Genomic DNA, 71,837 nt, shown 5'->3' with positions numbered 1-71,837 from the left:
AGACCAGTTGGTGCAAAAGATATTGTTTCTCGTAAGAGGAAATCACAAAGAAAAGTTGGCACTCCTAAAGAGGCCACAAAAAGAGCAACAGATATTATTGATCAATCTGAGATAATAGCCTTTGATAAGGCAGATGCTCTTGATGAGTCTCAGGTACCTAAAAATGATGAAATAATAAATATTGATGAGGCAAAAGCAACAGATGATGAAGTGGCCCTTGATGAGGCACATGCTCTTGATGAGGCAAAGGTACCTGAAAATGATGAGATCTCATTAAATTATGAAACGAGATAGAATAGAAATGAAATTGTTGTCGACAACATATTCTCATATCTTGTTGCTCTTGATATTGAAAATGAGGATCCAGAACCTCAAAACGTCAAAGAATGTCGACGAAGAAATGATTGGCCAAAATGGAAAGAAGCGATATAAGCAGAGCTAAATTCATTAGCTAAACGTGAAGTATTTGGACCAGTAGTCCAGACACCTGAGGGTTTAATCCTGTTGGGTACAAATGGGTGTTTGTACGAACGCTTTGGACTAGTAGTCCAGACACCTAAGGGTTTAATCCTGTTGGGTACAAATGGGTGTTTGTATGAACGCGTAATGAGAAAAATAAAATCGTGAGATATAAAGCCCGACTTGTAGCTCAAGGTTTCTCACAAAGACTTGGTATTGATTATGAGGAAACATATTCCCCTGTGATTGATGCAACTACTTTTAGATTCATAATACATTTAGCAGTCACAGAAAGATTGCATATGCATTTAATGGACGTGGTTACAGCATATTTATATGGATCACTATATAGTGATATTTATATGAAAATCCCAGAGGGATTTACAATGCCTGAAACAAAACCACGTAATATGCACTCAATAAAATTACAACGATCCTTATATGGATTGAAGCAATCTGGACGAATGTGGTATAATCGCCTTAGCGATTACTTACTCAAAGAAGGGTATGTGAACAGTCATATTTGTCCATGCATATTTATTAACAAATCAGAATCTGGTTTTGTTATTGTTGCAGTATATGTTGATGATCTGAACCTTGTGGGAACATTGGACGAGATCGAAAAGACAGCCACATATTTAAAGAAAGAATTTGAAATGAAAGATCTCAGAAAGACAAAATTCTGCCTTGGGCTGCAGGTTGAACATCTTTCGAACGGTATTCTCATCCATCAATCAACATATACAAAAAAGATTCTGAAACGTTTTCATATGGATAAAGCATATCCATTGAGCTCCCCAATGGTTGTCCGATCACTGGACATCAAAAAAGATCATTTTCGTCCTCATGAAGATGATGAAGAACTCCTTGGCCCTGAAGTGCCCTATCTCAGTGCGATTGGTGCTCTTTTGTATCTTGCAAATTGCACAAGACCTGATATAATTTTTCCAGTCAATTTATTAGCACGGTACAGTTCTGCACCAACTCGCAGACACTGGAATGGAATCAAACACATATTGCGATATCTTCGTGGCACAACTGATATGGGCTTGTTTTATTCGAAGGCACCAAAGTCTCCATTAGTTGGATATGCAGATGCCGGCTATCTTTCTGACCCACATAAAGCTTATTCATAAACAGGGTATGTGTTTACCTGTGGCGGCATAGCTATATCATGGCGATCAATGAAACAGACAATGATTGCCACTTCTTCAAATCATTCTGAGATACTCGCAATTCATGAGGCAAGTAGGGAATGCATTTAGTTGAGATCAATGATCCAGCATATTCAAACGACATGTGGTCTCTCATCAATAAAAGAAAGTCCAACAATATTATATGAAGATAATGCGGCATGCATTGCACAGATGAAAGAAGGGTATATTAAAAGTGACAGGACCAAGCACATCTCACCAAAATTCTTTTATGCACATGAACTGCAGAAAAAGGGTGATATTGATATTCAGAAGATACGTTCATGTGAAAATCTAGCAGATTTATTCACTAAAACGCTTCCAACTACAACATTCAAGAAGCTGGTGCATAACATTGGAATGCGTCAACTAAAGGATCTTTAAGGTTGATCTAATGAGGGGGAGCAATTCATCAAAGAGGTATTGGCATGCTGTACTCTTTTTCCTTCGTCCAGGTTTTGTCCCATTGGGTTTTCCTGGCAAGGTTTTAATGAGGCAGTTTTAAATCTATGCAATACCATGTTCAAATACATAAGAATACTGTACTCTTTTCTTTCGCTAGGGTTTTGTCCCACTGGGTTTTCCTTAGCAAGGTTTTAACGAGGCATATTCTTAGTGTAATATTATGGACCCAAAGGGGGAGTGTTATATATATCAATATGTGGGGTCCACAAGAAAGTAAGTCAATGATGACATAATGTTTGGCGTGAAAAGGAAGCTCAAATTCTATGGCTTATTATGTAAGTTTTCATCTTTGTGGCTTATCATGGAAGCCTCACTTTTTTCCTATAAAAGCCATGCATCTACTACTTCGCTAGATGTAACTTGAACAAGTATAATAAAGTTATTTTACTTTCTCTCTCTTATACTTTCTCTTTCTAAAGCTCTCACTCAATATTACTCTCTCTATATATATATTTATCATAACAATCATATGAGAATTCATTTATACGTCATTTTTTGCCAGTGTGTTGTAAAAGCGGTTGCATCAATGTATGTGCAGTTGAGAATCACTTACCTTGTATCTGCAGTGTATCAAGCCCAACATTTCGACCCAAAACAGTTTTACATTTGCAGCCCAGAAGAGATGCCCAAGGCTTCAACGGAAAGGAAGCAACAAAATGAAGAATTTGAAATTAACCTTTCAAAAAAAAAAGGAATATATATATATATATATATATAAGCATGACCCTCTAAGTATAGAACTCTAATCTGCAGTGCACATAATTATCAACTTATATAGAGAGAGAGAGGCTATTTAAATCCACATATAAAGGGGGACAAAATCCACATATGAAAGGTGACAAATATATTTGATGACATGAATATCTTAGTTTTATTCTCAATCTCTAATTATTAAATCAGTTTTATTTTTAATCTCAAATAATTAAATTAGCGATATATAGGTGTTAATATCATGTTTTTTTTTTTTTTTTTCCAAGTATCGAGCGATTTATCTTCAGTTTTGTTCACTTACTATTATTATTATTTTTACAAAGCAAAACGCTAAACAACAAAGTAAGAGTAGGCAAGAAGAGCATCTCACACGAGGAGGTACCAATTTTGATATATATTAATAATGGTTGTCAAAATTCTGATTTTGGGTTATAGAATCGCACGATTCTACAATTCAAAATTCAAAATCAATTCAAATCTTAGCAAAATCGTTTATTTGGTAGAATTGAGAGTAGAATCGTACGATTCTACAAAATTGGTTGTTTGGGCCTTTATTTTTGGGTTGGTTCCTTCTGGGCTACAAAATAAAAGAGGTCAGACCCAAGTATAGTATACAAAGTTAAATATTTATTCTATAAAATATAAATTATTTTTCATTAGTGGCAGAAAAAGAAATATATATATATATATATATATATATATATATATATATATGTATATATATCAATTATTTTTACCATGCAGGTCAATGTTCCATAATATATTTTTGTGTTTAATTATAAAAAATTAAAATGATCAATTGTCTTTCAAGGATGCATACTCATGGCTAATAGGTTTAGGCAAATTTTGGTTTCATGATCAATATTTTCATTTGACTAATTTTTTATTTTTTATTTTAAATGAAGGCTTATCATATATATTAAAAATTAAAAATAATTTAAAAGCTTAGAAAACTTGCCGGATATGCTAGCCACGGTATAATCTTGTAGTCTAAACTGATAATATAATAAGATCGAGTTAATATGTGGTTTATTAATTTTGTTATGCTAACTCTTGATTAATTTCATACTTGTGACTAATAAGGTCACATACGCCGTAACACTTGGATTGGTAGACAAAAAGTTTTATTTCTTCACTTTTCCAAAAAAAAAAAAAGGGAAATTGTATAGAGTTTAAAAATAAAATAAAAACATATTTCTTTTGATATGTAATTTTAGTTTCTAACTTTAGAGATAGATGAGTTAAGATTTGAAATTTGTGAACTCATGTTATTTTGAGCTATATTCTCTTTTATTTATATTCGGACTTTGGAATATTGTTAGGATTTGAGATTTGTGAACTCATAGATATGTAATATTGTGTGTTTTGACCTTATTTTTGTTATATTTTACCCATTTTATTGTTTTAAGAGTTAGTTTCAATTTTTTTTTTTTACAATTTGGTAGAATCTTACAATCTAGGATCCGATTCTACCATTCCAATTCTACAAAACCTAAAACAATTATGCATAGAATCCCGATTTCAACAACCTTGATATTAAGGGATGGATTGATATTTATAGTTGAGTCGGTTCCGTGTCACTAGAAACACCATTTTCATTCCATCGTTTTACAAATATCTCTGCCGAGCTTTCAAACACTTTTAAGTCTACAATCTTCTCCCTTTACCATACCCATACCCTTACCCTTTAGAGATAGATGAGTTAAGATTAGAGATTTGTGAACTCATATTATTTTGGGTTACATTCTCTCTTATTTATATTCGGACTTTGGAATATTGTTAGGATTTGAAATTTGTGAACTCATAGATATGTAATATTGTGCGTTTTGATCTTATTTTTGTTATATTTTACCCATCTTTTTGTTTTAAAAGTTAGTTTCAATTATTTTTTTACAATTTGATAGAATCTTACAATCCAAGATCCGATTTTACCATTCCAATTCTACGAAACCTAAAACAATTCTGCATAGAATTTCGATTTCAACAACCTTGATATTAATTAATATTAAGGGATGGATTGATATTTATAGTTGTCGGTTCCGTGTCACTATAAACACCCTTTTCATTCCATCGTTTTACAAATATCTCTGCCGAGCTTTCAAACACTTTTAAGTCTGCAATCTTCTCTCTTTACCGTACCCATACCCTTACCCTGTCGATCAGTTCTCTCAGTCTCAGCCTGCTTATCCCTTACCTCATCTCTTACCTCTCTCAGTTCTTAGCTTTCAAACGCTTATCTCTTACACCCATGGAGAATCTTCCCAACATCAAAGTCACTAAGATGACTCTGGAGCTAACGAGTGTTAACTCAGCGGCAGACATAAGTAAGAAGAAGGGGAACGCAGCCATAAAGCGCAAGGGGAGGAACATAACGGCAGGTCACAAGAGAAATTTGATAAGCAGCCTGCTGTTAGAACTTCAAAGACTTGTTCCCGTCCTGGCGGATTTATCCCAATGGATGAAACCGCCATCGTAGAACAAGCAAGTTAAGCAACTCACTATATGGGCTTTTTGAATGCTCAATTAATTCAGTACGTGAAGTTTGTCAATCCTTCGTTTAGTGGAACGGCCCAAGACATTGTTGACGGTGTCACGAGGAGAAGGAAAATGATGAGGAAATGATTAGATGATTGAAAGATAATTAGATTTAGTTAAGTCCTCCTTTGCAGTGTGCGATTTCTCTTCCTTATAATCTCTTTTATCTAATAAATTTTATTTATCTTACAAAAAAAAAAAAAAAAAAAAAAAAATTGCTATTGACTCCTTTCGGCTTGTTATCTATGTTGCAGTCTTAAAAGAATTAGTATATATATATATACATATATATGTGCGCATGTGTGTACACGAACCCTTCCATTAACAGATTGGCTTGCACTTTCTCGTCTTTAATCATCTATGTAACATCAAAAGATAATTAGGTTAGTGGGTTCATAAACTAATTATGAACCATATTAAGATAAAATAGCTACAACCATTTAACAAAAAATGTCTAATGGCAAGTAGGGTCGAACTACGCATTCAAGACGAGTTTCTATTTTCAAACAAGAGATTTAAAAACATTACGAGTTTCTATTTTCAAACAAGAGATTTAAAAACATTGATTTTGAGCTTTGTCACGAACTATGAAAATTAAATTATAACTCCAAAACATTAAACACTTAAATGAGAATAAAATTTATGAAAATAACTTGCATTAAATTAGAGAAAGCTTTAAGAAAAATTACATAAGTAAATAAACTCTTAATGAAAAATACAACTATTTCTAACTATCTATTCTCTATTTCCAACCTACACCTCCACCCTTTTGAATGATCCAGAGTCGGCTATTTATAGCCAAAATTGTGTGTGCACAATTGTTGCCTTCTTATCAGTATTAACTTCTCTGACTTCTTTCTTCCTTCACGCGACATCGTTACACCTTACTATGTCCACTGCCCACTTCTATATCAACCACTTCTATCTCTACTTCACATTTTCTTCCTTTCTTTGTTGACTTTTCTTTCCTTTATTTTCTTTTCTTTTCTTCTTTCTCTCTCCTCATTTCTCTTTCATCATCATTCACTTTTTCTTTGCTTTTCTTCTTTCTCTCTCCTCCTTTTTCAGCTTCTTCACGTGGCTTCCTTCTTTCTTCTTTCAAAATATAATATATATATATATATATATATTGTAGATGATGATGTGGCATGCTGACTAGGTGGAGGACCAAAAAGATAATGTTTCTTGTCTTTGGAAGGATTCGAACTTGGGAACTCATGAAAGACATTTGAACACAATTCCATCTCAGCTACAATGCTCCTTGTGTTTTCTTTTGCTTAGTAAAACATCTAACCTTCCGTGCTGAAACAACAGATTGTCATTTCTTCTCCATTTTTGCTTGCATTCTTCCCATTCATGTATCAACACCTACAAAACACAAAACAAGCATATAAGAATATTTAAATAATATAAAAGTCTAATTAAAAGCTTATTTTGGTGCATGAAATAATAGGTTTTATGTACTTATCAAACTACCCCCAAACAAGCTTTTGCTAGTCCTCTAGTAAAGAAAGGCAAAAATAGATAAATTCACAAAAAATATTACTTTTATTAACAAAAAGATGTGCCACTTTTGCAGGCTACTTTCGATTGGATTTACCATATGCAATAAGGCCTTAAACCACTAGGTTACCCCTAGTGGATGAGTTATAGCCTCGTAAGGGTTTCTAGTGAAGATACCCACAAACTTCCAAAGAATTTTCCTGCATATCTACAAAATGAAAAGTTTCAAAGATGAAAATATCAAGTTCTTTATATACAACAAGCTACTAAGGTGTTATAAAAACAAATATTTCAAGAAAGTTCACCCATAAACAACCTAGAAGTAGAGAGTGTGTGTGTGCGAAGTCGACAAAAAATCCATTTTCAAATTCAAGTGATGAAATTCCCAAGTCTTTAAAAAAACTATGTTTTGACTTCAAATCTCACGGTAAATATCTCTTTAAAAGAACATCTCTCGAAGATTTGGCTAATTGTATCTCTCAAATGTATGTGAGTAGGAACTCTGTTTCCAAAGTAAAATTAAGCTCACATACTAATTATTTGAAGGATTGATACATATTATAGAAGAGTTTCATGACAGGAATGTTGATCACTTTTGAGAGAATGTCGAGTTACCCACTATAACGTCTTCTTATTTACTATGCACTATCATACCTTTTCTAAAAACATTATTGAGCTCAATTTGTACATAAATGTTTCTGAGAATGAGGGGTCTTCTAAATACTTGAAAGGGATACTTTACTCTTCTTCTTTTACTTTTTCATATTTTTTTTTTTAAAGAGGATATGAATGACTTCTTGATCCCTTTTTCTTTCACATACAGTCATCTCTAACATTTCTCAGAAAAATAACAAGATTACAAAAGGTAATGAAGGTATGATAGTACATAGTAAACTAGAAGACTTATGTTTCTCTTAACTCGATGTGATTTCATTCTCGATGATCTACCAAGATAAAGGATTATAAGACTAACAACAAAATTTTATCGTGTTATCCAAGAAATTTGAGCCATCTTGTGACTCGGAGTTAGCGTAAAGCTCTCTAAAAAAAAATGAAAGGCACGAAAGCTCACATGGTTTTAAGTCTCCAGTAATAGATTTCTAGATTTTTGGGAAATTATTCACTTCTTTCTTTCAAGCTGCGACTTTGTGCAAAAATATTTCTACTTCTAAATTCTCATAGTGCAATGTCTATCGTTATATCACCTTAGTAACACGCTTAATCTCAATCTAGAATAATGACATCTCTTAACTTTCACAAAGTAGAAAAGCAGTATTTTTATTTACTTATTTTTTAGAATGAGATTTTCAAAAGAGGTGCATGTTTTAATAAATCTGTCCTACCCCAAACAAAATAAAACACTGTCCCTAGTGTTTGAAAAATAGAGCACTGAAAAGTGGTGAATGAAATAGACAATGCACCGCTGGAGATAAAAAGAAAAATTGGAACGAATTACCTCAATTGATTTGGTGCTTCTGAAGTACAATCCCTGCAGATAGTCATTACAAAAGGGAGACCAAGTGTTCTGAAATTATGACAAATTGTACCCCCAAACAAAATAAAAGCATAGCTAAAGAAATAGAAACAAAGAATTGGGTTGCCTCCCAAGAGCGCTAAGTTTAACGTCTTCAGCCAGACGCAAGGGGGGTAGTACCCCCGGAGAGATCAATCCGAATAGACAGGATTGATGAGGAGAATTTCCTCAATTTCATAAGACTCGAGCTCAAAGAAAGGCTTTAAGCGATGAGCATTAACTTTAAACAATTCCCCAGTCGTGGGATCTTGTACCTTAATTGCACCATGACTTGCAACATGTTTGACAAAGTATGGGCCAGACTAACGTGACCGTAACTTCCTGGGAAACAATTGAAGACGGGAGTTATACAAAAGAACCTTTTGTCTGGGGGAGAAATTCTTTCGAAGAATGTGCTTGTCATGTTCCAACTTTGTTTTGGCTTTATACATTTTGGAACTCTCATAGGCATCATTTCGAATTTCTTCCAACTCATCAAGCTGAAGTTTCCTATGTTCACTGGCTTTATCAGAGTCGAAATTCATGGCCTTAATGGCCCAATAAGCATGGTATTCTAGCTCTACAGGCAAATGACAGGCTTTGCCATAAACCAAATGGTATGGGGACATTCCTATATGGGTCTTGTAAGCAGTCCGGTATGCCCACAAAGCATCCTAAAGCCGGAGGGTCCAGTCTTTCCATGTAGGATTAACTGTTTTTTCCAGTATTTGCTTGATTTCCCTATTGGATACCTTAGCTTGACCATTAGTTTGTAGGTGATATGACAGGGCCACTTTGTGAGTGATACCATATTTGGACAATAAACTTCCAAAAACTTTATTGCAAAAATGTGAACCATTATCACTTATAATGGCTCAAGGTGTACCAAACCTAGGTAAAATTAAGTCTTTGAAGAAACGCACCACAACTATGGTCGGCTGTCTTGGTGGCTAAAGCTTCTACCCATTTGGACACATAATCAACAGCCAAAAGGATGTAAAGACATCCATATGAGGAAGGAAAAGGTCCCATAAAATCAATACCCCAAACAACAAAAATTTCAACAACTAGAACGGGTTATTGGGGCCATTCATTACGCTTGGTAATCTTACCTAACAATTGGCATCTATGACAAGCCAGACAGTAGGTGTGGGTATCCTTGAAAATGGTGGGCTAATAAAATCCCGACTGCAAGATTTTTGCAACGGTTCTTTTAGAGCTAAAGTGGCCACCACAGGCCTAATCATGACAAAAGGAAATGACAGACTCCTTATCTATCTCAGGGACACAGCTACGAATGATTTGATCAGGATAATATTGAACAAGTAAGGGTCGTCCTACAAATATTCCTTAACCTTAGCTAGGAATTTATCTCTCTCCTGTTTGGACCAAGTGGAAGGAATTTGACCTGTCATAATATAATTGACAATGTCAGCATACCATGGGGCATGAGTTATTGCAAATAATTGTTCATTCAGAAAAGCATCCAAGATTAGAATGTATTCAGTAATGGACTCAACAACAAGATGGGACAAATGATCGGCCACCACATTATCGGAGCCTTTCTTATCACGAATCTCAAGGTCAAACTCTTGAAGAAGTAGGATCCAACGGATCAACCAAGGTTTGGCATCTGCTTTGGACAAAAGATGTCTTAATGCAGCATGATCGGTATTATAAGTGCAAGAAAATATCACTCCTCATTTCTCTAATATCTTTTTCTACAATTCTTTTCTCCCCCTCCCCCCCCCCCCCCCCTTTTCTATATCTTCTATGCCTCTTTATAGGCAATTACAAGTGTTATAACTAACTTCTTGTGTTGGACTCTTAGTCTTCTGGCCTTCTTCCTTTTGGGCTTGACTCAATCCGGTGGATCTCCGGTGTTGGGCCTGTGGCATTAGTCTTCGAGCTTGGGCTTGAACTTGCTGCCCAACCCGATGCTCTTGTCTTGGGTCAAATCCGGCCCACTCTACCTTCGGTATCCTCAACTGCCCTCATAATTACTCCCTAATAAATTAGGGGGTAATTATTAATGGCTGCAAATCATGACTTTGATGGCTCAAGAAGATCTCTTGGGAAAAAGGCGATTGGACCTAGAAACGATGCCTTGAGATTCAAAAAACCCATCGCTTTCCTGACGCTTCGGCCTTCGGGCCCACTTTATCTTTATAAGCCTCAAGGATGCCCCCACATTCCTCTTTACCGTCTCCATCTTGCCTTGCTGTTAGACGAATCCTTGTTTGTCCCTTTCGAATCAAATCAAATCTTTTCCGGCGAACTCTTGTGAAAGCTCCTTTTCCAGTGATCTCACAGTGTTCTTTGAAGTTTCCAGTCTTCAAGGTTAGTTTCCCTTCTATTTCTTCTTTCTGGGGATTCGCTTTACTTTCCCAGAGTTCTTGTTTGCTTTCATCATGACAATCGACTTAGACATCCTTCGCATGAAACTTAATCTCCCTAGTGATGTTCAAATTAGAGTATGCCCCAAGGATGTAGACGTTAGAACTGGTACGGGTCTCCTTCCCGGTGAAGTTCTATTTTCCCATCTTCATCTTAACGCCATTAGGTTCCCTCTGCACCCCTTCTTCAACTTTGTTTTTAATATATTAGGGATTTCCCCTCTGCAGGTAAATCCAAATTTCCTTAGAATCATATCCGTTATGTTGCTTTTGACCCATGACAGAGGTCTGGATCTTGATCTCATAGATCTTCTCCTTTGTTACAAGGTTAGCAAAATCCGAACTGAGGAACCATTCTACCACTTTTACCCGTTTGACAAGAAGTCCATATGTAAGGACACAATCAAGTCTGTGAAGGGTTGGAAAAAGAACATAATAGGGGTTAGAGGGGCCTGGTCTTCCACGGCTGCAAAGGATTATCCAATCCCGAGCGCCTTTGGCGTGTGCTCTGTTTCTTCGTATAAGAAATACAAAACTCATAAGAATGATTGTCCCTGTGAAACTTGTATTCCTCGCTTTTGTACTTTCTTATGCCATTCCCTGGGCATTCCTTGTAATGACTTGAGTTATGGTGTTTGCAGGGATAGGGTTAATTACCTAAAGAAGTACGTTCTGAACAACATCCTTTCCTGCTCAGACCTCCTTACTTCAGATAACCTTTCTGCCCTTTCAGTCCTCGGCAACGCAATGAGTCAGCTCAGGATCCCATCCTTTGGTAGGAAGAAGGACCCCCCAAAGACCACTGATGCTTCTGTTGCTACCTCTTCTCCTGCCTCGGCATCTTCTTCTACCACTATCTTTGGTACTTCCCCTCCTATCAATCCGACCGTGGTAACTGCAAACCCGGTCATCAACGTTCTGCCTACCAATTCGAGCACAACTTCCTTAGTCAGCAACCCTCCGATCGCTGCCACTGTTGCTGCTGGTGAAAAGGAGAGAGGGAAGAGGCCTCTGCCTGAGGGTACATCTGATCCAGATGGTGTCCCTCTAAGTAGAAGGGTTTGCACCTTTGGGCTGAATGCGCTCTTGTCTCCACCAATCAGGCTCCCTCCTCCCTTTGGGTCTGTTACAGCCAATGCTTCTGCCTCTGTAATGGCGCCATGGAGTCCTCGGTTCGTCCGAGCGGATGGGACGAGCGTGAAACCGAGCGAAACAATGTTCAGGGATGGTCCTACTGCCATGGCATACTATAGGAATATGTGGACTCCCAAGGACATTGAAGTGGCCAGAGGCTTGTCTCAAAAGGAAGTGTTCAACCGCTTCCCCTTATCTACCATAGAGGTATCTGTTTTCCCCTTTAATCACCAAATATTTTCATAGTCTCTTCCCTTGATCCCTTCTGACCATGCACTTGATTTAACTAGTATTCATGCATATTTCTGCAGACCTTATTCGGTATGATAGCCATGCAAAAGCAAGTGGAGTTGGGGAATGCCAAGGCTCGTAAGTTTTCTGACGGCTTTAATGCGGCCAAGAAGGAGAATGAAATCATCAGAGCCAAAAATACCGAGCAGGTGGTTCAGCTTGACAAGGTTGAGAAAGAGAGAGATGCTCTGAAAAAGGAGGCAGACACTCTTCAGGATGAAAAGGACGCTCTGCAAATTGAGAAGAGTGTCTGGTACACTGAGCGTGACTTTCTTAAGGCTGAGAAAGGTGAACTTCAGCGCCTGCTTAGTGATGAGCAGACCGCCCAAATGGCTTTTGAGATGAGGGCCTTGGAAAAGCGTGACACCCTGCTTAACATTATTGGCAAAGTGTATGGCGGTATGATGGCTCTTCATGCACGCTTTTCCAGGGTAGGTGCCCATAGGTATGCACAGGGGTTCCGAGAGGGTTACACCGACCGCGTTCCTACTGAAAGCCAGATCGGTTTCACTCCGGATGAGGTTGACAAGGAGTTGGACATTGATCCTCCAGGAACCTATGTTGATCCAGACTCCACTCCTGCTGAGCATATTTTTGATGAGTGTCAGGAGATTGCTTCTTCCAGGGTCACTCTTACTCCCACCACTGATCAGCCCTTGGACGTGCCTCCTCTGTCCACCCTGGTCCCTTCTGCAACCACTGTCGAGGTTGAGACTCAACAGATCAACTTTATTATTCAGCTTGACTCTCCTCTTTGTGAAAATGGGGTGACCAATGGTGGCAAAGAGACAAGTCAGCTCAACTAGGAGGGTGATGGAACAGAGGCAGCCAGTTAGGGCTCTCCTGTTGCCATAATTTTTTTTTTTTTTTTTTTTTTGTATTCATGTCATCTATATACTTCATAGGCTGTAACCTCAAAAATTTCTATTATAAATGAGATGGAAAATTTTTGGCTGAACCTTGTTCCAATTTTTTTTTTTATTTTCTCATTGATTACACCTGCTCGTCAGTAACAATAATTAATTCCATATTCAGTTTCGGCAAGTTTTTGGCGTTCGGCTCATAGTGCCAACTGCCACCAACTTTCCAGAGTGGTTGGCGCTCGGCTAGAATGCCACTTGCCACTTTCACTCTTTATTTTTGGCAAGTTTTTGGTGTTCGGCTTATAGTGCCAGCTGCCACCAACTTTCCAGAGTGGTTGGTGCTCGGCTAGAATGCCACTTGCCACTGTCATTCTTTATTTTGGCAAGTTTTTGGCGTTCGGCTCATAGTGCCAGCTGCCACTAACTTTCCAGAGTGGTTGGCGCTTGGCTAGAATGCCACTTGCCACTATCACTCTTTATTTTTGGCAACTTTTTGGCGTTCGGCTCATAGTGCCAGCTGCCACTAACTTTCCAGAGTGGTTGGCGCTCGGCTAGAATGCCACTTGCCACTGTCACTCTTTATTTTGGCAAGTTTTTGGCATTCGGCTCATAGTGCCAGTTGCCACTAACTTTCCAGAGTGGTTGGCGCTCGACTAGAATGCCACTTGCCAGTGTCACTCTTTCTTTTTGCCAAGTTTTTGGCGTTCGACTCATAGTTCCAACTGCCACTAACTTTCTAGAGTGGTTGGCGCTCGGCTAGAATGCCATTTGCCACTGTCACCCTTTATTTTTGGCAAGTTTTTGGCGTTCGGCTCATAGTGCCAGCTGCCACTAACTTTCCAGAGTGGTTGGCGCTCGGCTAGAATACCACTTGCCACTGTCACTCTTTATTTTTGGCAAGTTTTTGGCGTTCGGCTCTTAGTACCAGTTGCCACTAACTCTTCAGATTTTCAAACATTCAATTTTTTCATAGGAAGACGGCTCTTTATAGATTTCAAAATTTTGTACATTTATGCGTACACAATTTGAGAATGAACAATGATAAAATTGGAACTCGATTTTCTATTGATAATACCTTTTCAGAGATGTAGCATTCCATGGCTTGTTGACTAGCCTTCCAGCCATGGTTTCTAAGGTGTAAGCTCCCTTTCCTAAGACTTCTACAACTCTATATGGGCCTTCCCAGGGTGCCACCATTTTCTTAACCATTCCTACCTTTTTCTTCAGAACCAGATCACCTGGTGTAAAGTCTCTGTGCTTTACCTTTTTGTTATGGCTATTCATAAGCGTCTGTTGGTAGGATGCGAGCCTTACTACCGCTGCATCTCTCTTTTCCTCCAACATATTGAGGTTAAACCTCAACATACTGTCGTTATGCTCTCAGCTCCATGCCAAGCTTCGGACAGTCGGAACCAAGTGTTCGATCGGTATAACTGCCTCGGTACCATACGCCATAGCGAATGGGCTTTCTCTGGTAGGTCGCCTTGGGGTCGTTCTATAAGCTCATAAGACGTTCGGTAGTTCATCTACCCATTTTCCTTTTTGATCTTCAAGCTTCTTCTTGATGCAAGCAAAGATTGTTCTATTCGTGATTTCTGCTTGTCCATTGGCCTGGGGGTGACTTACTGCCGCCAGCTTTTGATTAATTCCATATTCCTCCAACAACTCTCTTACTTACTTGCTATCAAGGTTGGTCCCATTATCCATGACGATTGACCTCAGAACACTAAAACGGCAAATAATATTACTCCAAACGAACCGTCTCACATGAGTCTGAGTCACGCTCGGGTACAGCTCTGCTTCCACCCACTTAGTAAAGTAATCTGTAGCCAACAGCATATATTTGTTTTGAGCTCTTGTAGTTGGTAGAGGACCAACCACATCCATCCCCCATTGTGCGAAAGGCTATGGTGTGGCCATTACGTGCAACTCCTCAGGTGGTTGGTGGATCAATGGTCTGTTCTTTGGCATTTGTCACACCTTCCAGTGAACTCTTCCGCATCTCTTGATATGTTCGGCCAGAAGTACCCCTGTGTCATTGCTTTGTGCGCTAAAGATCTTCCCCCAGAATGATTTCCACATACACCTTCATGAATAGCTCGCAGTATCTGCCGAGCCTCTACGGGGGTGACACATTTCAAGTATGGTCCAGAAAAAGATCTTTTGTACAACTGGTCATGCACTATGGCATACTTTGCAGCATTCAATTTGACCTTCCTAGCCTTTTCCCGTTGCTCGGGCAAAGTACTATCCCGAATGTAGGTTATAATCGGATCAATCCAACTCGGTTCATACGGTATGAGATTCACTTGCCAAGGATCGAAGCTTGTAGGCTCTTCGAAGATGGATGGCTGGCTCAGTATACCTATTAGAATCACCCTTGCTAATGTCTCCTCGGAACTCGAAGCACTACATGCTAACCGATCGGCCTCGTCGTTATGCTCTCTCGGCAGCCGGATGACTTCAATTTTCTCAAAACTTCTGGATGCACGCAGCACGATAGAACGATATGCTTCCATCGTTTCGTCCTTGGTTTCATACTCACCATTCACCTGACGGACAATCAACTGTGAGTCGCTAAAAGCGGTTAAGTTGCTGACCCTGAGCTCTTTGGCCAACTTGTCCATTGAGCAACGCCTCGTATTCTGCTTCATTATTAGTGGCTCGAAATTCAAGTCTGAGCGCTTGGCTCAAAGACGTGCCCTCTGGCATTTGCAATTTGATCCCAATACCTGCCCTCATCTGGTTGAAGGAGCCATCTACGTAGAGCTTCCATGGACATCTGCTAAGGTCTTCTGAATCGCACTTCTGAATTGCACTCCAACAAAAAATCAGCCACCACTTGCCCTTTGATAGTTGTTCTGGGCTCATACATTATGTCAAATGAGCTTAACTCTATGGCCTATTTCATCATTCTTCCCGAGAGGTCCAGCTTGTGCATGAGCACTTTGATTGGGAAAGTTGTCAGAACGACTATAGGATAGGACTCGAAATAATGCCACAGCTTTCTCTTGGCATTAACGAGCGAAAGTATTACCCGTTCGGTTTTCGAATATCTTCGTTCAGCTTCGGTCATCGTTTTACTGACATAAAAAATTGGGTACAGCACTTCTTCTTTGCAACGAATCAAAACGGCACTTGTTGCAATGTTAGATACCCCAAGATACAAAAATAGCTTCTCTCCTGGATCAAGAGTAAACAAGACGGGTGGATTTTGCATATACTCTTTTAATTGAGTCAGTGCTTGTCGCTGTTCATCCCCCCAGACCTATCTCCCATGGCTCCGTATTGTGTCGAAGAATGGCTTACAACGATCTGACAGCTTTGAGATAAACCGACTTAGCGCAACTATTCGACCCATGAGAGCTTGCAATTCTTTGATTGTCTTCGGTTCCACATTTGTGATCAGAGCTTCTGCCTGAGCTGGGCTAGCCTCTATTCTTCTGTGGTTAACTACGTGTCCTAGGAATTGGCCAGAACTCACGCCGAATGAACACTTGTTTGGATTAAGCCTCATTCCATATCTTCTTAGCACATCGAACATGTCTTGGAGATGTTTCAAATGATCAACTTTCTTCTTACTCTTTACCACCATGTCATCAATGTAAGCCTCCACAGTTTTTCCCATCTGATCTTCAAAAATCTTGCTAATCAGCCGCTAGTAGGTTGCTCCTGCATTCTTTAGTCCGAACGGCATGACTCTGTAGCAGTAAGTCCCTCGTTCGGTAACGAAAGAAGTTTTTTCTTCATTAGCGGGGCTCATGGGGATTTGATTGTAGCCTAAATAAGCATCTAGGAAGGTTAAACGCTCGTACCCCGTGGTAGCATCTACCATTTGGTCAATCTTTGGGAGCGAGAAGTTATCCTTCGGACAGGCTTTATTTAAATTGGTGAAGTTAATACACACTCACCATTTACCATTTTTCTTTGGCACAACGATGACATTTGAGAGCCAATCTGGGTACTGTACTTCCCTAATGAACGTTGCATCAAGTAACCTATCAACCTCTTCGACTATAATCTGATTGCGTTATGAAGCAAACCTTCTCTGCTTCTGCCTTACAGGTTTCATGGTCGGATTAACATTAAGGGAATGACAGGATACAGAAGGACTGATTCCAGGCATGTATAAGTGACTCCATGCGAACACATCAGCATTCCGAGACAAAAAATCAATTAGCTCCCGTTTTTCATCCTCGGCAAATCTTATTCCCACTCTGGTTGTTCACTCTGGCCTGTCATGGTGGATCTGCACATTAGCAAGAGGCTCTTCAGTTAAGTCCATAGGCTCCTCCTCCCTATTCTGTGTGGGTGGAGGTTCCTGTAATTGCTATTTCGAGCTTGCTGAGCGAATAGCTGTTTTTCCTTTCCCAGCGGATTTCATCGTCACAGAATAACACTTCTTAGCTGCAACTTGGTCCCCGTGAATGTCAATTACCTTATTTTCGTCAGGCCCTAAGCACCTCATTACCTGGTACAGACTTGAGGGAACACCCTGAACTCTATGAATCCATCCTCTGCCCATCAGAAGGTTGTAAGACGGGTGGATCTCAACTACCACAAAGCTCTCTATCAGAACCCTTTCTGTAGCTTGTACTGCAACTTCCACCATTCTGATGGGTTCAACCTGTTTTCCATCAAACCCTAACAAGGGATTTGTAGTGGGCTTAAGCCTCTCGGGTTTTATTTCGAGCCGATTGAATGTGTCCCTGGGTATAACATTTGCACTGCTCCCAGGATCAATCAGGACTCGTCGTACCAGGTATTCTGCTAGTGTCAAACTAACGACTAACGGATCCTCATGAGGAATTTGAACGCGTAACAGGTCGGTTCTGTCAAACTTGATCTGTGTTGATGCACTCTGTTGGTGCAGAGCGTTTACACTGCCTATCCTCCTCTTCATCTATGCCTGGCGAAGGCGTGTTCGAAACAGTTCATCTGACTCCTCAGTAGGCTCAGGCCGACCGTGAATTGCATTGATTATTCAAACTGGTTGCGTATTGTGGGAGTTCGACTTCTGATTCCTCTTCACTTGCTCTATCGGTCGGTTCTGTTCTGCCGCCAGGCCTTGAATATAACTTGTAAACTCCCCTCTGGCTATCAGTATCTCTACCTATCTCCTTAAGTTCTTGCACTCATTAATCTGATGGCTAAAGTCAGAATGGAATGCACAATGCTTAGACTGATCCCTCTGCTTGAGGGGCTGTCGGATTGGTAAAGGAGATCAGAACTTATCTTTATTTTCTTGGTACAGCCTTGCTAAGGTGACTTTCAATGGAGTAACCAGCTCTTCCTCCCTAGGCCTCTTTTCAGATTTCCAAGAGGTCTGACGCTGTGGCTGAACCTGCTTTTGTCTGATCTTTGCTTTGGTTTACTCTTCTGTTGATATGATGGATGTCTTCTGAGCGTTAGCTGCCTCTTCTTCTTCCAAGACCACAAATCTATCAGCTCTTTCATTAAGTTCATCCATAGTCTTCGGCGTATTCACTACCAAGCTTGTGTGGAATGGAGTGCCATGAGTCATGGCCAATTTAAACGCTTGAACCACCGTAGAAGGATGACATTCAATCACCATGCTCTTAGTAAGGTTAAACCTGGTAAGGAAAGCTTGGAGACTCTTGTCCTTATGCTGCTTCATTGTGAATAGGCTCGAAATGTCCTTTGCTGGATGTTTATTTCCATAATACTAGCTTATGAACCGGTTACACAAGCTTCGGAAACTATCTACTGAGCCCATCGGTAGGTTCTTGAACTAATTGAACGCTGGTCCAGCTAGACTTGTAGGGAAGCACTTGCACATCAAGGAATCATTCTCAGTGTTCAGAGCCATTTTCAACTGGATGTGATATACATGATCAATCAGATCGGTCGTCCCGTCGAACAAAATAAAAACTGGCATGAAAAATTTCCTCGGACTCGAAGCATTCAGAATTTCATCGGTGAACGACGAATCAACCGTTCGAGCTGCTGAACGGAGGGCTTCATTTTCCCTCTGGAACCCCGCGGTTGCTATCTGATCTACAGATCTCCTTTCTGAGCTTCGATAGTTGAGCGTCGCCATGGAAGACCGATAAGCCGGATCGAATGATCTTTCCTCCATAAACTCTTTGTGCCACGGCGGTATAGCTTTGTGGCGATCAAACTCCATTGCTTCGACTTGGCTGAGCATTTCTTGATGTGAATCGAAAGTCATGGCTTCGTTTTGCCTGATCTGTTCACGCCGTGGATCCACGTGAGTTGATCCTTCACGATCATCAACACGACGAGGATTTGGCGGCAAATCGTTTGGCCGGACCTCTTCGCGGTGAAGATCTGTCTGATTGTTCCCTACCTCCTCACCGTGATGCGCCGCATCAGTGCGTACAACTTCTTCTCCTGCCGAGAGCGGTCGCGGAATCACCGGAACTTCTTGACGCTGCATTTCAGTCCTTAGATCTGTATTCTCTCCCCTGAGAGCTTCGATCATGCTCATCAACTCATCAAGTTTCATCTACTGGACATTCTCTACCGTATTGGAGTTCTCACCCCCAATCATCATTCCAGAACAGAGCAAATACATGAATCACAAATTCTAAGTTAGATCTGAGTTCTGCTGACGCGAATCACGTCAGATCTGGACTCAAATTTTACGAGTTATGTTCTCCCTTCGATAGATTAGAGCTTTTCCGGCGTTTGAGCTTGTTGGATCGAGCCGCGATAGAGTGAATCACAGCTGCATAAACCTAACGCCAATTTCTCAAAATCAATCAAGAATCAAGAACTTCTCAAGAGCAAATCGCACTCTCTTAGATCTGGATTAAACCTCTAGAAATCAAGCTTCGTCGTCACCAATCAGTCTGAATCAACATGACGTTGATCAAATAAGAATCAACCTTCAACGATTCCCACAGATGGCGCCAATTTTAAGTGCAAGAAAATATCACTCCTCATTTCTCTAATATCTCTTTCTACAATTTTTCTCTCCCCCCCCCCCCCTTTCTATATCTTCTATGCCTACTTTTTGTTATAACTAACTTCTTGTGTTAGACTCTTAGTCTTCAGGCCTTCTTCCTTTTGGGCTTGACTCAATCCGGTGGATCTCCGGTGTTGGGCCTGTGGCATTAGTCTTCGAGCTTGGGCTTGAACTTGCTGCCCAACCCGATGCTCTTGTCTTGGGTCAGATCTGGTCCACTCTACCTTCGGTATCCTTAGGTATAGATGATGACCTTGGAACCGATCAAATAGGAGCGAAATTTGTCAAAAGAAAACACGATGGCTAACAACTCTTTCTCCGTGGTGGAGTAGTTGGTTTGGGCATCATTCAAGGTTTTGCTAGCATAATAGATGACATGTCGTGCTTTCTCAACCTTTTGACCTAAGAAAGCTCCTACTGCATAATCCGACGCATCACACATGATTTCAAAAGGTAAGTTCCAATCTGGCGAACGGATGATGGGTGCGGTGGTGAGAGCTGACTTTAATTGTTCAAAAGCAGAGTGACAGGGATTGGTAAACTCAAAGGGTATATCCTTCCCTAACAGATGGGTGAGAGGTCTTACTATCTTGCTAAAATCTTTAATGAAACGATGGCAAAAACCAGCATAACCTAAGAAAGCTCTAATATCCCGAACAGTTTTGGGAATGGGTAAACTCGAGATAAGGTCAACTTTGGATTGATCTACCTCAATTCCTGCAGCGAAGATATTATGACCGAGGATAATTCCTTTTCTAACCATGAAATGACACTTTTCCCAATTAAGAACCAAGTTAGTGTCACGATAACGCTGAAGAACAAGAGTAAGATGGTGAAGGTATTGCTCAAATGATGAACCAAAGACAGAGAAGTCATCCATGAAGATTTCAAGAAACTTTTCAACCATGTCACTGAAAGTACTCATCATACACCGCTGAAATGTAACAGGTGCATTGCATAAACCAAAAGGCATGCGACGATAAACAAATGTGCCAAATGGACAGGTGAAAGTGATTTTATCTTGGTCATCAACGTGGATAGGGATTTGATTATACCCAAAGTAACCATCTAAGAAGCAATAGAAGGATTGACCAGCTAATCTTTCTAACATTTGATCAATGAAAGGCAGAGGGAAATGATCCTTTCGAGTGACAGTATTGGGCTTTCGATAATCAATGTAAACTCGCCATCCAGTTTGGATACGAGTACAAACCAATTCATTATGGCTATTGGATACGACGGTGATGCCCGATTTTTTAGGGACAACATGAATGGGGCTTACCCACTGACTATCAGAAATGGGATAGATGATACCGGCATCAAGAAGTTTGATAATTTCAGCACGAACAACTTCATTTAAATTAGGGTTAAGTCTCCTTTGGGGCTGCCTATAGGTTTTTGCATCGTTATCTAAATGAATACGATGTTGAACCACTAAAGGACTAATGCCGCAAATATCATCAATGGACCACCCTATGGCTGCACGATTTTTCCTAAGAACCTTAAGAAGTTGGGTTTCCTGATTGGTAGTCAAGTCCAAAGCAATTACCACTGGAAAAGTGTCAGACTCACCTAGGTAGGAGTACTTTAAAGTCTCAAGTAGAGGCTTTAGTTCAACCTTGGGTGGCTTCTTCTTATTGTCGAGAGCAGTGGTAGCGGGAACAGATAATGGTTCAAACCTAATCTTCGGTGGTTCAAAGGTTGGAGTGGAATCGAGTAAAGCATTGACCTCACCAATGTAACTATCCACATCAACCTTATCACAAAAATGTGCTAGACACTATTGGAGTGGATACTCAAGGTAAGAGTTCTCAAAGGTGTAAGCAGCTAATGACTCAATGAGACAAATTTTTCAATGGAATCTGAGTCAGGGGGTTGCTTCATCAAATTAAATACATTGACTTCCAATTTCATGTTTCCAAAGGTTAAAGTCATACTACCATTTCGACAATTGATCACAGCATTAGGGGTAGCTAAGAATGGTCGACCTAAGATGATAGGAATTTGTGTACCTTGGGTAGGTTGGGTATCGAGAATAATGAAATCAACCGGGTAATAGAAATCAGCTATTTTCACTATCACATCTTCAATTATACCCCGTGGAATTTTGACAGAACGATCAGCTATTTGGATCCTATCATCAGTTTTTTTTAAATTATTCAAGCCTAACTCTAAATAAACTGAATATGGTAACAAATTCACACTAGCACCGAGATCCAACAAAGCATGTTCAGCAAACTTTTCTCCAATCCTACAAATGACAGTTGCACTCCCCGGGTCTTTATGTTTAACCACGGCTTGATTTTGTAGGAGAAAGAACAATTTTGGGCTATGACAGCTTCTTTTGGGATGTTGGTTTTCCTTTTGACTAAATCTTTGATGAACTTTGCATAAGAAGGAACTTGTTTAATAGCAGTGAGAAATGGAATATTGATCTGAAGATTTGAAAAATATCTAAGATCTCACTGTATTGTGACTCCTTCTTATTATTGACTAGTCAAGAAGGAAATGGGGTGGGGGGAACATAAGACTGAAGATGGATTGGATCAGATTTGGAACCTTGGTCCTCTTTGGTGCTGGCTGGGTCTGATACACTAGACTTGGATGGTGCATTTGTAGCTTGGGTGGGTAGCTCAACTTGATTATTGACTTTCTTCCCTGACCGAAGGGTTAAGATGGAGTTCACTTGATTATTTGATTGCTCAGTGGGAGGAGAAGTTCCAATGTGATTCACTTCTTTGCCTCTTGGATTAATTTCAGGTTGGCTAGGCAAGGTACCTTTTTGTCTTTCAGACAGTGCAGAAGTGAGTTGAGTCAACTGACTGTGGATAGATTGCTGAAATTGGAGTTGACTCTGAGTTAAAAGGTGTGATACCCCTCGGATCCGAGACACGGGTTTCTCAGGCCCAAGCCTAAACCCGAGGAAAATATCAGACAATTAATATTTTAAAACGAACACGGAATACAAAAATGAAATTTAAGAAATAAAATTTAAGATGAATGAAATCTAAAATATAATCCTTTAAAATTAAATACTTAAAATCCAAAACCTTCATTTGTTTAACAACTCGGGAATCCATCCAGTAGACCCCTAAATAAGAAAATCCCAGCTGAACTGCAAAATTAAAAGAAATCCATAACTAAGTCATGAAGAGAGATCCTATGTCTTCGGAAGAATGAGTGACCGTCTTTCCTCAGCACGAACAAGCTCAAGCCTGGAACTGACGTACACCTGAAAAATAGGAGTGGGTCAGGCTCACGAACAAGTTCTATCCTACTATAATTCAAGGAGAAACTCAATACGCATATACATTCTAACCAACTCAACAATAACTATATAATCCGCATATATATATATATATATATATATATATATATATATATATATATATATCCAAACTATGGACTCTCACTGTACTATGATACGGGTCTCAAGCTAAACAGAAGGCAACATGCAAAACGCACCTAAGTGGGCATGACTACCTAAGCCTAACAGGGTATACCTCAACCAACATAGCCAGCTATGCGTCCTACTGCATATACGCTCCCTAACCGTCGACTCTGAGACTCAAGCTTAAATCACGGTACCATAAAAATATATTTAAAATTCGTTCCTATCCATCCGTAAGAAATCCAGTTAGTCTTTCAGCGTAATCAGCCGTACAGACTAACATATAAGGAGGACTCTATTTATTATAATCCGTACCCTTATTCCAAAATAGGTAGGACTTAGCAATATGAGCTAATCCAAACCTAGTATGCCACCGTCCCATACCGATGCATACAATCCAACTATCCAGCAGTTGATAATACAGTCTATAAATGTAAATATCAATAGTTCCATAATTTCCACAATTGATAATAGAAATATTAAACAGAAGCGTCAACTATTTCATATTAAGCATGATAACATTTTGTATATTAACATGATTATTCAACACTATTCTGCAAAATCTAATAATTAATACTACAGGCCATACATGTAATCAATTAAATCAAAGTAAGCACGGAAGGATATATAATTTCACATGCTTAGTTTTATAATACTGGAACTAAGATTGAGCAATTTAAAATCCTTTCATTCCAGAAACAGTAACCTAATTTATTAAAATTATCTTCTGTGCAAATACAAACATCAAAACCAGTAGTTGTCTATAAATTCGCCTGCTTATTTGAGATTATTGAAGTATATTATCCGTAATATATCACAGAGAATTGCTATTCCAAGTTAAGCAAAATTTAAAATCCTTTACAACCAAGAACAGTAAACTAGCTTGTTTAAACACTGTTTACGGTTCAATTGTAAACTCCAATTGATTTATTTTTTTGTATCACCCTACTCTCTAAAAGTTTAACAAGACTTAGAACATCTCTAAACACTCTAATATAGCTTCTAACAGAATCTGAAAACTCCAAATTCCAAGCATCGTAGCCAAAACAGTCGCCGAAAAACGAAAAAAACTAAAACCCGACGAAAGAGCCTGCTCCCTCAAAGAGAGAGCCCGCTCTTTTAAGCTTGGATCTGGCTCTACTAAGCTTGGAGCCTACTCCAAGACCCCTAGAGCTTGCTCCATGATTCCATGGAGCTTGCTCTTTGTCCAGAAGAGCCTGCTCTTTCCAAAAATAAGCCGTCTTTCTTCCTATTCTTCATCGTTTTCAATTCCGACGAGTTTCTGATGAACTGACTTCGATTCCTATGGTTCTTAGAGGTTTAAATTAGGTTCCAACATGATCAAGAGGCATTTAAATTCTTTATTCAATCACTGTCATCCATCAAAACATAACTATGCAACAAAAAACTTAGAACGAAACAATTATTTATTCTTGAACACTCACTGTTAAAGTATTCAACTCTATAATCTAGATTAATTCTATTGTATTCCCATGTGTTCCAATTTAATTAAAACCCTATATACATCAATTTACATGCATTCAATTAAAGATTATACAAGAAAACCTCAAAACAAGTAGTACAAAATATTATGACTACGAGCAGTATTAAAACACAGAGACATGGAAACGTTGTTTAATTTTAAATCATTATTATCTTCCTGGACTGGTATTAGACATGCAAAGAACACGAGCCAAAGGAAAAGAGCTAGGATTAGAACTTGCCTTTGTTCAAAATCCCAACGTCGTCTTCTTAAGTTTCTCTGGCGAACTACCGTAATCCTCCTCTGTTCCTTCTTTACCTCCACTGTCGTGAATAGGGTTTTCTAAAACCCTAGGCAAAACTTAATACTTATATTTATAGGTTTATACAAAACCTAAGTTCAATCCAAACCCTACCATGAATCATAGTCGGCCCATAGAAAACCCTATTGAAAATCTACGTCGGCTAACAACCGTGACTTCTAAAAGAACCCTAATTAAACAATTGCAATAAACAAAACTAATTTAATTTAACATACCAGTTAATTCAAATAAAATAAATAATACACTCAATTTCATTTTCCACAAAAGCATACACCAATGGAAGAAAATAAGTAAACCAATACACAAATAAATAATAACAATTAAATAAAACAAATAAATAAATAAACAAATAAATAAATACTATAATTACCTCAACTAATTAACAATAACTAAAACAATAAAGCAAATGGCCAAATAAATTAATTAAAAATGAAATTAAACAATTAAATAAAATACCAGGACTATCCTTTTAAAATTAGGGGTATTACATTCTTCCCCCCTAATAAAAGGAATTCCATCCTCGGAATTTGCTCTGACCTTACTGCGAGCGAATGAGATCTTCCCGTACCCAAGTGGACTCAACCTCATTGTGATGACTCCACTGAACACGAACCAAGGAAATAACCTTATTTCGAAGGATTTGATTTCGACGGTCGACAAAACGACACGGTGACTCCAAATAAGTTGCATCCGGCTGCAACTCAATCTCCCTAACATCGATATGCTGATATCGATCCTCATCTCGCAGAAATTTCCACAACATGGAAACATGAAACACGTTGTGCACTCGATCCAAATTATCTAGAAGTGTCAACCGATAAGCTACAGCTCCAACTCAATCCGTAATCATAAACGGACCGACAAACCGTGGTGACAACTTCCCTTTCTTCCCAAAGCGCATTACTCCTTTCATAAGAGACACGTTGAGTAGAACCTGGTCTCCAACCTGAAACTCCAAAGCATGAGTACGACGATCGGCATAACTCTTTTGCCTACTCTGAGTAGTGCGCATGCGATCCCGAATAAGAGCAATATTCTTAAAAGTATCCTTAATGAACTCAGGACCCAAGAATCTGCTCTTACCAACCTCCCATCCAACAAACAGGCGATCAACACGGTCGACCATACAATGCCTCAAATGGTGCCATACCAATAGTCTTCTGGAAACTATTGTTATATGCAAACTCCACAAGTGGCAAGTAATCCTCCTAATGGCCCTTGAAATCAAGAACACGTGACCAAAGCATATCCTCCATGATCTGATTAACCCTCTTAGTCTGACCATCAGTTTGAGGATGATAAGCAATGCCAAGATATAACTCTGTACCTAAAGCCTATTGAAAACTCTTCCAAAATCTAGATATAAAGCTCGAATCCCTGTCCAATATGATAGATAACGGAATACCATGTAACTTTACAATCTCAGTAATGTAAAGTCTCGCCAACTGCTCCGATGTGAAGTCAGTGCGAATAGGCAAGAAATGAGCTGACTTAGTTAACCTATCTACAATGACCCAAATGGAATTGTGATCCTTGAAGGAATTAGGCAAATCCCTCCACAAAATCCATAGAAATGCTTTCATATTTCTACTCCAGTATAGGTAGTGGCTGTAGAGCTCCCAGCGGCCTCTGATGCTCAATCTTAACCATCTGACAAGTACTATATTGAGAAACAAAAAGAGCAATATCCCTCTCCCTCTTCATACCTGCCTACCAAAACTGCCGTTTCATATCCTGATACATTTTGTCCCCTCCAGGATGAACAGAAAACTCAGAGTGATGAGTTTCAGTCATCACCTCTTTCTTCAAATTGTCAACAGAAGGTACCACTAAACGTCCTTGTACCTCAAGCCTCCGTCAATCCCAATATAGTAAAATGGAACTTCCCAAAAGCTATCTCTGCAACTTTGTCAATACACTGCTGATCCGTGAGTTGTACTTGCAGAACCTTGCAAATGATAGAAGGTGTAACTACCATGCAAGCCATAAAAGCATCAGACAACTCATCCACCGTTTTCAAAGCATTCCACTCAGTAGTGAATAAGGCAGAAAGACTAGCATCAAGTCGGTGACTGAGTGCATCTGCCACCACATTCACTTTCCCTGTATGGTACTGTATTGAGAAATGATAATCTTTCACAAACTCTAACCATCTACGCTGTCTCATATTCAGCTCTCACTGAGTGAACAAATACTGCAAACTCTTGTGATCACTAAATAATCTGAAGGACTCACCCAATAGATAATGCCTCCAAATCCGTAAGGCAAAGATCACTGCTGCCAACTCCAAATCATGTGTTGGATAATTAAGCTCATGAGGCTTATGTTTCTGAGATCCATAAGAAATCGGTCACTCCTCCTGTATTAAAATACATCCAAGACCCTACAGAGAAGCATCTGTGTGGACCAGATAGTCTATCCCACTCTGTGGAGTAGCCAGAACCGGTGCAGAAGTCAACTTCCTTTTTAGCTCATCAAAAGCTCACTGGCAGTGTTCATCCCACACAAACTGCACACCCTTTTTAGTCAAATGAGTGAGTGATCCCGCTATCTTGGAGAACCCCAGGGTGAACCTCCTATACTATCACCGTCCCATACCGGGTTGATCAGGTACGAGCCCAAACCCGAGGGATATCGAACAATTAAAGTATTTTAAATCGAATACGGAATACAAAGTGAAATAAGAAATAAAATTAAATAGACCTTGAAATAAAATTATTCAAATCTGATAATTCAAAACTCTATAAGTTTACAACTCGGGAATCCATCCAGTGGACCCCTTATTAATATTCTCAATCCAAAACTAAAATGACTGAAATAAAGTCTAAAGCTAATATAGAGAAGATTCCTACGTAGTAGGAGGAATGAATATCTGTATCTGCTTTGCTCGTCCAAGCTCTAACCCTAGAACTGACGAACACCTGAAAAATAAAGGAATGAGTCAGGCCCACATGCAAGTCCTGATCTACTACAATCCAAACAGTAATCTGATACGCAGATACATCATAGGAAGACTCAACAATAACTAGAGTAGTCCATATATGTATATAGTACACACAATAGGATGCTCGCTAGTCCAGTAGGTCTGTCTCAGCCTGAATATAAGGCAACATGCAAATACGCACCCTAAGGTGGGCATGAGTACCTAGACCTACCAGGGAACAATACCTATGTCCAGTTATCCATCCTAGGTGATATACACACCCTAACCATGGTCCTGAGACTCGGGCTCACACCATGGCACATAAAATAAATATATAAAGTCCGTACTCCCAATACAAAATATCAGCCATCTATGTAGTGGTCTGATATATATAAACACTCTATCCTGAAACCGTAGTAAGTCTTTCAATTCACAATTGATATGACACATGTAGGTGATGGACTTAACCCTTATGGTTAATCCATACCTTAATCCAATTTGGGTAGGATTTAATGTTTTGAACTAATCCATTCCCAATATAGGTAGGTCTTAGTATTTTGAACTAAGCCATCCCTAATATGACACCGTCCCATACCGGTTCATATATATATCCATATAAGTAGGACTTAACCTTTTTATGGTTAATCCAACTCATTCCAAATTAGGTACGATTAGTGTTTTAACTAATTCATACCTACTATGTCACCGGTCCCACACCGGTACATACAATCCTCCAGTTAACACAGTTGACCATACCATATTAAATAGTCATTAACCACATTCCACAATATGCACAAGATAAATTTAATGCATATACATAATCAATAGGCATTCAGTACGGGCCTAAAATCCAATTCCAATAATGTAAAGTGCTACAATAAATTTAAGCATTCACATTCTCCATCATAGTCCAAGAATTGATACAATTAATAGAAATTTAAGTATCAACTACACCCAACTTAAGCATAGGAAAATTCAGTTAATTCCCTATACTTCAAATACTATAGAATTATGATTTATATATATATTTAAATCACACACAACAACTTTGCCAAGCTCAGGTATATAAACCTAGCAAATCATCCAATATAGTTCACAATTTGATACAGTTAATAGAAATTTGAGTATCAACTAAACCCAAGGTAAGCATAAGGAATTTTTACTTAATTCACAATACTTATAATACTATGGAAATATGATTTATTTTTATAATTAAATCATATACACAATCCTTGTTAAGTTTCAGTGCCAATAAAAATTATCCAACAGTGTGCAACCCCTAAGTTTTCTTAACTTATACAGTCCATCCTTTAATCCATTTTTGAGTTATTATTTAGGTCTATAACATCCCATACAACATTTAAAATAAGTTAGACGAAGTCCTAATGCACTGTACAGTCTAATTAACGCATAAAAAATCATACAGTATGCAATTTCTAGGAAAGAGAAGGCTCTAAAAAATTAGAGCCTGCTCTTTTATGGATTGAGCTGGCTCTATGACTCTAAGATCCTGCTCTAAATAGCCAAGAGCCTGCTATAAAAATATTAGAGCGGGCTCTTTCCATTTTTGGAGCCTGCTCTTGCTCCCTTGCATGCCGTTATCCATTCCAGCTTCATCTTTTTCAACTCCGGTGTTTTCCCAGACCCTCTGTGATGTTTTTAATCCTTGTTCTAGGTTCCATCTTAATCCTAGATACATGTTAAACCTCTAACATCCAACCATAGTATGTATTGAACACAATATTTGAAACCAACGATAATAGAAATTTAGTTTGCAATCTACCGCTTTTCCTTAGATTTATTTTGCTCCATTCCTATGCTCAATCATGGATTAATATTTCCCATAATATATTAAGCCTATTATAGTCCCAACACATCAAATAAATAGTTTATACGAAGTGTTAATCATCTGAACAGTCCAAACAATGACAAAATACCAACCTGTGTGCATTTGGGTGAGAGCAGGCTCCATACAAATTTAGAGCCTGCTCTTTTAATGTTAGAGCCGGCACCCTACCTTAGGGAGCCTTCTCTTTGCAGCATGGAGCCGACTCCATGCTCCTTGGAGCCGGCTCTTTGCATGAGAGAACTGGCTTTCTCATTTTGAGAGCCTGCTCTCCTCCTTTCCAGTGCTTTCTGCGGTTTTCTACTTCGTCTTCCTCGCATCCGGCGATACTCAGGCCTCTGTAAATCCTTTAATACTTATTCTAAGGTTAAATTAATGTTCCAGATTATCCCTAAATCATTGGTATACAACCACGACATGAATTGAACACACCGTTTAAAACAACGACAATAGAAGGTCCAATTAGAAATTTTAAACAATTTCAAAACAGATTAATTCAGGAAACTCAAACACTATTTTTAAAACTTGTTCTAGGGTTAAATTTTAGTCCCAGATTAATTACAAGTCATCAATACTCGTTCATGATCTCAACTTAATCAAAACTTAATGTAAACAACAAGAGGAACAAATTACAGAAACCATAGGTTCATGCACCAGTCAATTCAATGAGATCAAATAAATTTATATATGAATAGAAAACATGATATGACATTTATTTAAATCCATTTTAGCCTTTACTAAATTCCTGGAGTTTAACTAGGCATGCAGAGAATACGAATTAAAGGGAAAAAGAAGAACAGAGACTTGCCTCTGATTTCCGATTGGAAATCTAAAATTGTCGTCTCTAACAACTCCGGCAACATCAATTGTTGCTATCAACCTCTGCCGTTCTTAGTTAAATCCAGAACTCATCCTTGAATCCCTCCCTTAATCTCTTAAAGTTCTCTCTGTATTTTGTCTCACAAAACACACTCGGTTGCTCTCTGTATTCTATGTACGTGAATAGGGTTAACAAAACCCTTGGCATACCTATACTTATGTATTTATAGGTTTTAATTGAAACCCTAATTTAAATCCTAAACCGAACCCTAAAGTAAATCCTAAACCAATTATATGTCGGCTCCATTCCTAGACACGGCTCCAATCATAGACACGATGTAAAACATGAAACCCTAATTACCAAAACAGTGAATTCACATAAGCACGTAATTAATTAAACTTGAGAAATACATTTAAATTAATGAAAGAAACCAAAAAACAATTTAAGCAATTAATTAAAGAAAAAACAATTTAAAACCATTAATGAAATAAAAACACAATTAATTGAATTAAAAATAAAATAAATCAAATAAGTAAATAATTAATTAATTAATAAAAAATACAATAAATAATTAAATTAAATTCTAGGACTGTCCTTTTAAAATTAGGGGTATTATATTCTTCCCCCCTAACAAAAGGAATTCCGTCCTCGGAATTCGCTCTTACCTTCTTCCCATAATTCAGGAAACTGCGAGCGAATGACATCCTCCCGTTCCCAAGTGGACTCAGTCTCATTGTGATTACTCCACTGAACACGCACCAAAAGGATAACCTTGTTACGAAGGATTTGATCCCGACGGTCAACAATACGACACGGTGACTCCAAATAGGTTGCATCCGGCTGCAACTCAATTTCCCCAACATCAATACATTGATACCGATCCTCATCTCGGAGAAATTTCCGTAATATGAAAACATGGAACACATTGTGAATGCGATCTAAAGTATCCGGAAGTGCCAACCTACAAACAACAGCTCCAACGCGACCCGTAATCATGAATGGACCGACAAACCGCAGTGACAACTTCCCTTTCTTCCCAAAGCGCATAACCCTTTTTATAGGCGACACCTTGAGTAAAACCTGATCTCCAACCCTAAACTCCAAAGTACAAGTACGCCGATCAGCATAACTCTTCTGCCTACTCTGAGCAGTACGAATGCGATCCCTAATAAGAGCAAGCTTCACAAATCCATAGAAATGCCCTTCCATTTCCACTCTGGTATCGGTAATGGCCGTAGAGCTCTCGACGGCCTCTGATAATCAATCTTGACCATCTGACAAGTACTACACTGAGAGACAAATAAAGCAATATCCCTCTTCATACCTGCCCACCAAAACTGCCACAGCCAAGACCCTGCAACGAAGCATCCGTGTAAACAAGATACTCGATCCCGCTCTGTGGAGTAGCCAGAACCGGTGCAGAAGTCAACTTTCTTTTCAGCTCATCAAAAGCTCATTGACAGTGCTCATCCCACAAGAACTATACACCTTTTTTAGTCAGATGAGTGAGTGGTCCCGCTATCTTGGAAAACCCCTAGATGAACCTCCGATAATATCCCGCCAAACCGAGGAAACTTTGAATCTCGGTATGTGAAGTAGGTTGTCCCCACTCAACCATAGCTGAAACCTTGGCTGGATCTACTACTATTCCCCTTTTCTGACACCACGTGACCCAGAAACAAAGCAGAAAGACAACCCTAGAATCTCCAGAAATACATCCAAAAAAATCCCGCACAATTGGTATATAACCCAATGGTACAGTAATCCCTTCCTCCGTTTCCTCCTCCATAAGGTACAAGTAGTGCTAGCTTTTTAGAACGTGGCATAGCGACAACATATCCTGACCAGGTATGGTGAAAACAACAGACCTATCACAACCATTAACTTGGACATGGTAATGTGATAACCATTCAATCCCAAGTCATATCGTATAAGTGTACATGTCCAAAACCACTAGATTGGCTAGGAATCGGAGCCTGCAAATAGCCAGTGTCCCAACCAAACTATCCAAACCCAATGGTAAATACTCCGTAGAGCAAAGCACAAAGGGTACACAAAATACTCCAAAATCAACTCATAGTTAGAACGGCATTCTGTTTTGAGAATTCTTCCTTTAATATCCAATTTATCATATTGATTTACACAAGTTCTTTTATAAACTCCTTGGTAATCATTCCGTTTTAACACAACGAACCTATAAACAAAGCTTTGTGTGCTTGCTTAAAAATAAATCACTCTACTGTGACTTTCCGTTATTATCACATCATACACAATCCATTATAGTTTAAATAAATCATAGGTGTATAAATCCAACAATACCATCATAATCCACAACAAAGATAGCCAAAACCACGAGTTTACTTTATTAAAAAAACTTCTTTAAATCATAAACTGTCAAAAGAATAATCATAAAATATTCTTGAATATACTAGTGTGTGACAGTTAAACAGTACTACCCATTAAATAACACTCCCACTCCTACTAGTAATGAAAATTATATCACTCCTAGAAGAGCATTTATTCTTAAACCCCGGTAACCTCCATCTTGGACGCTCCGGTATCATCTCCATCCTGATCTTCTTCGGGGTCTTCCTCTCCACTTGGCTCAGCTTCGAGCACCACCGAAGCTGTGTTGGGTCCACAGTATGGTGGCCAATCCTGCACACAAGAAACCTTCCTTAACTTATACTCTGAGACAACACTGACTGGATACAAGTCCATGGTCTCCAGCTTTACCTTCTTGGTTGACCTTCGCAGAAGAATCGTCGTAGTAACCGTCCTCTTCTTCTGGTCCCTCTTTGCTTTCATCGCAGACTAGATCCTTCTCCCAGTGCCAAACATTATGAAATTTCAGAATAAGATTAACATCAGTACTTTCTAAACGAACCATAAAGGAATTCAACGAATCCTAAACTTAAGCTCTAATCAAGAGATAACGTTACGCAGAAGTCTTAATACGAAACACCCTAAAGACACTTGAACCAGGAGTGCTCTGATACCAACTGTGATACCCCTTGGATCCGAGACGCGGGTTGATCTGGTTCGAGCCCAAACCCGAGGCATATCAAACAATTAAAGTATTTTAAATCGAACACGGAATACAAAGTAAAATAAAAAATTAAATTAAATAGCTGGAAGAAACTAAATTAAAAAACCTTAAAATAAAATTATTCAAATCTGATAATCCAAAACTCCATAAGTTTACAACTTGGAAATCCATCCAGTGGACCACTTATTAATATTCTCAATCCAAAACTAAAATGACTGAACTAAAGTCTAAAACTAATATAAAGAAGATTCCTACGTAGTCAGAGGAATGAATATCTATATCTGCTCTGCTCGTCCAAGCTCTAACCCCGGAACTGACGAACACCTGAAAAATAAAGGAGTGGGTCAGGCCCACATGCAAGTCCTGATCTATTACAATCCAAACAGTAATCGGATACGCAGATACATCCTAGGAAGACTCAACAATATCTAGAGTAGTCCATATATGTATATAATACACACTATAGGACGCTCCCTAGTCCAGTAGGTCTGTCTCAGCCTGAATAGAAGGCAACATACAAATACGCACACTAAGGTGGGCATGAGTACCTAGACCTACCAGGGAACAACACCTATGTCCAATTATCCATCCTAAGTGATATACGCACCCTAACCATGGTCCTAAGACTTAAGCTCATACCATGGCATATAAAATAAATATATAAAGTCCGTACTCCCAATACAAAATATCAGCCATCCATGTAGTGGTCTAATATATGTAAACACTCCATCCTGAAACCGTAGTAAGTTTTTCAATTCATAATTGATATGACACATGTAGGTGATGGACTTAACCCTTATGGTTAATCCATACCTTAATCTAATTTGGGTAGGATTTAGTGTTTTGAACTAATCCATTCCCAATATAGGTAGGTCTTAGTATTTTGAACTAAGCCATCCCTAATATAACACCGTCCCATACCGGTTCATATATATATCCATATAAGTAGGACTTAACCTTTTTATGGTTAATCCAACTCATTCCAAATTAGGTACGATTAGTGTTTTAACTAATCCATACCTAGCATGTCACTTTCCCATACCGGTACATACAATCCTCCAGTTAACACAGTTGACCATACCATATTAAATAGTCATCAACCACATTCCACAATATGCACAAGATAAATTTAATTCATATACATAAATAATAGGCATTCAGTACGGGCCTAAAATCCAATTCCAATAATGTAAAGTGCTATAATAAATTTAAGCATTCACATTCTCCATCATAGTCCAAGAATTGATACAGTTAATAGAAATTTAAGTATCAACTACACCCAAGCTAAGCATAGGAAAATTCAGTTAATTCCCTATACTTCAAATACTACAAAATTATGATTTAGATATATATATTTAAATCACACACAACAACTTTGCCAAGCTCAGGTATATAAACCTAGCAAATCCTCCAATATAGTTCACGATTTGATACAGTTAATAGAAATTTGAGTATCAACTAAACCCAAGGTAAGCATAGGGAATTTTTACTTAATTCACAATACTTATAATACTATGGAAATATGATTTATTTTTATAATTAAATCATATACACAATCCTTGTTAAGTTTCAGTGCCAATAAAACTTGTCCAACAGTGTGCAACCCCTAAGTTTTCTTAACTTATACAGTCCATCCTTTAATTCATTTTTGAGTTCTTATTTTCCCATGTTATTATAGGTCTATAACATCCCATACAACATTTAAAATAAGTTAGACGAAGTCCTAATGCACTATACAGTCTAATTAATGCATAAAAAATCATACAGTATGCAATTTCTGGGAAAGAGAAGGCTCTAAAAAATTAGAGCCTGCTCTTTTCTAGATTGAGCTGGCTCTATGACTCTACGAGCCTGCTCTAAACAGCCAAGCGCCTGCTCTAAAACTATTAGAGCTGGCTCTTTCCATTTTTGGAGCCTACTCTTGCTACCTTGCATGCCGTTGTCCGTTCCAGCTTCATCTTTTTCAACTCCGGTGTTTTCCCAGACCCTCTGTGATGTTTTTAATCCTTGTTCTAGGTTCAATCTTAATCCTAGATACATCTTAAACCTCTAACATCCAACCATAGTATGTATTGAACACAATATTTGAAACCAACGACAATAAAAATTTAGTTTGCAATCTACCGCTTTTCCTTAGATTTATTTTGCTCCATTCCTATGCTCAATCATGGATTAATATTTCCTATATTATATTAAGCCTATTATAGTCCCAACACATCAAATAAACAGTTTATACGAAGTGTTAATCATCTGAACAGTCCAAACAATGCCAAAATACTAACCTGTGTGCGTTTGGGTAAGAACAGGCTCCATACAAATTTAGAGCCTGCTCTTTTAATGTTGGAGCCGGCTCCCTAACTTAGGGAGCCTGCTCTTTGCAGCATGGAGCCGGCTCCATGCTCCTTGGAGCTGGCTCTCTCATTTTGAGAGCCTGTTCTCCTCCTTTCCGGTGCGTTCTGCGGTTTTCTACTTCGTCTCCCTCGCATCCGACGATACTCAGGCCTCTGTAAATCCTTTAATACTTATTCTAAGGTTAAATTAATGTTCCAGATTATCCCTAAATCATTGGTATACAACCACGACATGAATTGAACACACCGTTTAAAACAACGACAACAGAAGGTCCAGTTAGAAATTTTTAAACAATTTCAAAACAGATTAATTCAGGGAACTCAAACACTATTTTTAATACTTGTTCTAGGGTTAAATTTTAGTCCCAGATTAATTACAAGTCATCAATACTTGTTCATGATCTCAACTTAATCAAAACTTAATGTAAACAACAAGAGGAACAAATTACAGAAACCACAGGTTCATGCACCAGTCAATTCAACGAGATCAAATAAATTCATATATGAATAGAAAACATGATATTACATTTATTTAACTCCATTTTAGCCTTTACTAAATTCCTGAAGTTTAACTAGGCATGCACAGAACACGAATTAAACGGAAAAAGAAGAACAAAGACTTGCCTCTGATTTCCGAATGGAAATCTAAAACTGTCGTCTCTAGCAACTCCGGAAGCATCAATTGTTGCTATCAACCTCTGCCGTTCTTAGTTAAATCCAGAACTCCTCCTTGAATCCCTTCCTTAATCTCTTAAGGTTCTCTCTATATTTTGTCTCATAAAACACACTTGGTTGCTCTCTGTATTCTATGTACGTGAATAGGGTTAACAAAACCCTTGGCAGACCTATACTTATGTATTTATAGGTTTTAATTGAAACCCTAATTTAAATCCTAAACCGAACCCTAAAGTAAATCCTAAACCAATTATATGTCGGCTCCATTCCTAGACACGGCTCCAATCCTAGATACGATGTAAAACATGAAACCCTAATTATCAAAACAGTGAATTCACATAAGCACGTAATTAATTAAACTTGAGAAATACATTTAAATTAATGAAACAAACCAAAATACAATTTAAGTAATTAATTAAAGAAAACACAATTTAAAACCATTAATGAAAGAAAAACACAATTAATTGAATTAAAAATAAAATAAATCAAATAAGCAAATAATTAATTAATTAATAAAAATACAATAAATAATTAAATTAAATTCTAGGACTGTCCTTTTAAATTAGGGGTATTACAAAATTCCTTGGCAATCATCCTATCCCAACACAATGTACTTACAAGTAAATATTTGTTTGCTTGTTTAAAAACCCCAATCACTCCAGTATGATAAAAATCAACTATCACAACATACACATCCCAATATAGTCTAATAAAACTACATACGTATATATCACAAAAATGCTATCACAAAACACAATGAAGATAGCAAAAATCGCTAGTTCACTTTATTAAGAACTTTTCCAAACCATAAATTGTCAAACAAATAATCGTATTATATTCTTTAACAAAATACTAGTGTACGTGATTAAATCCGTACTATACTCCTACTAATACCTCCTCCACTACTAGTAATTAAAAGTACTCTTAAAAGAGCAGTCATCCTTGAACTCCGGTGCCTTCCATCTTGGATGCTCCATTATCTCCTTCATCCTGATCTTCTTCAGGGTCTTCCTCTCTACTTGGCTCAGCTTTGAGTACCGCCGAAGTTGTGTTAGGTCCACAGTATGGTGGCCAGTCTCACACACCCGAAACCTTCCTTGCTTTGTACTCCGATCAATTCCTTAGTCTCCAACTGTAACGGCCTACTCCACCACATGGTATGATATTGTCCGCTTTGGGCTGAGCCCGTACGGTTTTGCTCTTGGGCTTCACCCCAAAAGGCCTCATACCAATTGGAGATGATGCACTTATATATCAGCACTTCACCTGCACTTCACCTTTCCTCTACCCAGGCAATGTGGGACTTGTGCACCCGTAGCTCGCCAGTGTGGTAGCCTGACAGTGTCTCTTGTACTCGCCCACTACACACCCGCACACAGGGTTATCACACCAACTCTGCCTTCTTGGTCGGCCTCCGTAAGGGAATCGTCGGAGTAACCTTCTTCTTCCTTGGGTCCTTCTTTGCTTTCATCGCGGACCACATCCTTTTCCTAGTGCCAAACATTCTGAAATTACAGAATAAACTTGACATCAGTACTTTCAAACGAACCGTAAAGGAATACGATGAATCCTAAACTTAAGCTCTATTCAAGAGAAAACGCTACACGGAAGTCTTAATACGAAACATCCTAGAGACACTTGAACTTGGAGTGCTCTGATACCAACTGTGATACCCCTCGGATCCGAGACACGAGTTGATCAGGCGCAGGCCCAAACCCGAGGGAAATATCAGACAATTAATATTTTAAAACAAACACGGAATACAAAAATGAAATTTAAGAAATAAAATTTAGGCTGAATGAAATCTAAAATATAATCCTTTAAAATTAAATACTTGAAATCCAAAACCTTCAATTGTTTAACAACTCGGGAATCCATCCAGTGGACCCCTAAATAAGAAAATCCCAACTGAACTGCAAAATTAAAAGAAATCCATAACTAAGTCATGAAGAGAGATCCTACGTCGTCGAAAGAATGAGTGACCGTCTCTCCTCAGCACGAACAAGCTCAAGCCTGGAACTGACATACACCTGAAAAATAGGAGTGGGTCAGGCCCACGAACAAGTTCTATCCTACTATAATTCAAGCAGAGACTCGATACGCATATACATTCTAACCAACTCAACAATAACTATATAATCCGTATATATATATATATATATCCAAACTATGGACTCTCACTAGACTATGATGCAGGTATCAACCTGAACAGAAGGCAACATGCAAAACGCACCTAAGTGGGCATGACTACCTAAGCCTAACAGGGTATACCTCAACCAACATAGCCAGCTATGCGTCCTACTGCATATACGCTCCCTAACCATCGACACTGAGACTCAAGCTCAAATCACGGTACCATAAAAATATATTTAAAATTCGTTCATATCCATCCGTAAGAAATCCAGTTAGTCGTTCAGCGTAATCAGCCGCACAGACTAACATTTAAGGAGGACTCTATTTATTATAATCCGTACCCTTATTCCAAAATAGGTAGGACTTAGCAATATGAGCTAATCCAAACCTAGTATGCCACCGTCCTATACCGATGCATACAATCCAACTATCCAGCAGTTGATAATACAGTCTATAAATGTAAATATCAACAGTTCCATAATTTCCACAATTGATAATAGAAATATTAAGCATAAGCGTCAACTGTTTCATATTAAGCATGATAACATTTTGTATATTAATAGGTTTATTCAACACTACTCCGCAAAATCTAACAATTGATACTACAGGCCATACATGTAATCAATTAAATCAAAGTAAGCACGGAAGGATATATAATTTCACATGCTTAGTTTTATAATACCGGAACTAAGATTGAGCAATTTAAAATCCTTTCATTCCAGAAACCGTAACCTAATTTATTAAAATTATCTTCTGTGCAAATACAAACATCAAAACCAGTAGTTGTCTATAAATTCGCCTGCTTATTTGAGATTATTGAAGTATATTATCCGTAATATATCACAGAGAATTGTTATTCCAAGTTAAGCAAAATTTAAAATCCTTTACAACCAAGAACAGTAAACTAGCTTGTTTAAACATTGTCTACGGTTCAAGTGTAAACTCCATTTGATTTATTTTTTTGTATCACCCTACTCTGTGAAAGTTTAACAAGACTTAGAACATCTCTAAACACTCTAATATAGCTTTTAACGGAATCTGAAAACTCTAAATTCCAAGCATCGTAGCCAAAACAGTCGCCAAAAAACCAAAAAAACTAGAACCTGACGAAAAAGCCTGCTCCCTCAAAGAGGGAGCCTGCTCTTTTAAGCTTGGAGCTGGCTCTACTAAGCTTGGAGCCTGCTCCAAGACCCCTAGAGCTTGCTCCATGATTCCATGGAGCTTGCTCTTTGTCCAGAAGAGCCTGCTCTTTCCAAAAATAAGCCGTCTTTCTTCCTATTCTTCATCGTTTTCAATTCCGACGAGTTTCTGATGAACTGACTTCCATTCCTATGGTTCTTAGAGGTTTAAATTAGGTTCCAACATGATCAAGAGACAATTAAATTCTTTATTCAATCACTGTCATCCATCAAAACACAACTATGCAACAAAAACTTAGAACGAAACAATTATTTATTCTTGAACACTCACTGTTAAAGCATTCAACTCTATAATCCAGATTAATTCTATTGTATTCCCATGTGTTCCAATTTAATTAAAACCCTATATACATCAATTTACATGCATTCAATTAAAGATTATACAAGAAAACCTCAAAACAAGCAGTACAAAATCTTATGACTAAGAGCAGTATTAAAACACAGAGACATGGAAACGTTGTTTAATTTTAAATCATTATTATCTTCCTGGACTTGTATTAGACATGCAAAGAACACGAGCCAAAGGAAAAGAGTTAGGATTAGAACTTGCCTTTGTTCAAAATCCCAACGTCGTCTTCTTAAGTTTCTCTGGCGAACTACCGTAATCCTCTTTTGTTCCTTCTCTGCCTCCACTGTCGTAAATAGGGTTTTCTAAAACGCTAGGCAAAACTTAATACTTATATTTATAGGTTTATACAAAACCTAAGTTCAATCCAAACCCTACCATGAATCCTAGTCGGCCCCATAGAAAACCCTATTGAAAATCTACATTTGCTAACAACCGTGACTTCTAAAAGAACCCTAATTAAACAATTGCAACAAACAAAACTAATTTAATTAAACATACCAGTTAATTCAAATAAAATAAATAATACACTCAATTTCATTTTCCACATAAGCATACACCAATGGAAGAAAATAAGTAAACCAATACACAAATAAATAATAACAAGTAAATAAAACAAATAAATAAATACTGCAATTACCTTAACTAATTAACAATAACTGAAACAATAAAGCAAATGGCCAAATAAATAAATTAAAAATGCAATTAAACAATTAAATAAAATACCAGGACTATCCTTTTAAAATTAGGGGTATTACAAAAGGTCAAAGTGACTCTCTAACTTTTGAATTCTTTAATCTGATTGCTTGTTAGATTGATCAAGATTAAGGGCAAGCATTTTCAGAGTGTCCTCATAATTGGTAGCACGGTGGTGCTGTGGGGTAGGAGCAACATAATTGCTCATTGGATCAATTGCAAGTTCTCTATTTTGATTGAACTGATTGTTCCTAGGAAAATATCCTGGAGGGACAAGAGGACCTTGAGGTTGTGCTGGCCTATTGGGATTACCTTGGAAACCGGGAGGACCACCTAAGTTTTGTGGAGGCAAATTTTGTCGCCACGAAAAATTTTGATGGTTTCTTGTATCGGGATGATAAGTCTGACTAAAGGAATTAGCCGTCGGTTTCCTATAGGTATTATAGGCACAAACTTGTGCATCTGAAGGTTCAGATGTATAGTAGATTGGACAAGCCTTAGTGGGATGAGATGAACTTGAACAGACATTGCATTTTACAGTTGCTGACATGAGAGCAAAGGTAGCAAATTTTTTATTCAAATCTTTGACTCCTTTCGCTAGACTTTGCATCACTAATTTGAATTTAGGTTCGGGTTTGATCTCAAAAGGATTGGAAGTTCTTTTGGAGGGATCATTCCTAGAGAATTCGTCATCACAAGGGTTCCAATTCCAACTTTGGGCATTCTCAGCAAGTTCTCCTAAGAAAGCATAAGCTTCTTCGGGAGTTTGGGATTTAAACTTTCCTTGGTGCATTGACTCAATCATGGTTCGATTAGTATGAGAAAGCTCTTTATAGAAAGAATGAACTAATTGTGCCTTCTCAAAGCCATGATGTGGGCATTTGAGAAGCAAATCATGAAAATGCTCGCAAGTTTGATGGAATTGTTCTTCATTTTTCCCTTTGAAAGTGCTTATGGCATCTCTCATTAACTCAGTTTTTTGCATTAGATAAAACTTGTTCATGAATTTTTTAACAAGTTCATCCTATGTTCTAATGGAGTTTGGAGGAAGAGAGTTGAACCATGAGGAAGCTTTATCATCTAAGGACAGGGGAAATAGACGCAATTTGACACCCATATCATCTAAATGCTGATTTTTGAAAGTGCTGCAAATGGTTAGGAACTTCCCCAAATGGACATAAAGTTGTTCACTTTCAAATCCATGGAATTTAGGCAACTTATTGATGATATGGGCTCTAATCTCAAATTGAGGCCCGACTGGAGGAAGAACAATACAATTGGGTTGATTGGCTGTGATAGGGGCAAAATAGTCGTTCAAAGTTCTAGGAGCAAGTGGGACAACCGGTTGTGCTGGTGGAACTAGTGGTACAAGTGGTGGATCCATTAGAGAATAATTGTTTTTAGAAGAAAGTAAGGATACTTTCTCCAAAACAAAGATTGAAGGATCACTGGAACAACAGATTAATCATTTGTTAACTCTTAACCAGTTGGGCATATAAAACGAACACCAAAGAGCACACGATTTTTTTTTTTTTTTTAAAGGGAAAGCCCTTGAGAATTAAATCCTAAAAATGGGCTAGACACTAAAGTGCACACACAAACCACATAAATATTTTTGGCTTTTTAATCTTGAGCTTAAATTCAAGGATGATGATTTTTTTTTTCTAAAGTAATTAAAGCTCCTATGAAAAAAAAAAAAACTCCTACTTTCTTCTAGAATAATTAGAGGCTTACCAACTAAGGCCTGCCAACAAGACAACCAAGGAAGTTTCCAGGAAGTGTGAGGAGGACGAGGCCTGCTTAATGACGGTATGCCCACACCTTTAGACAAAACTTTCCTTAGACATTGTCGAGTTAGAAGGTACTCACTAGAGTGACCAAAAATTAATTATGTCTAAGAGGATCCTATGAGCTATGTGAAAAACCCTATGGCCAACGTCTACTTGATTTTAAATTAAATTAAATTTGACTCGGGTTTGACAAATGTAAGGATTTAATGATTTGTAGGCCACGGAAAACGGGTGATGAAATCCCAACCGTATCTTGTTTGGGTTTTGCCCTTAAGTATTTCATGCAAATGCTAATTAAAATATGCACAAATAAAACAATCAATAAAATAAAAATAAAAAGGGAGCGAGTGTGTGACTTTTTTTTTTTTTTTTTAAGATAATGAAATACAAAAATAAAATAAAATAAAATAGAAGAAATTGTGAACCTAAGGTTACATCTAAGTTATTCTATCCTAAAATTTTCATGCAAAAGTTAATCACCTAAAAAAAAAAAAAAAACTACTATGTGTTCCTAATCTAAAAAAAAATGAAACCGTTAATAGAAGATTTGAGGTACTTACTTGGAAGACAAAACTATCGTTTGCCCCTTTTTTCCGCGTTCCAATGGAATATTCAAGCTTTTGAATGCTCCAAAATGAGTCCCCAATCCCAATCAACAAATTTAATTTTTTTTTTTTTTTTTTTTGAACTGGTTTACAACAAAACTTGTTTCATGCTGAAACTGTAGAACTGCTTTTAATGCTGGTCCAGTTCCTTACTCTGCTAGGACTATGTCCGTAGCCAAACAAACCAATTTCGGTCAATGATATATATATATATATATATATATATAGATATTTTTGCAGTCAAAACCCAGAACAAGAATTGACCCGAGATGGTGGCCAAAGAAAAAAATTCCAGCCACAACCCAAGATGAACAGCGGGCAATCGAATTCAGCAAGATTAGGCACCCACTGGCGATGACTCGAACTCGAAGAGGCAGAAGAGCTGTAGTGAACCGGTACGGGATTTGCGACAGAGAGCTACCGAAACGGCGACAATGAAATAATGGCACCGGCGAAAGAAGGGCGAGTGAAGAACAGCGAACCAAGGCGATTCTGATGTCAGCGAGATGATGGCACACGACAATGATGGAGTCCGGCAGTGATGATTGGGACAGCTGGTGTGCCGGTGGTCAAGAAGCAAGTCTGAACCGGCGAGGTTCGGACGGCACCCTCGGGGATAGACAGCGGCGAACGGCGGGCGGTGGTTGAACTGTGGCTCGGCCATGATAGGCACGGTGAGCTCGGAGGTGGAGACGGGCTGGTACAGCGGCGGCTCGAAATGGCAGTAAAACGGAATCGCCGTGAGCAAGAGAAGAACCCACCGGCGACGATGGAGAACGGGAACAGTGGTTGTGCAGTGGACTGCTGCGAGCAAGGAGAAGCCAAGCTTCTTGTTCTGTAAATGGATTTTGATTTTTTTTTTTTTTTTTTTTTTTTTTCACTGTATAACAACAGTTGGAAGATGATGCGTATGTGTATGTGAGTGTGTGTGTGTGTGTGTGTATATATATATATATAAGAATAAGAATTAACACAAGCACAAAACAGTAAGCAAAAATTTCCCTCTTTTTGGTTTTTTTAAATTTTTTTTTACTAAAACTGAGAGTTGAAGAAAAAAGAGAAGAACAAAAAACAATTTTTAAAAAAATAAATAAATAAAACGTAGGTGCCTAAGTGAGCAAAACAGAGACAAAAAAATTTTTAGTTTTATTTTATTTTTCGAAATAATTGCTTAAAAAAAATAAGCACCACAATTTTTTTTTTAATTGAAAAAAGAAAATAGAGTAACAAAAGAACCTAAGCCAAACAGCAAGCAAAGGCTTACTCCTCCGGTGTAGGAGCAAAACGAAATACAAAAAATAATAAATAAAATAAAATATAAAAACCCAAATTACCAAATAGAAAAGAGATAAAAGAACAAAAGATAGATTAGTCCAAAATTAAAATCTCAACTTTGAAGCGGCAACGGGCCATTTGATATGCGTGTATTTATGGATTTGTTATCGTCAAATATACTCCAAATCAAAATAAAATATCTACAACCATTTAGTTAAAAATATCTAATGGCAAGTAAGGTCGAACCACGCATTCAAGACGAGTTTCTATTTCGAACAAGAGATTTAAAAACATTGATTTTGAGCTTTGTCACGAACTATGAAAATGAAATTATAACTCCAAAACATTAAACACTTAAATGAGGATAAAACTTGTGAAAATAACTTGCATTAAATTAGAGAAAGCTTTAAGAAAAATTACACAAGCAAATAAACTCTTAATGAAAAATACAACTATTTTTAACTATCTATTCTCTATCTCCAACCTACACCTCCACCCTTTTGAATGCTCCAGAGTCGGCTATTTATAACCAAAATTGTGTATCCACAATTGTTGCCTTCTTATCAATATTAACTTCTCTGACTTCTTTCTTCCTTCAAGCCACATCGCTACACCTTACTCTGTCCACTGCCCACTTCTATATCTACTTCACATTTTCTTCCTTTCTTTGTTGACTTTTCTTTCCTTTATTTTCTTTTTTTTTTTCTTCTTTCTCTCTCCTCATTTCTCTCTCATCATCATTCTCTTTTTCTTTTCTTTTCTTTTCTTCTTTCGCTCTCCTCATTTCTCTCTCATCATCATTCTCTTTTTATTTTCTTTTCTTCTTTCTCTCTCCTCCTTTTCTAACTTCTTCACGTGGCTTCCTTCTTTCTTCTTTCAAAATATAATATATATATATATATATATATATATTTTGCAGATGATGATGTGGCATGCTGACTAAATGGAGGACCAAAAAGACAATGCTTCTTGTTTTTGGAAGGATTCGAGAACTTGGGAACTCATGAAAGACATTTGAACACAATTCCATCTCAGCTACAATGCTCCTTGTGTTTTCTTTTGCTTAGTAAAACATATAATCTTCCGTGCTGAAACAACAGATTATCATTTCTTCTCCATTTTTGCTTTCATTCTTCCTATTCATGTATTAACACCTACAAAACACAAAACAAACATATAAGAATATTTAAATAATATAAAAGTCTAATTAAAAGTTTATTTTGGTGCATGAAATAATATGTTTTGTGTACTTATCAAACATACACATAATACATTTGTAAACATAAAATTACTTAATCCCTATATATGTATAAGTTGATGAGGTGGTAAACGTGTAAACAGAAAACTCATATACGTGTAAGTTGATGAGATTGTAGAGGTATAGTGTTATAAAATGTGTTGAATTAAAATCATTGATTTTCTTCAATAAAAAAATATGAACTCTATACTTGAATCAAATCTAGCTCTGATACCACTGTTGGGGAAACGAAAGTTTTTAAAACTTTATGAGGATTTTTCAAAAAAAGATCTTGATTCTTGTGTACAGACAAGTTTTATGCATGAAGAATATGATGATCCATTCAATTTAGGGAAGAAAACTTACATCAAGGTTTGAGTGAACCTTAGATCTTTACTTTAAAGTGAATGTTCTCACTTATTGTAGATCTCTTTGCTAGATGCATTCTCCTTAGATCTTTATCTTCTTAGTAATGGTTTTGCCCAAGAATCACCCATAAACATTCATGAATGACCTTGAAGAGCTAAGCTTGTGGGAGTCTCCATTAGATGAAAACATTAACCCTAAAATTCTAGAGAGAGAAAATGTTTTCTTATATTCTAAAATTATTTTATAAAGCGTAACCTAAATTATACATGGACTCCATGTATATATAGGCAATATAAAAAATAATAATTAAAGACATTATATTTTTCTCATTCTCTAAAACTAACATGATATCTCAAATTTAATAGGTCTCCAATATCAAGTTGGGCTGAGTGGGAATCCTTTGGGCATATTATTTTCTTGGCTATAATGAATTAATAATTGGTCCGGTCCATAAACTCTACTAAAAGAAATTAATTTAACTCTAATTAAAAAATAAATAACATCTAAGTCAATGTTGCACTTTGACCCCTTATGTATAATTAGTTATCGGATAAATAAAGTCATCAATCCAACTACTTAATTAATATATTTATTGTGGTATCTTTGATTATTTTCGGCTTGATCACAATAAAACATTTGTTTGACAAAAATGATAATTTAAATAAATAAATATATAATAAATTATTTTGTCTAAAAACACACGAAAGCCTTCGAATTTACTTTGTGATTAACCATAATCAATAAAAAATAAATACAAGTAGTAATGATGCAAATATTGAAAATATAACCCTTTAACTATTAATTACATAATTACCCAAAGTGATGGTCTATGGATTCCGAAAAATTTCGCCAAACAAATCAAAGTAATTACTAATTAATAAAAGAGTTTATACTTCTCTCATGTTTAAGAGTCAAATGTCATGACAGTAATAGGGAGCAATTGCATTCGACGGCCCTCGCAATATATCTCAACCTAACGCGGATCCAGTTTAAGTCTTAGTTAATAATGAGTCCATCCATAATTACCGACTATAAATTATTTATGATTACTATTTATATTCATGTATTGATCGCTATCACATACATATATAAATCTCTCTTGTAATCAAGTGGACACTATCAATTCCATAATGAATCGAAATATAGTACATTAAATTCACCAATTGTATAAATCATAAATATTTCAGATATGTCAGGAACATATGTCACTTTAATCCAAATAGGAATTCGCTATGCCAGGGCATATAAATCCCAACAACAACATCAACATTTATTTGGCTAATGCAAACATAGATTAGAGCAACGGGTGAAAATTCTCCAACTGCTATCCTAACTGACCAAGACAATGCTATAAAAGCAGCTATTTCATGAATTTGGAAAGAGAAGGCTCTTTGGAAAAGAGAAGACTCTGGATTTTGAAAGAGAAGGCTCTACCCATCTAGAGGCGGCTCTAAGAAGTTTTGGAGCCTGCTCTTTTGTTTTTGGAGCCTACTCTACAAGTTTAAGAGCAGGCCCTCTCACGGGGAATATTTTCTAAACTTTCTGGGCATCGTTTGGATTGTTTTAATGATTCCTGAACTGTGTTGTGAGTGTACTGGAGTTTTTAAGTTAAATTTTAAGAGTTATTTAAATCTCTTATTGCATGGTTTATGCCCCTATGCTAAAGGATGGAATAGTATAAAAATATACAATGTAGCATACTGTGAACGGATGGAAGGAACTGGACTGCTTAATTTGATTATAGCATGAATATAAATCTTGTTTTAAATGCATGATAGGGTCATCTACTAATTAGTTTTGATCTATGCATGCTTTGGATGCTAATTGTAAAGTATTGACATTTTTTCTGCAATTACAGTTGGATTTCAATTGCTAGGATGTTAAACATCTTTCTGCAATTATTTGGATAACGGTTTGGATTGTAAATTACTTAACTATTATTTATGTGTGGTAATTTACATAGACGTGGAGGATTGTATGCACCGGTATGGGATGGTGGCATACTAAGGATGGCTTAGCTCAAAACGCTAAGACCTGACCTATCGGATAAAAGGAATGGATTGTAAAATATTGAATCCTATTTGTATTTAAGTCGATCAACTGGCTGAATTGAATGACTTCCTGGATTAGTTTCTTATAGTTAAGTCATATCAACTGAATAAGTTGAGTGACTAACCGAACTGTGTTTTGTATGTCACCTCAATGAATAATTGAATGACATACTCTGGATTTGGACGGACTTTAGATATATCGTTATGGTACCATGAGATGAGCTTGAGTCTCAGGCTCGTTGGTTAGGGTGCGTATATGCAGTGGATACGTAGCTGGCTATGGTAGGTTGAGGTGTGCCCTGTTAGGTCTAGGTACTCATGCCCACCTTTGGGTGCGTTTTCGAATGTTACCTTCTATTCAGGTTAAGACCCCCACTGTAGTCCAGTGAATGTCCCTTAGTGTGGATATATATATACTTATGGATTAGATAGATATTGTGAGGTATCTAGGGTGTATCTGCGTATCAGGTTACTGTATGGATTGCAGTTAGATTAGAACTTGTTCGTGGGCCTAACCCACTCTTTTATTCTTTTCAGGTACAGTACGGTTCCAGCCTTAGAGCTTGATCGTACTGTTCGAGGACAGTTTCCCATTTATCAGATTACGTAGTACTTCTCTCGATGTTTTAATTTAATTTACTTTCAGTTATTTCAGTTCAGTTGGGATTTTTAGGGGTCCACTGGATGGATTCTTGAGTTGTACTCTTGGAGGTTTTAGAGATTTGGATTCACTTTAATCATTGTCGTTTGGAGGATTTGTTATTGGATTTTTATTTAAACTGTATTCTATTTCTTATTTCATTTAATATTCTGTGTTCGCTTTAAAATACTTAAATTGTTTGATATTCCCCTCGGGTTTGGGCCTGGGCCTGATCAACCCGTGTCTCGGATCCGAGGGGTATCGCACTTATATATAATTTTTTATCATGTATTAATCTTTTGGGGTATGATTAGATTTAATTATGGGTGTAGATAAATTTTACTCTTTTGTAACTGAAAGGACTAATGGCACTAATATTATTAAATATTTTTCATGATTAGGGTTTTAAAAAATGAGATTACTCAAAATTTCAATATTTATTGCTAAAAAATTAAGAGCCATTAAAAAGTGGAAAACCAACATTTTAGCCTATAAACACGTGACTTGAAACAACTCTAAAAAGTGAAAAGTCAAATTCATTTAAAACACAACTGTAAAAAGAGAAAAAGTCAAATCTATTTAAAACACAACTATAAAAAGAGAGGAGTTAAATTCATTTAGAGCTATCTAATAGGAACTGTGACTGTGGATCCACAGTCGCAAGTGCGACTGTGTTTAACAATTCTCTTTTCTTTTTGCCAAGTTAAGAGAGAGAGAGGAAAAAAAAAAAAGTTTAAGCCAAAATCCATGTTATTGGAAAGGGCATGCAAGAAACAACTTGTGCTTGTTTCCACCCTCAAGCGTAGCTAAGTCTGGGATATAGGAGCTTTTAGGGCCAAATCAGCCTCTTTTAACTTTTAGGGTATGTTTGGTACGGTGGGTTTGAAGGGGGAGGATAACATTAGTAATGAGGGAAAGGGAAGAGAATGGAAGGATAATTTTAACCCCTTATCGTGTTTAGTTGGTTGGTGGCTCGATTGTCGCCGTCCTACACCACAAGCTTAGAGAGTATGCATTAAGGCAAGGGCCAAGTTTTACATTTATAAAAACCACTACTACCTTCACTAAAAATATAGTTAGGGTGAGTAGGGATCGTCCCAAGGGATTTGAGTCGAATTTGGTTGTGGAATCACTATTAGGGTTAGTATGTCGAATGATCAAACAAATAATTGGTTGGCTGATTAAACTAAAGAGCAAATTAAACTAAATAATGGAATGCAATAAAGAGTAAGTAAGAGGAGAGAGATCTTGGGGTTTAGAGGTCACCACCAAACAATACTTTTCTACACCCTTAACAAGTGACTAATGAGGGAAATGTGTGTTGCAATATTGATGTGTGTGTGTGTGTGTGTTGGTTGATTCAATTAGTAAGGGTGACCAATTAAGTATATATTGTCTAAGTAACATGTGAAAAGCACAATATATCTAACAATTAAGTATATATTATCTAAATAGCATGTGAAAAGCACAATATATCTAGCAAGTCATTAATCCTTTCATTAAGCTCACAAGCCAAATACACCACAAGGTTAGAGACATATGCTACTTGCATCCAAAAGTATGGAACATCAAACAACAAGTATGGATTGTCCTCCCATCTAACAACTATACTACCACTATACTACAGTTAAGCTAATGACATGAAATTAAACTAATTAAACTAAGGGAGAGGCACAATCCATCAAGAAATGAGCATGAACCATCTAGAAAATTACAAGGGCATTCCATTAAGCACAATGTTTTGACAATCTCTAGATCTATGGCATTAAGATACATAGACATGCATCAATAACACAAGAAATAAAGACAAACACATGAAAATCTATTCTAGCATACATAGACATATGGATAGAATGAAATGATCAATTGGAAGCATTAAACCACATAAACCATTGAATAAACAAGATCTATATATATAAAAGTGCCAAAACATGTATTACAACACTAATCCTTCAATAATACACAAAATCAAGATGTAGAAAGCATGCTTGAGGCTAACTCTAGCCCCAAGAGGATGTTTAGTCACTCATGGTAGTGCTTCTCCAACCCTCAAGGGCTAACTCCATGGAAGAGATTTGCTCTTTGGTTGATGAAGAGTCTCCAATGGTGTCTCTAACCTCCTCCTCCTCTAAGCTTCCTCTCCAAGAGTTCTTACAAGGTATGAGATAATATGATGTGATATGATGTAAAAAAGTAATCTTTATCCTTATATAAGTAGGTTAAAACGACACACAAAATGAGCTGGGGTCGTGCACAAAATATTCCCCAATGATTAGATAAAGGACAATTTTTTGTGAGTTGGAGATTTAACTTTTTCGTATTGGAGGAAATTCGATCGATCGAACCTTGGACTTGGATCAATCGAACATGGCTAAGATCTATCGAACTAAAGTTGGATCGATCCTCAATGGCGGCGCTTTTTGAATAAAAACAAATCTGAGATATTTTGAAGATATTTTTGGGAAAAGGACAAAAGTGGTTAGTAAGGTGGTATAACTAGATAAGATCAATCATTTGGATAAGGACAAGGTAGCTCGATCGATCGAAGAATGATGTTGGATCGATCGAACTTTTGAGATCTCTGAAAATGTCATCATGGCTCTGATCCATCTTGAAGTGCTGAGATCGATCATGTTGGATCGATCGAACTTTGATCTGAGATCGATCGAAGATGTTAATTTCCACATTTTTCTTCCTTTTACTTCCACTTGGCTCCTTTCTTTGATTCATCCCAGAATTACTTCATTTCTGCTCTTATTTGGCTGAGTTAGCTTATTTTTGAGATAAGTGCCTGAAAATAGAAATAATACAAAATCAATCTAAAACGGTAAAGCAAGATAGATAAAGACACTAGAATGCCTAAGCTTAAGGGGTTCAAAAACGCACTTTTCAGCGCTCATCACTGGTTAATGAAGAAAAAGAAAGGGAAGGATAATAATCATAGTTTGGGAAAAGAAAGGGAAAGAAAGGAAATTGAATTATTTTAATAAATTGACTATTATACCCCTTTATATTTTAAGAAATAAATAAATATATGTATATAGTCTCCTGTGCACAAGAAAAGAAAAGAAAAAAATTAGGGCAAATCATTTCAGCCTCCCCAATCTCGCCTCCATCTCTATTATATATATATATATATAGTCTACTATACCTGATGGGCCCACAAGAAAAGGAAAAAAAAAAAAAATTAGGGCAAATTTTTTCAACCTCCCCAATCTCGCCTCCATATCTATTCTCGTTCTCAACTCTGAACTTGCCCTCTCCCTCTCTATCTCTCTCTGCACTACAAGAATTAGAAGTTCAAAACCCAAACCCATATATTTCAGTTTATCTTTCTGTCTGCTAGAATCAAAAATTCAAAACCCGTATTGGTATATCATTTCAGATTGTTCAGAAAATCAAAACCCATATCTTTCAGTTTCCATCGCCACTGTTCCAGTTCGGGTTCGCCGTTCGCAAGCTTCAGCCGCTGGCCCACCATCTCTCATTCTCTCTGCAACTGCTAACTTGTATGTATATTGTTTTGAGGGTAAAATTGACATCACAAATATTACATCAGTCATTGCCTTTCCTTTCCTTCTATTTCCTCCCTTTTTGGGAGGATAAACAAATTACTGTACAAAGCTATACATAACCCTCCAAACCCTTCCCTCTTCTTTCCTTCCACCCATTCTACCCAAACACAATTTTTTAATCACCCTCCATCACCTTCTTTTTCCTTTCCTCTCATTTCCACTCTACCAAACTGAGCCTTAAGGTACTCATATGAGAATGGACTGAATGATGACATCCGAGTTGAGAATGGACATTTATCAGCTGTCACCCACCATTTAAATATCATTATTATTTAAGATAAGTAATCACTATTTATCAAAATAATAATAATTAAGATAAATAATCACACATATTATATGGAAACCCTCCACTCCCCTTTTAGGCTTTGCGGGGTGAGAGGTATAAACATTAGTCTATTTAATTATATTTTTAATACATAATCCACTGAATTTTCAGCATATAATCCACTGAATTTAAAATTGTGATATGCAGAATGAATTTTATGACCGAATGAGAGCCCAACAGCTCCCCATTCACTGTGATGTACATGTGGGGTAATAGGGAGTCATTTTAGTGATACGTTTCGACAACTTGATCATTTTTTTTTAATTTATTAAACAAAGTAAAATCTAGGCGATGTATGTTTAAGGTTGAGTATGGTTACTTTTTGAATTTCCTTTTTTCTCGGTAAAAAGGTTTCAGATATATATATATATATATTGGTGGCTAGAATAGTTTCTTTTTTATTTTGTTATTTAAATTAGTTTCATGAACAAGATCAAATATAAACTACTTTTTGAGCACGGATAAAGAGTTTCTCTCGAATTTCGAATTGAGTTTTCTTTTTATTTTGTTATTTAAAATAGTTTTCACGAACAATATGAAATATAAATACTTAAAAAAAAAAAAAAAAAAAAAAAAAAAAAAAAAAAAAAAAAAAAAAACTTCTCTTGAATTGAGTCCTTTTCTTACCCAAAAAAAGATGGTTTTACAAAAATTTAAGATGAATTTTAAAATTGTTTTCTAATTTGTCATAGGATAAAATTCACCAGACAATTTTATATTCACTACTTTTAGTTAATTATATGCTAAACAAATAAATACTAAATTAACCCTAAATATTATGATAGTACTTGTCTCCTAAGAAGAAACTTCTTTCTTTTGGGAGACTTAGTGCTTCGTTTGGTTGAAGGGCTGAAAAAATAGATGGAAGAGATAGGGGGAGGGATGGATGAGATATTATTAGGGAAGGGAGGGTGTCTTTCCCATTTTATGTTTGATTGAATGGAATGAATAGTAAAAAGGATGAATAAAGTGATACTATTTTCTTATTTGGTTAGAAGGAAGGGAAGGAGAGTTATTATATTATTTTTACCAATACACCCTTTTATATAAAATTATAAAAGGTACATATTTATTTTAAAATTTTTAAAAAGGTTAAAATTGTAAATTGTAAATTTATAGGTAGTTATGCATTTTTTCTCTCCTCTCTTCTCCCGCAAAATGAGCGAATAGAAAAACATAAAGGAAGGAGGGATGATCCATCCCTCCTTGTTTCCTCCCTCTCCTCCCTTCCTTCCAACCAAACACGAAAATATTTCTCCATCTCATCACTCCGACCAAACAACCTATTCTAATTTTATAAAGTTTTATATTACTTTGAAGTTTTGACCGGGCCAAATAAGGAAATTCGGGGTTGAAGGCAAATATTGTCCTTTACAATTTGGAAAATTTATCCCTCTTTTGACATTAAGATTGTGTAGTTTGGATTATGTTACAAAACCTTGACAGGGTGATGTTCAGTTCTGTTGAATGCCTTGGAGGTCAATGCCGTGAAACCAACTTCTTTAACATATCATTATTATGTATATACATATATATATCAATACAGAGTACCCGAATATAGTATTTGTAGAGTACCCTAATATAAATTCAAGAGACAAAAATATGAAATTTCATTAACATACCCTCATGTTTAATAAAGATATATAAACATTCTTTATTAAATATATATTTTTTTATTAGATGATGTTTACAAGAATAATATCTTATATTGTTTGATAATCTCTATTTTTTTTTAATTTTGGAGCATTGGAAAGGTGAAAAAAACTAAGGTGCTTAATTCTGAACTGATTAAAAGTGTGATGGATAGCGTAATTTGAAAATTACTTAAAATGTGATAAAATTTTAAATGACAGTGTCATCACTTATCACTGAACATTTAAAATTATCACTCTTAAAATTTTCAGTACTTTATTTTTTAATTTTATCAAATAGCAAAGTGTTATGGTAAAAAAAAACAAAAAAAAAAAAAAAAAAAAAAAAAAGAGGCAAAAATGCAAATAATAACAATGATATTTTATATTAGGGGCATTTGTTAAATGACAAATTATATAACTACTCATTGTAAATTTTTAAAGTATTTTATTTTGTTCTTAATAATCATGTTTTATTAAAGTTTGCCAAATTTTTGTTTATAAAATAATACCTTTTTTTTAAAAAAATATTTGGTTAAGGTAATAATTGTATATATCTATAAAAAAAGTAGAATCAAAGTACTCATTTTTTAAATAAATAAATAAATTTCTTTAAAAAAATAAAACAATTGCTGGAAAAAAAATAATTTTTTAACAATTTTTTTTATTTTATTATTATTTTTTTTATCATTTCTATTTTTAAATTGTATAACGTACCGTTTGCTCTTCTCGTAGAGTTTTAATTTCTTTTCCATATCAATATTTCATCTCTATTTATTTTGGTTGCATATTTTTTATTTTGCGAATTATATTCTCAATAAATATATCAAAACTAATATTATAAAGAAAAATTATATTACAATTAATTTATAAATTATTCAAATTTTGATTATAGTTTGGCTCCGCCCCGCTTAACCTCCCCAATCACTCCAGTATAAATGGGTGGGTATGCAACATTATTCAAGAATTTAAGTTTTTGAATAAATGGGCAAACGTCTACCCGTCACACTAGATGGCTACTTAGTGAAGTATACCGCAAACAGTAAATTATTGTTGATAAGGCGATTGAGAGACACGACCGTTAACGCGATAGTAGCTTATAAGAGTAGGTTTTATTAGGAGTGGCAAAATAGTTCATAACTCATCAATCCGATCATATTTACACAATTTTTAACAGATGTGGGTGAACCATATTAATTGACCATGTGACTTTTTTTTTAAATGGTAAAATAAATATGCACACTTTTTTTTTTCACGTCGGAACTCGAACCCCTCTCCTTCTCTTTAAAGATGAAGAGGTTATCCCATTGAAGCAAAAACCCTTTGATAATTGACCATGTGACTTGAGAATCCATTGAATGAGCCACATTCCAACCAAACATGGCGTACCATTGTTGGTAAGAAAATGAATCCATCCTTCAGTGTCCTCACATTATCTACTTCACCACCTTTACCATTATGTCCTTGCCAGCTGGTCAAAAAACATATCCTAGACAGATCGAGTGGCGGGAATTCTCGGAGCAGTTGTTCCATCAATACTTCAGAGTCACTAGTGTCCATCGCTTTTATTTAATTAGTACTTACCTTTTTAGAAATCTAATTTTTTTAAAATATAATTTTTAATATTTTTTATTAAAAAATTATTATACTTTACTAATTTTAATTTTTAATTTTATCTTAAATTAGGTGGATGCTTATTTATTAGCTTATTTAACTAGTTTTAAAGTAACTTTTTAATATAGGAAAGATCTTAACATAGAAGGAAAGAAAAAATAGCAAAATTTATAATTATTGTACCTTGAATTCAATCACTATTTATCTTATTGAGAGATTCTTTCTATTAAATCTTTAAATAATTAAAACTATAAATTACAAATTTTTACTATCAATTAATGATTTCTTTATAGTGAATAAAAACTTTAATTTATATAATTCATCAATAAGATAATTATATTTTGATTTGATATTTTTTAATTACATTAAATTTTAAAGACATACCCAATAATAATATAGAGTTGTTGAAAAACATAAAGGATATAGAATATATATATATATTGAAAAAGATTAGTATCCCACGATGCACAAGATATTATTTATATGAAGAATATCCTAGACCCAACCCACACGATGGCTTAATTGGCCATTGTCAATGTATCCTTCCCGTAGAGTTTTAATTTCTTTTCCTTATCAATCTCTCGTCGGTATTTATTTCGGTTGCAAAAATTTTTATTTTGTGAGTTATATATTCTCAATAAATATATCAAAATTAATATTATAAATAAAATTATATTACAATTAATTTATAAATTATTTAAATTTTGATTATAGATTGGCTCAGCCTCGCTTAACCTCCCCAATCACTCAACTCACAGCCGGAACATTTGCCTGTGGCCCTATATGTTTTCGCTTTACACATATTTACTGTCTTAAAAATTGGTGGGTCCCCCCGTATTCCACGTGGCAACAATTAATCAACTAATTCTAAACAGAATGTTGGATTATCACGTGTGCTACCTAAACAACTAATACACGTTTAAATTTTGATTATAATTTGTCTCCGCCCCGCTTCAACTCCCCTATCACTCAACTCGCAGCCGGAACATATGCCTGTGGCCCTATATGTTTTCGCTTTACACATATTTACTGTATTAAAAATTGGTGGGTCCCAGTATTCCACGTGGCAACAGTTAATCAACTAACTCTAAACAGAATGTTAGATTATCACGTGTGCTACCTATGCAACTAATAACACGTTCATAAACTCTAAGTTACAGCAATTTTTAACTGTTATGTATATTTTTTTTTTGTGTAAATTTATGTGCCATGATAAATTTATATAAAAATTTTGAATTATTTAATTTTTAATTCTAACGGTTATTTTATATTTTTTGTACAAAAATAAATCTCTCAATGACAATCAATTATGTGTCATACTAACATCCCACGTAATTTTTATAAACTTATTTAATATATAGTTAATTTTTTAATAGAACGAGAATGAGGGATGAGCAAAGAAATATGTTGATCTAGTAGTGTAAAATGATTGTGTATTTTACACATTGATGATGATATGACAATGTATCTTAACAGACTAGTGGAGATAGAAAAAATTTACACATCATAAGTGACAGTGTATATTTTACATAAAAGAGTATTTTAACAGACTCTCTAGCTCTTATATGCCGATTAAAAATAAATAATTAAGAAAAAATAAAAATAAAAATAAAAATAAATACTTAGTACGTAGAGTCCTATATATACTGCATATGCCACCTTAGCTTTAATGCACGATTCATTGCTTTTACAAGTTTGCAACGCTACTAACAAAAGAGAAAAAAACACATGGAGGTACAGAGAGTTCAAGCACTGGCCCATGGAGCCCTCCATGAGCTCCCTGAGCAGTTCATCCGGCCAGCCAACGAGCGGCCGGAGAACACCAAGGCCGTCGAGGGCATGACCGTGCCGGTGATCCCTTTATCTCTGCCGCACGATGTCCTCGTGGACGAAATATCGAAAGCATGCAGTGAGTGGGGATTTTTCCTCATCACGGATCACGGTGTGGCGTCGCAGTTGATCCAACGGCTGCGAGAGGTGGGAGAGGAGTTCTTTGAGCTCCCACAGAAGGAGAAAGAGAGCTATGCGAATGATCCTTCAAATGGGAAGTTTGATGGGTATGGAACAAAGATGACTCAGAACCTTGATGAAAAGGTTGAATGGGTTGACTATTTTTTTCATATCATGTACCCTCCCTCTAAAGTCAACCATGATGTATGGCCCAAGAATCCTCCTTCTTACCGGTATGTATATACATATATACATGCATATACATATTTATGATATATGGTGGCATGATAGCATTTCTTTGTTGTAGCACTAGAACTGATGGAATAAGATGCAGTTTGAGGTTATTTAATTGGTAAGTAGTTTGTTACAACTTACCATATTAAGATGCAGTAGTTTTATAGGTAACGAATGGCAGTTACAACTCACCATATTAACTAGTCATAACTGCTCTCTTTTTATTATTTATTTATTTATGAAATTGTTTTGACTTAGTTCCCCTCTTATCGCAGCAGCGGAAATATTGCCTAAATTTTTTTTTGTTCTCGGCGGCTGACTAGGGATGGTAACGGGACGGGTTTGGAGCGGGTTTCCCTAAATCCCGCCCCACCCTTTTTATTTTTTGTCAAGTCCATGCCCGCCCCGAGACCCTCGACGGGTTGGATTTTCATGTTCAACCCCGCTCCGTTGGGAAATACTGTGCCCTATGCCCGCCCCGCTAATAAATTTTTTTCTCCTATTTTTTGGAACTTAAGCTCCTGCTATTTGAATGTGGAAAGCTTGGGAATGGCACAACATAAATGAAATTATGTATCCCAACAAAAATAAAAAAAAATAACATGCACATAACATAATTCAGAGAACATAATAAATAAAAATAAAACTTTAATACAACCAAATCACAAGAAATTCTAAACTCCAATTTCCACCATAACCAAAATAAAAGCAAACTTAATATCAAGTTTATATATATATATATATATATATATATATATATAGTTATATGCTTAGCGGGGCGGGGCGGGGCGGGGCTCCTAGGATATGTATACTGAATTTGTATCCATTCCCGCGACGGGTACAAAATTTGTATCCATTCCCGCCCCAACGGTATAAAAAATGTTTCCATATCCGTTATTAACGGGGCGGGACGGGGCGGAGCTCCGGCGGGGCGGTAAAAATTGACATCCCTACGGCTGACATAGCGGTTGCCCAATATAATTTGAAGTGTTAGGCGAAAAAAATTTAAAAACGTGATATTTTAATATGTTAATAATATTTATTTAAACGAAACTTTTTGACGGTTGGACAACTTACAAATTCGATTATCATTATGAATTAAGTCAAAATACTTTTTTCTTTTTACTTATGTGTAATTTTTTTAATTAGGAAGAAGGGGAGGGGGAAAAAAATTAGATTAGGATAGAATTATGAATTTTGATAGAATATGGAATGAAAATTTTAAACTGAATCAAATTCTTTTCACCCACCATTAAATTGCTATGATTGGTTGGAGGAGTATATATAAGGAAATGAAGAAGTCTAATAATATACCATATTGTTAAATAATAATAATAATAATAATAATTTTAGGGGCCTTACTAATAACTACAATTAGTTGGAATCTAATACATATAAGAAAATAAAATTGTTATGAAGATAAAATAATAATTTTAGGGGCCTTAATAATACAAGGATATAAAAATGTTAAGAAGTCTAATAAAATAAGAAAACAATAATTTTAGGGCATTTCTATTGGATGGGTTGTCTAATATTATAAGGAAAATAAAAATATTAGGAAATTGAAATAATAATTTTAGGACCTTACTAATAAAAGGAAATAAAAATTTAAAAAAGTACAACACAATAATTAAACAATAATTTTAGACGCCTTCTTATTGGCTAGACCTTAGGCGACCGTCTAAGGCTCCAGCCAACACTAAGTGTAATTGGATGGCAAGACAGATCTTCGAGGTCTGGACTAACCGTATTCAGTATACCGAGTGTAGGTTTGAATCCCCTCCACTGCGCAAATCTGCTCCATAACTTAAATCTCACCCGGGACTGGTACGGGTGGGGATTCTCCAATTAGAAGACCTTCTTTTTTTTTTTGTTAAAAAAAAAAAAAAAAAGAAGGGAAAATTAAGTCAATTTCTGGTATAGATTTGGTTAGTAGGAAAATTTTCAAGAAAGTTGTAGAAAAATATTATTTTTTTTAGTTTGAATAACATGAAAAGGGCAAATAACATTATTTTGCTAACCAAAACTACCCTTATGAATTTAAATACTAAAAAAATAAATGAATTTGTGTTAGATAAATCCTTTATATTCAACTATTTATATTTATTTTTAGCAAAGAAATATATGATGAGTAATTAAAAATAATAATATTATTGTTTATAATTCATATCTAAATTGTTCTTATTTAAAAAAAAAAAAAAAACTCTCTCTAAGAAGAACGCGATTTTAATTAACCAGTTTATTTAATTTATTCCTAACATATTCATGTTCTTGTTGGAATTGTAACCCCCGAATTTTAAATAAATTCCTCAATTTACTCAAATCCAAATACATCAGTATTCACCCAATCAAAAAAAAAAATACTCTCTTTATTGATACAAAATTAATTTTCTCAAATAAATACAGTATCTTTAAATAAAATTATTCCTTTAATAAATACACAAACACCAACTCTTTTACTTAAGCCCGTAACTATGAATCCAACCGGAAAAGAGGGGGACGGGAGAAGTCTCGGTAGGAAAAACTATAACAAGTATTTTAAAAAGTTTTATGAAAAATTAATTTTACAGAAATATACATGTATTTTTAAATAAAATATATATATGTAATTTTAGTAAAATAACAATTTATAAAATATTTAAAACAAAATTATCCAAACAAGTATGAAAAACCCTACACTAAAAATGAATTATACCACCGGATCAAAAATTCCAACTATAGGCCCTCACTGTGTCTCGGCTCTGTCTCTCCCTCTCCTAAATTTCTATGTCTGCACATTTCTGGAAATTTGCACCGACACACGTCAACACACAGCTAATCACCAAATATCAAAATATCTAAAGTGGACCCGCCACCCATGCTTTCTAACTTTTCCTTTCTCTAATCTTTAACTTCTTCCTTCACGTGACACATATCTTTTCATTCCTTATACAAACGACAGAACTCACTCCAAACACAACAGATACAGCCCACGTGAACAGACCAAGTGTTTTTTTTTTTTTTTTGGATTGAACAGACCAAGTTCAAAGAAACTTTTGGCATTGTAATTCGTTGTGGGCCCGCCTATACCATCACCACTTTCACTTTCCTTCGTCATTTCCGCTGTCGGCTGTCCCTTTCATATCTCATCAGATTGCTAGGTATATTATATACTAAGTCTATATTAATAATTTATTATTTTATTTTTACATGTTTTAAATTATTTATTTTTTTAAAAAAGTATAATTATTCTTTTTTTAAAAAAAAATAAAATTTCAAACTTTATAACTATATTTTTTATATTAAAAAAAATAATTTAGTAATTTTAAAAAATATATATATTAATTAAATGCCTTCTTAAAAATTCTAATTTCTAAATATAAACTTCCATTATTAACGAAAAAAGTATATAATATATAAACACAAAAGTAATAAAACCAAATCAAATAAACTTTATGTGCAACCGGCCAATCACATTTATAAAACAATTAAATCTCTATTCTCCCTCAATTTCGCCACATGCTCATTCTCATCTCTATCTCCTCTTTCTTTCCCTCTTTACCACCTAATAACATATACAAAATGCATTTATATAATATCAAACCCAAATATCTCCTTTTGAGACTCCCACCAAAATCATTACAATTTTTCTCTCTTTCTCTAAGTCGGCAGGCAGCTCCATTTTTTGCTCCCTTTCATCTTACGTCAATATATATATATATATACATATATATATATATAGTCAATTGCAACGTAATCAAATCAACCCATTAAATAATTCAAATGGATAAATCTTCAAATTAAAATTAAATAATCACATATGACAACTAAAAGTCATAAAATAAATATAAATTAAAATTTTAAAAATCTGAATTGTAACAGGAATAATAAATATATCATTTTTAAGCCTTTAGGAGAATACTAAATGGCAACAATTATCATGCAAAAGTAACACATTCCATTCCATTGTTCATCCATAATTAACCCATCACCCTTATATATGTATATTTTATAACTGTAAACCACTTCAATGTTTTTTCTATTTTCTTTTTTTCGAAAAAATCATACTTGAAATATTAGAATGATACCACTCCAATTGTTATGTTATATAGAATATATGGTGATTTCAATCGTCCGCAACAAGCTGCTCACATATGTCCTGAAATATTAGGGGAAATTAAAAGTCATTATCATATATTTTTCGACCATCCCATTCTTATTCTATTTTCAGAACTAAAATTTCCATGTGTTTAATTATTTTGGAAAAGTTTTAATTTTTGTCTTCAGCTAAACTCGGATATCAAATTTCATCTTGGGTCCTCTATCATATAATCAAAATTTTAGCTTTCTATCTAATCAAACTTTTAAAAATATATAAATTTTTTTCATTAATTTTTTTTTTTTTTTTTCTATCTAATCAAGGGAACCTAAATAACTTGAGTTACATCTTCATTATTTACCATGAGCACGTGTCTGATGGAGGATTATGGAGCTCTTGATAACTCCGCCATCTTTATAAAAAAAAAAATAAAGAAATTGATTCTATACAAAGCACACCATTAGCCTTTAAATCACGTTTATCGAGTAATATTCAAAATTGAAAAATTTGTTGTTAAATTCTCTCCCATACCCCCATGAAATTAAACCTCAAGAGAACCAAATTCGATCTCAAATTTAATTTCTTTTAATTTATGAAAACAAAAGAATAATTGTATTTTATAAGTGACGACAAGGTATCATATCAGTAGTTCACCGTTGATATATATTTGGTCTTAGTTAATGGCTTACAACATGTTGAATTATATAACACACACAGAAGTGACAGAAAAATACAATGAAGAAATGCTGGGAGTAACAAATAAGCTGTTGGAACTGCTCTCAGAGGGATTGGATTTGGAAGAAAATGCTCTCAAGTCTTGCCTCTGTAGTGAAGAAATAGAACTGGAAATGAAAATCAACATGTACCCACCATGCCCACAACCTCACCTGGCTCTTGGAGTTGAACCTCACACTGACATGTCTGCGATCACAATACTTGTCCCGAACGACGTTCCGGGCCTTCAAGTTTGGAAGGATGGTAACTGGGTTGCTGTTCAATATCTGCAAAATGCACTCTTTGTCCATGTTGGTGATCAAATTGAGGCAAACAATACTCTCCTCCTGCTTAAGACAGAAAAAAACGTTCAGAAAAATTTAGCAAAAGAAAATAAACTAATACTTGGGAGTAAAAACGCACATATCAGAGGATTACCTTGCAGCCTCGTGTACCAAAGGTAATAACACGCTTGTAGCACATAACAAAGAAATAGAAATAAAATGTTGACCTTTGGTACCTGAGACTGCAAGGTAATGATATGTGCGTTTTTAGACCTTTGGTACCCGAGACTGCAAGGTAATGATATGTGCGTTTTTTAAAATAAAAACGCACATATCATTACCTTTTAAATAAAATGCACGCACGTACAGGAAGGTTTTTAAAAAGTAGTACTATATATAAAGCAACATCTTAATCTGCATTCAAACCTAACTTCATCAGTCACGAAATTCATACAAACTTTGGAAATATTTTTGCTTCAGGTACTGAGCAATGGGAAGTACAAGAGTGTTCTTCACAGGAGTTTGGTGAACAAGGAAAGGACACGCATGTCGTGGGCTGTGTTTTGTGCGCCTCCACAAGAAGCAATGATCGGACCTCTACCGGAGCTCGTGGATGACAAAAACCCAGCGAAATATTCAACCAAAACATATGCTGAGTACCGCTACCGCAAATTAAATAAGCTCCCACAATAGGAGCAGTTTCACAATATCCTCGTATGTTGGAATGGAATATTACTCTTGTCATTTGTTTCACAATTCAATAACTTGCTATTGATTTTGGTTGGCCTACGTGCGTGTTTGTTGCTTTAAGATTGTCCCAAGCTCTGCACATAGATCAGCTTTGTTGATTAAGTTCATTCTCGTTATAGTTTGATCGATCCTGTTAGCCCACTGTTCTTTCATAAGATCATTCTTATAATCTGTATCGAGCTTGAATCAATATATGGAACAATCTATGCCTTTTGTTTTCCATATGATTATGTTGGACAGAGGAATTTAATAACTTGCTATTGATTTTGGTTGGTCTTTGTGCATGTTTGTTGCTTCAAGATTGTCCCAAGCTCTGCAGCATGTCTTCACACAGACCAGCTTTGTTAATTAAGTTCATCCTTGTTACAGATTGATCGATCCTGTTAGTCCATTGTTCCTTCATAAGATCATTCTTATAATTTGTATTACACTTGAATCAAGTTATTCTTATAATCTGTATTACACTTGAATCAAGTTATGAAACAAGTCTTGAGGAGGCCCGAAGTGACATGGGCCGGATATGACCCGTGAACACGACATCCGGTCCGTGCAGATGGGTCAAGCCCATAGAGAGACACTACCATATGGGCCGAACGCGAATAGCCCATCAAAGATGACCAAAACTCACAGAGGAACGGGCCCAGATCTAGCAGTCCATTAATGCTTGTAAGTATCTATAAATAGGAGAAGTAATGGATAGAGGGAGGGGATTTTTCTGTTGAAGTGAAAGAGTTTTAGAGAGAGAAAGAAAAAACGAATTTCTTGCATCTTCAATTGGCGCCGTCTGTGGGAAGCGTTGAAGATTGATTGATCATTGATCAATATCGCGTGGATTCAGACCAATTCGTGGAAACAAAACTCGATCTTTGGGAGTTGGATCCAGATCTGAGCGATTGTGACCTACTCTGGAGGAATTTTAGTTCCTGTTGCTTTGGCGGAAGTGGCTTCAGATCTACGTAACAACGAGTTGTTCGATTGTGGCCGGATCTGACGGATTTAGAATTCGAACAATTCAGATCTCGTCAACCGTAAGCATAATTCGGAGAATTCGAAACCAGATCTGAAAAATTCGCACTCACGAAGCTCAGATCTACTCACGAACTTGAGATTAATGCCTTTACTCCGTTCAGGAATAATGATAGGTGAAAGCTCCAATCCGATGGAGACCGTCCAGCAAACGAAGCTTGAGGAGTTGATGAACTTGATCGAAGCTCTCAAAAAAGAGAATGCAGAATTGAAAGATGGAATGCAACATCAGCAAATACCCGCGGTTTCGCGTCCACTTTCGGCCGGTGAAGGAGGTGTTCAATCTAATATCGCACATCAAGGCGAGCAGGACGAGAACAATCAGTCAGCTCTCCACCGTGATGAAAGGAGGATGGACGATTTGCCGCCAAATGTTCGTCGAGTTGAGGATCACGAAGGATCGACTCACGTTGATCCGCGACATGAGCAGATCAGACAGAACGAAGCCATGACCTTCGATCTGCATCGGGAAAGGTTCAACCGAGAGGAAGTGATAGAGGTTGATCGCCGCCGAGTTGTGTCGCCTTGGCAAAGAGAGCTCATTGAGGAACGGTCGTTCGATCCGTCTTACCGGCCCTCCATGGCTACAATCACTCATCGCGGTTCGGAGAGCAGAACCATAGCTCACAGAGCTACCGCTGGGCTCCAGAGAGAGAATGAAGCACTCCGATCCGCGGCTCGGACGGTTGATTCACCATTCACTGACGAGATCCTGAATGCCCCGCATCCAAGGAAGTTTGCTATGCCAGTCTTTATTTTGTTTGACGGAACAACCGATCCGATCGATCATGTGTACCATATCCAGTTGAAGATGGCCCTGAATACGGAGAACGGTTCTTTAATGTGCAAATGTTATCCTACAAGCCTAGCTGGACCGGCGCTCAGCTGGTTCAAGAACTTGCCTAGGAGCTCCATTGATAGCTTCCGAAACCTGTGCGATCGGTTCATAAGCCAATACTATGGGAACAAGCGTCCGCCGAAGGACATCTCGAGCCTATTCACAATGAGACAGCACAAAGATGAACGTCTCCAGGCTTTTCTCACCAGGTTTAATCTCACTAAGAGTATGGTGATCGAATGCCACCCTTCTACAGCGGTTCAAGCCTTCAAGTTAGCCATGACACGTGGCACTCCGTTCCATACCAGTCTGGTAGTGAACACGCCGACGACTATGGATGAACTCAATGAAAGAGCCGATGGCTTTGTGCGCCTAGAAGAAGAGGAGGCAGCCAATGCTCGGACAGCGTCGGTCGTGTCGACCGAGGAAAAATCCAAGGCAAAGATCAGGCAGAAGCAGGCTCAGCCGCAACGTCAGACCTCCTGGAAGGTAGAAAAGAGGTCCAGGGAGGAAGAGCTGATTACTCCGCTGAAGGTCACTCTGGCGAGACTATATCAGGAGAACAAAGATAAGTTTCATCCACCACTGCCAATTAGGCAACCCCTCGAACAGAGGGATCAGACTAAACATTGTGCTTTCCATTCCGATTTCGGTCATCAGACTAACGAATGCAGGAATTTGAGAAGGCAAGTGGAGATGTTGATAGCTAGAGGGGAGTACGCGAGTTATGTTCAAGGCTCGGCGATAGAGCAGAATCGACCGATAGAGCAAGTAAAAAGGAGTCATAAACAAAGCTCCCACAATTCACAACCAGTTCGTATAATCAATGCTATCCACGGTCTACCCGAGCCCAGCGAAGACTCAGATGAGCTACTCCGAACGCGCCTACAGCAGGCGCAGATGAAGAAAAGGGTCAGCAGTGTGAATACTCTGCACCAACAGATCACATCGATACAGATAAAGTTCGATAAGATAGACCTGCAGCGTGTTCAAGTCCCCCATGAAGACCCGTTGGTAGTCAGCTTGACAGTGGCGGACTGCCTGGTGCACAGAGTTCTGATCAATCCCGGAAGTAGTGCGAATGTTATGCCGAGGGACACATTTGATCGGCTCGAGATTAAACCAGAGAGGCTCAAGCCCACTGGAAACCCCCTGTTAGGATTCGATGGCAAGAGGGTGGAGCCCGTCGGAATGGTGGAAGTAGAAGTTCAAGCTGCAGAACGAGCTCTTATGGAAACTTTTGTGGTTGTGGAGATTCACCCCTCGTACAATCTCCTGATGGGAAGAGGATGGATTCACAGAGTCCAAGGTGTACCCTCAACTCTGCATCAGGTCATGAGGTGCCTCGGACCCGATGAAAATAAGGTGATAGACATTCGTGGGGATCAGGTTGCAGCCAAAGAGTGTTATTCCGTCACACTGAAATATGCTGGGAAAGGGAAGGCGCCCGTCCGTTCGGCGAACCCAAGATAGCAATTACAAGAACCTCCGCCCAAGCAAAATAGGGTGGGGGAGTCAGTTGACTTGACCGAAGAGCCCCTTCTGGATGTGCAGATCGATCAGTCCAGGCCAGAGCGAACTACCAGAGTAGGAGTAAGACTGACCAAGGAAGAGCAGCAAGAGCTAATTGACTTCTTGTCTCACAATGCCGATGTATTTGCATGGAGTCACCTAGACATGCCTGGAATTAATCCCTCCGTATCCTGTCATTCCTTGAATGTCAATCCCAATTTCAAACCAGTAAAACAGAAGCAACGAAGATTTGCTCCAGAACGTAACCAAATCATAGCCGAGGAAGTTGATAGGCTGTTTGATGCGGGATTCATCAGAGAAGTGCACTACCCTGATTGGTTGTCCAACGTCGTTGTCGTGCAGAAGAAGAATGGGAAATGGCGAGTATGCATTGATTTCACCAATTTGAACAAAGCCTGTCCGAAGGATAGCTTCCCGCTGCCAAAGATTGATCAAATGGTGGATGCCACCACTGGGTATGAGCGTTTAACCTTTCTGGACGCTTATTCAGGTTATAATCAGATCCCTATGGACCCGGCAGATGAAGAAAAAACTTCTTTTGTAACCGAGCGAGGGACATACTGCTACAAAGTTATGCCTTTCGGACTAAAGAACGCGGGAGCAACTTATCAAAGACTTGTTAGCAAAATTTTCAAGGATCAAATAGGAAAGATTGTGGAAGCCTATATTGATGATATAATGGTAAAGAGTAAGAAGAAGGATGATCATCTGAAACATCTGCAAGATGTATTTGATGTACTGAGGCGATATGGGATGAGGCTCAATCCAACCAAGTGCTCGTTCGGTGTGAGTTCCGATCAGTTTTTGGGACACGTGGTCAACCGCAGAGGCATCGAAGTTAGCCCCGCTCAAGCAGAGGCTTTGATTAAGAATGCCGAGCCAAAGACGATCAGAGAGGTGCAAGCCCTCACAGGACGAATAACTGCATTAAGTCGATTCATTTCTAAGTTGTCAGATCGCTGCAAGCCGTTCTTTGACACGATCCGAAGTCATGGAAGACAGGTCTGGGGAGATGAGCAATGACAAGCATTGACCCATTTGAAGGAATATATGTAGAATCCACCAGTCCTGTCAGCCCCGGATCCAGAAGAAAAATTATTTCTATATCTTGGAGTATCTAGTGTTGCGACAAGTGCCGTTCTGATTCGTTGCAAGGAAATGGGTGCAACACCCGGTATTTTATGTTAGTAAAACAATGACCGAGGCAGAACGAAGATACTCGAAGGCCGAACGGGTGATACTTTCACTTGTAAACGCAAAAAGAAAGTTGAGGCATTATTTCGAGTCCCACCCTATAGCTGTTCTAACAACTTTTCCAATCAGAGTGCTTATGCACAAGCAAGAACTCTCGGGCAGAATGACAAACTGGGCCATAGAGTTAAGTTCATTTGACATAACGTATGAGCCGAGAACAGCTGTCAAAGGAAAAGCGGTAGCCGATTTCCTGCTAGAATGTGACTCTGAGGATACGGAAGAAGACCTTAGATGCGGCTCTTGGAAACTTTATGTGGATGGCTCCTCTAACCAGATGGGGGCAGGAATTGGGGTTAAATTGCAAACCCCAGAGGGTACTTCTTTGAGTCAAGCACTCAGACTTGAGTTCCGAGCCACCAATAATGAAGCGGAATACGAGGCGTTACTGAATGGGTTAAAGTTGGCCAGAGAGCTACAGGTCAGAAGTTTGACTGTTTATAGTGACTCACAGTTGATTGTTCGGCAGGTAAATGGTGAGTATGCGACCAAGGATGACACGATGGAGGCATATCGTTCTGCCGTTCTGCATAAAGCCAAGGACTTTACAAAGATTGAATTCATACAGTTACCGAGGGAACAGAACGCAGATACGGACCGGTTAGCATGTAGTGCTTCGAGTTCTGGCGAGACATTGGCGAGGGTGATTCCAATAGGAATATTGACCCAGCCATCTATTTTTGAAGAACCTTTGGACTCTGACCCTTGGCAAGTCAATGTCATACCGTATGAACCGAGTTGGATTGACCCCATCATCACTTATATTCGAGATGGCGTTTTGCCTATGCAAAGGGATGAAGCTAGGAAAATAAAAAAGAATGCTGCAAAATACGCCATCGTGCATAACCAGCTGTACAGAAGGTCCTACTCTGGCCCATACTTGAAGTGTGTCACCCCCACAGAGTCGCAGCAGGTGTTGCGAGCTATTCATGAAGGCGTATGTGGCAATCATTCTGGGGGAAGATAGTTAGCGCATAAAGCAATGACACAAGGGTATTTCTGGCTGAACATGTCAAGAGATACGGAGGAGTTCTCTCGAAGGTGCGATAAATGCCAACGATATGGACCATTGATCCACCAACCACCTGAGGAATTGCACGTAATGGCCTCGCCATGGCCTTTCGCGCAATGGGGGATGGATGTGGTCGGTCCTCTGCCAACGGCAAGAGCTCAGAACAAGTATGTGCTACTGGCCACGGATTACTTCACTAAGTGGGTGGAAGCAGAACCATATCCAAGCGTGACTCAGACTCATGTGAGACGATTTATTTGGAGCAATATTATCTGCCGTTTCGGCGTTCCAAGGTCAATAGTCATGGATAATGGCACGAACCTCGACAGCAAGCAAGTAAGAGAGCTGCTGGAGGAGTATGGAATTAATCAGAAGTTGGCTGCAGTAAGTCATCCCCAGGCCAATGGACAAGCAGAAATTACAAACAGAACAATTTTCGTCTGCATTAAGAAGAAACTGGAGGACCATAAAGGGAAGTGGTTGGATGAGCTCCCGAACGTCCTATGGGCTTACAGAACCACCCCAAGGCGGCTGACTGGGGAGAGCCCGTTTGCAATGGCGTATGGTACCGAGGCGGTTATACCGGTTGAGCACTTGGTCCCAACTATCAGAAGCTTAGCATGGAGCCGAAATCAGAACGACAGAATGTTAAGATTGAACCTCGATATGATAGACGAAAAGAGGGACGCTGCAGCAATAAGGTTAGCATCATACCAGCAAGTATTGGCGAATAGTCACAACAAAAGAGTGAAACACAGAGATTTTGCCCCTGGCGAGAAGGTTGGTCAGCAAGCCTTGGAATGCTACGTCTCTGAAGAGGTACTACCAATAAAAGCTAAGTTTCAGCTTTATTGGGTGTTGTTTGTTTTCAATCAAGTACGTATGAATGTGCAAATTCCTGAAATTTATAAAAATAGCTTTCCTTTTCAAAGGGTTTTAAAAAAATGAAAAGCCAAGTGGCAAGTGGCATTCTAGCCGAGCGCCAGGCACTTAAGCAAGATAAGTGGCAGCTGGCACTATAAGCCGAACGCCAGGCACTTGCTAAAAAATGAAAAGCCAAGTGGCAAGTGGCATTCTAGCCGAGCGCCAGACACTTAAGCAAGATAAGTGGCAGCTGGTACCATAAGCCGAACGCCAGGCACTTGCTAAAAAATGAAAAGCCAAGTGGCAAGTGGCATTCTAGCCGAGCGCCAGGCACTTAAGCAAGATAAGTGGCAGCTGGCACCATAAGCCGAACGCCAGGCACTTGCTAAAAAATGAAAAGCCAAGTAGCAAGTGGCATTCTAGCCGAGCGCCAGGCACTTAAGTAAGATAAGTGGCAGTTGGCACCATAAGCCAAACGCTAGGCACTTGCTAAAAAATGAAAAGCCAAGTGGCAAGTGGCATTTTAGCCGAGCGCCAGGCACTTAAGCAAGATAAGTGGCAGCTGGCACCATAAGCCGAACGCCAGGCACTTGCTAAAAAATGAAAAGCCAAGTGGCAAGTGGCATTCTAGCCGAGCGCCAGGCACTTAAGCAAGATAAGTGGCAGCTGGCACCATAAGCCGAACGCCAGGCACTTGCCAAAAACACGCACACGACAAAGTTAATATGAAAAAAATATTGAAAATGGGTTTGAACAGAGCGTAGCACAAAGAAAAAAGAGAAAAAAGAGTTTTGTCATCTCATTCATAATAAGCATTGGAGTTACAAAAAGTGAAGTATTCAAGTCACATAGTTACAAAAGAGTATGGAATCGAAGAGTCTGGAGGAGTCCTAGCTAGCTGCCTCAGTACCGACAGCCTCCTGGTTGTGCTGATCCGCCTCC

General features: G+C 37.3%; 2 protein-coding genes across 2 annotated transcripts; one reads left to right on the top strand and one right to left on the bottom strand.

Moving 5' to 3' along the window:
* Positions 1-17,393: 17,393 nt before the first annotated feature.
* On the bottom strand, positions 17,394-17,966 carry LOC132272539 (uncharacterized). The gene has a single exon (XM_059773667.1). The coding sequence runs from the start codon at positions 17,964-17,966 to the stop codon at positions 17,394-17,396; it is 573 nt and encodes a 190-aa protein (XP_059629650.1).
* Positions 17,967-57,946: 39,980 nt separating this feature from the next.
* On the top strand, positions 57,947-64,314 carry LOC132273261 (flavonol synthase/flavanone 3-hydroxylase-like). Its single transcript, XM_059774257.1, has 4 exons — positions 57,947-58,544; positions 59,511-59,512; positions 63,341-63,666; positions 64,102-64,314. The coding sequence occupies exons 1-4, from the start codon at positions 58,090-58,092 to the stop codon at positions 64,312-64,314; spliced, it is 996 nt and encodes a 331-aa protein (XP_059630240.1). The 5' UTR covers positions 57,947-58,089.
* The last annotated feature ends 7,523 nt before the right edge of the window (positions 64,315-71,837 follow it).

This window comes from Cornus florida, unplaced genomic scaffold (assembly GCF_030987335.1).
Source record: "Cornus florida cultivar Cherokee Brave unplaced genomic scaffold, ASM3098733v1 CherokeeBrave_3.0.0_Hap2_Chr09, whole genome shotgun sequence".
NCBI lineage: Eukaryota > Viridiplantae > Streptophyta > Magnoliopsida > Cornales > Cornaceae > Cornus > Cornus florida.
This window is presented reverse-complemented; position numbering and strand designations above follow the sequence as displayed.

Bases quoted from the DNA above. Each gene is read 5' to 3' on its own strand.
- LOC132272539 (XM_059773667.1), bottom strand. From the start codon at position 17,966: ATGAAGAGGAGGATAGGCAGTGTAAACGCTCTGCACCAACAGAGTGCA.
- LOC132273261 (XM_059774257.1), top strand. From the start codon at position 58,090: ATGGAGGTACAGAGAGTTCAAGCACTGGCCCATGGAGCCCTCCATGAG. The intron at 63,667-64,101 runs GCAAACAATACT...TTTTTGCTTCAG, and splicing joins ATGTTGGTGATCAAATTGAG to GTACTGAGCAATGGGAAGTA.